This window comes from Capricornis sumatraensis, chromosome 3 (genome assembly GCF_032405125.1).
Source record: "Capricornis sumatraensis isolate serow.1 chromosome 3, serow.2, whole genome shotgun sequence".
In the NCBI taxonomy this organism is placed as follows: domain Eukaryota; kingdom Metazoa; phylum Chordata; class Mammalia; order Artiodactyla; family Bovidae; genus Capricornis; species Capricornis sumatraensis.
Window position 1 is genome coordinate 8710208 of NC_091071.1, and position 69182 is coordinate 8779389.

Consider the following 69182-nt stretch of genomic DNA (forward strand, 5'->3'; position numbering starts at 1 on the left):
CGTCCTGCCCACACACACCACCCTCCTCCGTGGAGGGCCCGAGAGAAGTCTTCCTCCTCACTCCTGGGCCCCTGGTTCTCGGGTCGGTCGGAGCCCTTAGTCTAGGCGCCCCCGCCCCATCCGACCCGACAGACCCCCGCGCGGCACCTGGGCTTTCCCCGGGGACTTAGAGGCGGGCTGCAGTAACGCCCGACTCCACTCGGGGGCCCTCCTCTGCTGCTGGGGCCACAGCCGTTCATCAGGTATGGGCTACTCCCTGCCGGTGGACCTCACAGTCCCTGCCCCGGATGGCCGCCTCCCCGGCCTCTGCCTCAGGGCCTCGGCCACACTAGCTGTGCCCTCCGCAGACACTCAAGGGCGTCCACCTCAGGCCTGTCCAGCTGGACCCTCCCTGGGGAAAATGAACCTTTGCCATGCATACAGCACTGATCAGCTTTTATCATCAGAGTGAAAAAAATCTGTAAATCCTAGTGGTTCACCATTGAGCCCCTTCCCTTCGCTGAACCCCAGCTTAGGGGTACCTTGCATGGCCCCATCACTTTGCTGATGGTCACAGCTCTTCATTCCTCCACCTTCTTTTGTGTGCGTGTCGATTCAAGCATGTCTGACTCAGGCTCCTCTGTCCATGGGATTCTCCAGGCCAGAGTACTGGAGTGGGTTGCCATACCCTCCTCCAGGGGATCTTCCTGACCTAGGGATCGAACTCGGATCTTTCCCATCTCCTGCATTGGCAGGTGGCTTCTTTACCACTAGTGCTACCTGGGAAGCTTCCTTTGGAAGCTGGAATTTTTGAAATTCCCATCCACAGGCGGAGTATGCCTCAGAGGCTGCAGTGGCCATAAGCAAACACATGGGGGCGACACCTGAGAGGGCCAGGCGCGGAGACGGACACAGCCATTGTGTCCCCCTCCACCCCACTACCCTCTTCTGGCATGCGGCACCACGTCCAGGGCATCTGTCTCCTGGCTGGGCATCCCAGCTCATTCTGGACAGGGGGTGGGGGGAGGGGAAGTTGCCTAGGACAGGCACCCTGAATTTCCACTATCCTGCTAGGTCCCCCCACTCTTTACCCCAGCCCTGCACCATCTGACCGCTCCTGCGGGTCCAGAGCAGGACTGGCAACCCTTGAAGACAGGACCTGACGGTTTCTGAGTTTCTCTCCAGCTCCAGCAAGCTCCGGGTTCAGTCACATCTTGAAAACAAACAAATTTGAGTAGTCTTAATGCTTGTTTCAGTGGTTACACACACTGTTGTGGTTTCAGACAGTTCTGGGTTCAAATCCTGCCTCCAAGAGCTATGTGACCTGGTGGAAGTCACTTTAAATGCTCTAAGCTTTGGTTTCTACATTAGTAGACTGGGATGATATCCCCCTCCCTCCCCTTTTTCAATGTTTATTTTTCAAAGAAAAACAGCAGCAGCCAATTGGAAACCTATGTATTCTTCAATTCCAGTTTTGTTTAATTTAGAAATGACTTACTGATCCACTGTTTTAAATGCTCCTCTTTCCTCTTGAAATATTTATCTTCTACTTGTGTTGAATTCTTCAAAGGAGATTGTTTCAGCATATATCTCCAGGTACTTGCTTTGCTACTTTTACCAAATACATAAAGAAAAATAAAAATGCAAAACGCAATTCCATCATGCACTCGTGCACGCTAAGGGCTCCAATCATCAAAAATAGAAAAGAGGGGACTTCTCTGGTGGTTCAGAGACTAAGACTCTGCACCCCCTATGCAGAGGGACCTGGGTTCCATATCTAATCAGGGAACTAGATCCTACACGCTGTAACTAAGAGTTCACATGCTGCAACTAAAGATCCCACGTGCTGCAACTAAGACACGGAATAACCAAATAAATAAAAGCAAAATATTTTTAAAAAATAGACAAAGGAAAACTTTTTGGAACAGCCAGTTAAGTGAATTTAAAAAAAAGACTCACATGAATTTGGCTTTGTTGGGGCAGAAATCCATTCCTATTATCCATCACAGGGTTGTGCAGGGTAACAGAGGTTGTGTGGGGCCTTCCTGGCACCTGATAGACATTTGACAAGTGATCATTATTATTTTTGGAGCAGCTCTCCTGATAAATTGGGTTGGCCAAAAATTTCAATTTGGTTTTAAGTAAAAATAAAAGACATATTTTTGGGGACCCTGGTGATGTGGTGGCTAAGACTCTGAGCTCCCAATGCAGGGGGCCTGGATTCAATCCCTGGTCGAGGAACTATATCCCATGTGCCTCAACTGAGACCTGGTGCAGCCAAATAAATAAATAATACATATTAAAAGAAGACATAATTTTCATTTTCACCAGGAGCTTTATTAAGCAATGTAAAACTGTGGTGCTAGCGAAGACTCGAGAGTCCCTTGGACAGCAAGGAGATCAGACCAGTCAGTCCTAAAGGAAATCTACCTTGAATATTCATTGGAAAGACTGACGCTGAGGTTGAAGGTCCGATACTTTGGCCACCTGATGGGAAGAGCCAACTCACTGGAAAAGACCCTGATCCTGGGAAAGATTGAAGGCAAGAGGAGAAGGGGGTGACAGAGAATGAGATGGCTGGATGGCATCACTGACTCGATGGACATGAGTTAGAGCAAATTCCAGATACTGAAGGACAGGAAAACTTAGCGGAAAAGAGTGGGACACAACTTAGCAAGTGAGTGACAACAGTTCACTAACTGAACGAACATTTTGGCCAACCCAATAATTCACATACTATACAATCCAATCATTTAAAGTGTATAATAAAATGGTTGTTAATCTATTCAGAGTTATGCAACCATAACCACAGTCAGTTTTAGAACATTTTCATCATACCAAAGAGCAACCCCGTGCCCTCTATGACCCTACCCCACGTCCTCTCCAGCCCTAAGTCACCCATCTATTTGCTGTCTCCCTAGATTTGCCTATTCTAGATGTTTCAGGTAAACAGAATCATGTACTATCTGACCTTTCTGTCTGACACTTGTATTTAGCGTGTTTTCAAGGTTCATTCACGTTGTAGCATATATCAGCACTTCATTCCTTTTTATGGCTGAAAAATAATTCCAGTGAATGAATATTGCCCACTTGGTTGATCAGTTCATCCTCTGATGGCCACTTGGGTTGTTTCCCCTTTGGCTATTGGAATCATGCTGCTGTGAACATTCAGGTAGCTATTATTATTAATAATATAGATACTAGTATATAATACATTATCAATATATTGTATTATTATTAATATATTGTGTTATTAATAATATATTGTTAATTAATAATAATATAATGAGGCCTGAGCTCCCCAGACTGTCCAGAGCACAGAGAAGGGAAAGAGCCGGGGTGGGGGGGTGTCATTTTGTGCCAGATTTATCCCAGAGGGAGGTCCCGGGCCACAGAGTTACATGGGATGGGCGGAGAGTCCACCTCCCCATCAGCAGGGAAGCCTGGTGTATACAGATATGATTCAGGATACGAATGTGGAGAAGGCTGGGCCAGACTTTAGTACAGGGGAAGGATTGTTGGTGCCTGGGTTATACTTCTGTGGGTGAGTTGGGGTTGGGAGCAAGTAGGTATGCAGGGTGAAGCCTGTAGGAGGCCAGCGAGGAGGATGAGGAAATAACGGCTGGTGTGAGTGTGTGTGAGTGATTATTGCCACGTCAGTTTGCCTTTGCTCTCTCCCCTTCCCCACTCCCAGCAGCAATAGGTCAGGCTTGGGACTGGGGTGGGGTGGAAAAAGAGTCAAGGTCCTCCTGAGCTTGACTTTGAGGGAAAGGCCAAGGTCAAGAAGAGCTGGGAGTTGGTATTCTGGACTGGGGACAGGAGGAATGGATGTGGGAGAGATTCCTCCATTGGGAAGCAATGACTATGGGGTGTGGGTGACTTGAGAGTGTGCCCTGTCAGATATCAGAGAAAGTTCCTACTGTGCGCTCCTACTGTGCATCCAGCGCCGTTCACAGGATTCACCTTTTAGTTGATGACTGTAAGGTTCCTGGCCAGTGATTTCTGATGCCTGGGCGTGGCCGGGGAGGTCACTGAGCCCCAGGCCCTGAAGGGGCCATCCACACTGGAGCTTGGAGGTTTCCAGGGCAACCAGTGCTTGGCCTTGACTTATGATTCAAGAAAGCATTTCTCTCGATGTCCTGGGATGTCTTGAGTTTCCCTGATTAGAGATGGAGCTGCAGGAAGATCTGAGGTTGAGAACATTTGCTTCATATCGAAGAAATGTTAGCCAGCGTGGCAAAGAGCTGGAATGAGGTTGGTTAAAAGAAAATAAACACATGGGACACTTGGTGTACACATGCGTGTGGGGGGGCAGCTTCATGCCGATGTGTGTGGTCTGAGTGGGCCCTGGGGGTGGACAGCTGTGGGGTGATGCTGCGGGGCAGTGACACGAAGCCGGTGGCAGCTGGCCAGCGCCCCAGGCACCTGCAGTCCCTCAGCACCATCAGAGGGAGGCAGGGAGTGGATGGGCAGAGAAGGGAGGGTGGGACCGAGGGCCTTGCGTGAGCTCTCAGGCCCACAACAGAAGCTCAAACCATGCAGGTTAAGCCCTGCTATAAAAAGCACATTGAAAAGAAAAAAAAGTTCAAACTAACCACAAGCGTGGCTGCTCCCAGCTGATGGGGCAGGTCGGGGCCAGCTGCACCCTTCCCCAGGGCTAGACTGATCCAGAACTGGGAGCCAGCAGAGAATGAGGGCTGGGTCAGAGGGTATACCTGGCAGTAGCACAAAGATCTGCCTGATGAACTAGGCCCCAAGTGGGCCAGGGGTCAGGACCTGTGGGTGGCGTCTCCCCCACATGCCTGGAGGCGCTCAAACAGGAGGAAGGCTGGAGGGGCCAGAAGGCTGGAGGCTCCCAGGCCTTCTTGCCAGGAAGGGAGCGCAATTACTATGATCACTGAGTCACCTGGGGCTGGGGCGCCACTCGTGATCCTTAGACTTCTGGTTTGGTCTCTGGCTTGTCACCACTGACTCACTGGCTACCTACCTGGGAGTACCCCGGTTGGCCTACTGGTTTCTCTCTTCATCTCAGTGTGTCATGGAAGCAGAGATAGCTTTTTTGTAAGGCGGAGTCATCAGGTGTAAGCTGCCCAGGCTGCTGGGAGGGAAAACGTGCTAGGTTCCAGGGTCCTCTGGGGTCTCCATGGAGTTCTCATTTCATGTTCCAGAGGTCTCTACTGGAGGCATGAGGAGGAAGTGAGTCAAGGGGACCCCAGCCCATGGCTCTGTCCACTGGAGAGCTCAGTCTGTTTTGACCTGGTGCCAGCAGGGCTGCTGTGGCGTCAAGATGTCCCATCATGTCCTAAGGCTCCATCCATGTCTCTTCCCATCCAGTTAAGAAGTCACAGCTAGCTGGGCCTGCCCCTGACTGTCCATGACTCCCCTGAGCCTCCAAGCTTTGAGCTGGGTACTAGTGGTTTTTCCTGATGTGCCCAACTTGCCTTCCAGACTCCACAAACCCCCCAAAAGTCACCCCCCAGTCTCCCCTGATCCTCTTTTTAGAGAACTCTCTCCTTTCCATAGACTTCCACGTTTTTACTTGCCTTTCACAGCTCTTCTTTCCCCTTTTCCCTCCTCCAGGAAGTCTGCCTGGGGCCTAAAGATGCTGCTGACTGTGGCTCTTCCAGAGACCACACAGAGTGGCTTCTCTGGGCTAGGGAATTGTCTGTGTAGATCAGGGGGTCTCAAGGTCAGTTGTCATTCATTTGCTCATTTGTGTCTGACTCTGGACTGCAGCACACCAGGGTTCCCTGTCCTGTACCATCTCCCGGAGTTTGCTCAAGTTCATATCCATTGACCTCAGGGTCAGGCATCAGCTCAGTTCCCCACTGTTCTCAATATTTTTGTGGCCCTGGAATGTCACCTGAGTTCTTTGAGCCTTAGTTTTCTCATCTCTGAAATGCCCTGTGTGGTTTTGTAGTGAGATATGATAACTTGTCATAATACTAAGGCACGTAGCCTACTGCCTGGCCCAACACTTGCTGACCAGTGGGAAGAGAGACCTGGTTGGAAGGAGGGTTCTCTGGCTGGGGGGGTCAGGGTGGGCAGGTATGGACTGGGCAGGACTGATCCCTCCAAAGGGTTATTGGGTCCTCAGGGATCCCCTGGCCTTTAGGTCCTCTTCTTCATCTGCCTCTGGAAGACAGAAATCTTACAACCAGGAGACAGGGGTTGCTCTGAAGTGAGGTAGGGGGAGCAGGAGGGAGGGATGGGGTGGTTTGCGGGGGAAGGAATTCTCTTGTCCCTGCGATGGACCCCTCTGAGAAGTAGGGGACAGCTTGTGAAGAGCAGACATCAGGATGGGATGGTGGGGATGGCTCCAGTCTTGCATAAATACGGGCTCTTTAAAACTGCCAGGCAGAAGCTCGACTCAGGAGGACTAATTTAATGGAAAGTAATTAAAAACCGCTGGCTCAGTGGTAAAGAATCCACCTGCCAGGGCAGGAGATGCAGGAGGGGCAGGTTACATCCCTGGGTGGGGAAGATCCCCTGGAGGAGGAAATGGAATACTATTGCAGTATTCTTGCCTGGGGAATCCCATGGACAGAGGAGCCTGGCGGGCTACAGTCCCTGGGGTCGAAAAACAATTAAAAACTCATTTTCACCCTGTCTTTCAGTCTCCTCCCCTTCACAGAACCCTTCCCCGAATCTGAGCCCATCTCTCTCACCAAGCCCATTCAGAGCATTTGAAACCCCCACTCAGCCCCGCCTGGCTTGGATGCACTCTCTCTCTCTCTCTCTCTGAACCCATCTCCACCCCCACCCCACCCTTCATCTTTGCATCCTGTCCCCGGAAGTGCCGGCCTTGCCTGGACTATGGGACTGTAACCAGCAGCAAGGTCTTGCTTCTCCTCCTTGGAGATGCCACCCCACCCCTGCCTTCTCCCTCCACACACGTGGGGCCCAGCCTGGGGGCAGCACTGGCTGAGCCAGTCCGGCCAGGCTGGGCAGCTGGGCCTCTTGTGCAACCAGGCCTGTCATTACCCCCTCCTGGGCCAACTGGGGAGGATGGCCACTGGTGTGGCTGCCAGGCCGCAGGCAGAAGGACTACCCTCTCAACCGAGGGCCTGGCCTCCACTTCTGAGCCCAGAGCCTGTGGCTTTCTAGGGCCTGGGCTGGGCCCTCCAGACCCTTGTCAGGGCAGCCAGAAGAATCTCAGTAGACTAAGTGGGCCTTGATTCCCTGTTTTCACAGAGCCTCCCAGAGTCTCAGAGGGAGATGCTGTCGTCCTGCTTGCCTGGATGAGAAAATTGGTTGAGCGAGTTTGAATCTATTGTCCAGTATCACATAATTGGTAGTGACAGAGCTGGGACTCAACTGAAGGAGGGTTGAGGTCGTCTCAGATGAGAGCTATGAAGGCACCACATTCTGCTCCCCGGTTCCAGAAATACCAGCTGGGGACCCAGCCCTCCCAGCCAGCGCTGGGACTTCCCTGCTGAAATCTCCATCATTGCTAGAGCCATCAAGAGGTGGCCAGTGCACAGCGGCCTGGGTCTGGACGTGAACACCCGTTTGCTGAAAGCATCTAAGAGATCCTGCTCCCGGGACAATCCAGTGAGATGGTTCACAAGTGACTCAGTGACACAATCGTTACACTCACAGGGAATTAGGACGCCCCTTTGCAGATTATTTACTGAAGCTTAAACAAATTTTTAACTTAATGACATTGTCTGTGGTTAAAAAACAACAGGATCTTAACCTGTGTCCGTGGGCAGAGAAGTTAATGAACTCCTGCAAAAACAAGTCATTTAGAACCAACTTTCAGCTAGACTAATTTTTCAGCTGAGAGTGAAACTGGTTCTTTTTTCCTTCAAAAAAGCCATTTAGTTTTATACTGATCAAAACGTTATGTCTGGTAGGGGAAGAATAAACCTTTTTATTTTTTCTTGGCTGAGCTGCACAGCATGTGGGATCTTAGTTCCCTCACCAGGGATGGAAACTGCACCCCTTACATTTGAAGCGTGGAGTCTTTAACCACTGGATCGCTAGGGAAGTCCCACGAAGAATGATTTTAAGCTGACACTGACTTACTGGCTTTGGAGTTCCAGGTCCCAGGAGATGAGCGAAGGGGCCGAGACCTGGGTCTGCTCGACCTTCAGAGATTCTTCTGGATGCCTGGCAGGGGTCTGGCGGACCCGCACAGACCAGGGAGGAACAAAGAAGGTTCAGAAGGCAGCAGAGAGCCTTAGGGTTGGATGAGACACTTTATCTGTCCCTTTCCCAGGGACACTCAGCGAGCTGGGCACGAGCATTGTGCACGCATGTGCACACGTGTGCTTGTGTGTGTTTGTGATCAAAGACTTGGCTGAGCCCCTGGGGACCCTGGTCTGAGAAGTCCTAGTGGAACCAGAGCTGAGGGGCTGTTGGTTTGGGACACAAACTTGACTCTTTCCTCCTCAAGCTTTTCAGCTCACAAAGCATTTTCGTATCCTCATCTTATTTCACATCTAGGGGAGGTGCTAACGCCTTCAGTTTTCAAAGAGAGGTGATGCTCAGATGTGGGGCTGGCTTCTCCCGAGGTCACAGGGCTGGTGAGAGGTTATGGGCAGGGATGGGTGAGATGATCTTGTTGGGAAAGAGGGTTATCTTAGATTAAAAAAAAACAGCATGTGGTGGCTCAGTGGTAAAGAACCCACCTGCCAAGGCAGGAGATGCGAGTTTGATCCCTGGGTTAGGAAGATCCCCTTGAGAAATAAATGGCCACCCACTCCAGTATTCTTGCCTGGAAAATCCCATGGACAGAGGAGCCTGGTGGGCTACAGTGCATGGGGTCACAAAAGAGTTGGACACGACTTGGCGACTCAATAAGTGTAAGATACAATTCTATTGGCATAAAATTAGTGTCTGTTGGGAGAAAGAAAAAGAAGTAAGTGTTAACCCTGCCCTCCCAGCCTCAAAAGCAAAAGTGGTGAATGGCAGACACATTATTAAAGTGTCACAGTGAAAGGTTGTCTAAGCTGTTGGGAGGACCAGGCTTGGGGAGCCGGAGTGGGTGTAGCAGAAGTGTTCTGGCTTCGCTGGTGTTTTTCCTTTTCCTGGGAGGGACCCAGCCAGTGTCTCCTGGCATAAATGAAGCATCAATAAATATCTCTCCAGCTCCACTCATGTGCAGAGGGTTCATGGCTCCCCCAGGGCCGGCTCCTGATTCTCTTTCATACCTGGGCACCTCCAGCTCTGCCTGAGCTCCCCCGCAGAGCCCCCCTACCAACTCCCCCTCACATCCCTCCTTCGCTGTGGGCTCGTCCTCTGCTTGGGGCTCTCCTGCAGCTGTCCACCCCTCTAGCTCTCAGCCCCTCCCCCACCTCTGATGTGCTTGGCTGAGCTGGGTAGGGAAGGACAGCTTCTTAGTCACTTCTGTTGGGCCACACGTAGAAAGTGCTAGGGCCTGTGTGCTTCCCCACCCCCACTCCTGCTTCTCCAAGTGCCAGCTGACGGTGTCCCAGAACAAGAGCCGGAAGTTGGCGGGGGCCGTCGTGGGGTGAATGAAGGTCTGGCCATCTGGCCAATTCACTCCTGTAGGCAGAAACCTTACAGAAGGGCTGGGAAGACCGGCTCGCCCCGTGTTGGGCAAGCTCTCCCCCTCCCCAGCCCTCTCTGGGCCTCAGTTTACCCGTCTGTGCAGAGGCAGTAAGAGTCTTTGGCCGGTTCACTGATGGGCAGGCTGTGATGAGGTCATCCCAGAGCAGCACTTTTCGTGCATCTCAAAGGGCAGTTATCTCTGTTGCTCAGTCCACAGCCTGTTTGTGTGCCGTTCCTCAAAGCCTTGTAAGGAAAACGCCAGCAAGGCGTGGTCCTGGCAGAAACCATCCCTGTTTGTGTTGCTGTGTGTGCTTGGGAGTGAGGGCGGGGGAGGGGAACCGGAATAATGCCTCCTGCCTTACTGAGCACCCAGTACGTGTCAAACCGGGCACTGAGTTCTGAGGTTGAATATCTTCAGGAGCCCCCAGCATCGTCCAGCCCCAAGTCTGATGACCTGGGGCGGAGGCTGGGTGTCTAATATGACCCAGACAGTGTTGTTTGAGCTTCCTGAAAGAGAGCTTGCGTGACTTGGGTGGAAGCCTTCTGTGAGCTATCTGAAGCGTGCTGCTGGCCGGTGGAGCCCCCAGCCTTGTAGGGGAGACTGAAGTGTTTACAGTCAACCACAGTACAGGACTTCAGCTTCTCCATCAAGCTAGATGATCCCTGCCAGCCCTGCGGTTCCATGGGCCATCAGCACACTTCAGATAGCTCACAGAAGGCTTCCACCCAAATCACGCAAGCTCTCTTTCAGGAAGCTCATGGAACACTGTCTGGGTTGGATTATACACCCAGCTGCCCCAGGGCGTCAGGCATGGGGCTGGATGATGCTGGGGGCTCGGGGACTAATGGGAGCCCTGGCCCCTGGGATGAGCTCCCCAGCACGTGGGGAGCTCTGCAGCACGTGGATCACGTGGGGTGCCCTTGATCCAGCCAGGAAGAGCCCAGCCACTCTCTCTCACCTCCATAATGGCTGCTTCTTTAGGTTCCCAAAGTCCTCTGCCCTGAATCAGGCCCTTCCTGGTCCTCTGCCCGCTTTCATCTTCATTCTGTCTCCAGAGACTCCCCCTTCTTTTATTTATTCATTTTTTAAAAAATGTGGACCATTTAAAAATTCTTTGTTGAATTCATTACAATACTGCCTCTGTTTTATGTTAGGAGGCACGTGGGGTCTTAGCTCCCTGACCAGGGATCGAACCAGCACCTCCTACGTTGGGAAGCGAAGTCGTAACCAGTGGACCACCGGAGAAGTCCCCCAGAGAGCCGCTCAGCCTGCATCCACTGCCTCTGTACAGAGCCCAGGGCTCCGCGGTGCCCGAGGCAGAGATTTCTGGCTCTTTTGCTCCGGCCCCTCCCCCACAACCCCTGTCTCCGGTCAGACTGGATTCCTCTGCATCTGTTCTGGTTCCCAGAACTAGCTGCATTTCCCCACCTCGGGCACCTTTGTCCTTGCTGTCCCCTCTCTCTGTTCTCCTTCCCCTAGTCCGGCTACCTTGCCCAACTCCAGGGGGACCCCTCCGTGGAGAATTCTGTCCTCAGAGGCCTCTGCTGCACAACCCAAGAATTCAGTGCTCCCTGGAGTTGAGCCAGGCAGTTCCCCCTCCCAATCAGGCCCTCTCCCTGGCAACCCCACCTCCAACTCCATCTGATTTAACTCTCCCCTTCTCGTGGGACTTTGCTCCCACTCTGGCTTTATCGGAGGAACGCTCTGTGTATCTTCACTAAGTAAACACCTGTTTGTTGGGCTGAAGTCCCCACAGTCTGACCCATGGCTTTCTCTTGCTGACTTCCCCCACCACCTAGTTCTGGCCAAGCCAACTTAGCTCCAGCAGCAACTGGCTGAAACTTCTGATCTTGGGGGTCCGGGGGTGGGGTGGAGCAGGCTTCCTTCTCTCTTTGGCCAAAAAAGTGTCTCCTCCAACACCCATCCTCCACAGGACTGGGAAGCCAGGTGATGGTGGTGAGAGAGGAGGAGGGCAGGTGAGGGGCCCAGGGGTCCGGGGCCCCCCCGCAGCCCCTTGCTCCTTAAAACTGGACCTCACCAGGCCAATGTCCAGATCTCAGGTGAGGATGGTGGCTGGTGAGACTCAGCTATTAATAATTATCAGGCCAGTGATGAAGCTGATACAGACTCTGCCAACAGTAATCAAGGTGGGGCTGCTCTTTGGCATTTCCAGGACTCTATCCTCAGACCCTTTCCCTGAAGGTGGTCACACAATCCTCCACTCCCACCCCGTCCATCCATCGAAGCCTGGAATGAGGGAGCCCTGGGACGTGGGGATCCTTCTCTTCAGGTCCCCAAACCCGGCTGGGCCTGACTCCTCCTCCGGCCCCTCAGGGATGTCCAGGTGCTTAGAGGCTGTGACTCAGTGTCTGTCTCCTGGGTGACCTCAGCAGGAGCCTGGGGGCAGGGGGAAAGGGCAGTTTCCTCTGAGACTGGATCGTGATTCAGGGGCCGAGGGCTGGGACCTGAAAGTCCCTTTGTTGGCAGGCTCAGGAATCTAGAGGAACTGGTCAGGGGGCGGCTCCAGGGATTGAAACCCCTCCCTCGGCCCCCGCCCCTCCCGCGGAGCACCATATAACCGCTCCAGTTTTGAGCGCACGAGCTTGTGGCAGCTGTTGGCAGGAAGAGGACTGGTCGGGTCACACTCGCTGGGTTTGTGCCTCTGACTCTCTCGGGAGAGACGCCTGAGCGGCTCCACCTGGCTTTGCCCCCGGACTCCCTTCCGGTGTAAGGCCTTGCTGTGAAGTAGCCGTCCGCGGCTCTTGGACTCCTACAGCCTCCGGAGGCAGGTCCTCAGCGCCGTTTCAGGTCCTAGACGCGCCCCGCCTCCTCGCCGACGCTGAGCCATGGCTTCCATGGGGCTGCAGGTGATGGGCATCGCGCTGGCCGTGCTGGGCTGGCTGGGCGCCATCCTGAGCTGCGCGCTGCCCATGTGGCGGGTGACGGCCTTCATCGGCAGCAACATCGTCACGTCGCAGACCATCTGGGAGGGCCTGTGGATGAACTGCGTGGTGCAGAGCACCGGCCAGATGCAGTGCAAGGTGTACGACTCGCTGCTGGCGCTGCCGCAGGACCTGCAGGCGGCCCGCGCCCTCATCGTCATCTGTATCATCCTGGCCGTGTTTGGCGTGCTGTTGTCGGTGGTGGGCGGCAAGTGCACCAACTGCGTGGATGATGAGAGCTCCAAGGCCAAGATTATGATCGTGGCCGGCGTGGTGTTCCTGCTGGCCGGCCTGCTGGTGATGGTGCCCGTGTCCTGGACGGCTAACAACGTCATCCGTGACTTCTACAACCCCCTGGTAGCCTCGGGCCAGAAGCGGGAGATGGGGGCCTCGCTCTACGTGGGCTGGGCCGCCGCTGGCTTGCTGATTCTTGGGGGGACCCTGCTCTGCTTCAACTGCCCGCCACGCGACAACAAGCCCTACTCCGCTAAGTACTCCGCCGCCCGCTCCGCCCCAGCCAGCAACTACGTCTAAGGCACTACTGTTGACTCTTAAAAAATTTTTTTTCCTTTCGTCTTTGTTTCTCCCTGGACTGAGCTCACTGCAAATCTGTGACCCTAGGCGGATGGCCCGGCCATGGGCAGCAGGGGACCGGGTCAGCAGCCCCCAGAGCCTCCTGGCCCTCTCGGACACTTTCTCAAAGCCACCTCCAACACCAGCAAGGAGGAATGGAAAGAGACTCCCGGGCCACCCTCCTCTGAATGGCTGTGGATACAGGGGGCTGGCTCCTGCTGGCCAGGACAGTTCAGCCTTAACTTTGCTTGGGCTCTGCCTCTGAGTGGGTGCTCAGTGGACCAAGGGGCCCGCGTGGACCACCGTCCCCCTTCTTCAATCCTCCCTGCTCCCCTCTGCCAGCATTTTCTGGCTGGGCCAGTGAGCGCTTAGGCTGGGTCTTGCCCATGGAAACCTGGGGCCATGAGAATGGCCGCCTTGCTCACCTACCTGCCCTTGGAGCTTAGTTGCACAGAGTGGACAGACAGGTTTAGAGGGGAGGGGTGGAGGTTACAAACTGGTTTGGGTAGTGGTGGGGGAGGAGGCCATAGAAGTGGCCCAAGCTGCCTGCACCCCTTCCAGTCCCTGACCGTGGCCCCCGGCCCCTTGACCCTGGCCACCTCTGGATCCTCCGCCCCTACCAAGGTCATTGGCAGCCTGGAGAGAGCAGGGGGAACACTCTTTCTCTGGCCCTCATCCCAGGAAGTCCTGGGGCTTTCCCCTGCCTCCTACGTGGTTTCTGTTTTGTAATTTAAGCTATTTGTCACGGTAATTGCTATTATTTTCTACAATAAATGGGACCTGTGCACAGGAATTCTCTGTATTGATCTGATTTCAGTTGTGGACATGGGGCGGAGGGGCGGGGTTGGAGGCCTGGGCAGGGGGTTTATAAGGGACAGAACCACCATGGAGTGGCTGGGGGTGGGAAGACTTAACAAAACTGATATTGGGGAATTGTGAGGCATGGAAACTGGCCCTGACCTTTGTAGCCACCCTGCTCAACGCCTCTGTTTGTCAGTGTAAAGCCCAGGATCCTCGTCAAGTGCTGGGGACCCTAGAAGGGAGGACAGGTGAGAACAGCCAGCTCTGGGGGTTGGGCCACCTGCCCTCTCCCACTTTTGTTCCAGGTTTGTCTGGGCAGCCAGGCTGGTCGGCTTACCCTCCAGATCCTTTCTCCCAGCCTGTGCTCAGGCTGTCCCTGCCCTCAGCCTGGAATGTCTTTTTTCCCTCCTCCACCCTCTGAACCCTGTTAGTCCTGAAGGCCCAGCTCCGCACCTCCTCTTCCATGAAGCCTTCCTGTGACTCCCGTATGGAGGAGTTATCATCGGCCCTGGGCACATCCCCACCAGTGCTGGTGCTGACTAGCCACCCAGGCCCTTTCACCTGCCCAGCTCTGGGGCAGCCTCCAAGCTACGCCCTGAGATCTTCCACCCTGCATTCCGATCCCTTTAGAGATGAGGAAACCGAACCCAGGACACGTGAAAGTGTTTCGCCAGATGTGTGAGCATTGGTTCCTGGTCTGCGGGTTAGAGGGAGGGGGCCCTCCACGCTGGGAGGAGTCCTGGAGTCACGCCTGTGGCCCTGGCGTGGCAAGGCCCAGTGACAGCCAGGGGTGGGGGCCCTCTTTGTCCTGTTTCTTCTCTCTGTCTCCCACTGGGACAGACGTCACTCTGGCGGGGGGTGAGAAAAACCACAGCGATGCCCACTTTGGGTCTCATTTAATAGGCACAGCTCTCCTGGGGGCAGGGGTGACTCACTGGCTTCATTTTACAGGCAAAGCAGAGGCTGAGGCCACAGGAGGGTCAGAGGCCAGCTGGGGGCTGGGGGCCGGGCCTCCCTCCCTCAGCCTGGGCTGCCGCCTGCTTCCGGTACAGGTAGATGATGCCGGAGATGAAGCCGTCGCTGTCGGAGGTGCCAGGCCCCACCTCTAGCTCGGAGGTGGCCAGTTCCCACCGGTTTACAGTCCGGGCCTCCAGCCGTTCCCATGCCCCAGCCTGCTCCAGCCCATCCAGGGTGGCCTCCAGCGCCTCTTTGTATCGCAGGTTGGATGGGTTGGTCCTGGTGGTCAGACACACCAGCCCACCTGGGGAGGGGTGGGAGGGGAGCAGATGAGTGAGGGCAGGGCAGGAGCCAGGGACAGGGAAGTTGGTTTCCTTCCCACTCACATCCTCACAGGCGGAAGTCCTCCCAGCTTTGAACCCAGGCCAGCTGTTTCCCATCTCCAAGCGGCTCACTGACCCCTCCGCCAGGCATACCTTCTGCTCCGCCAGCTTGATGGCCTCCTATGTACCCTTCAAGGCTCAAGCATCCTTTCCACTGGGAATTCTTGGCTGAATCCCCTTGACAGAGGGGGCTACCTTCTCACTGCTCACCCAGTCTGTCTGCTGGAGGGTATGGTTGTGTCTGAACGCTCACGGGCTTTGGACCTAGAGCAAGTCCCTTCACCTCTTGGCGCCTCAGTTTCCCAGCTTGCAAAGCGACGAAGGTTACCCTGTCTCACAGGAAGGCCAGCACACTCAATAAGCACTGGCTGAATGAATGAGTGACCTCGTCCCTCCAGGTCTTCTCTAGGCACCTACTGTATGCCCAGCACAGGCTCAGATATACTCAGGAGAGACAGGGGTCTGGAAGGCTTCCTGGAGGAGGAGGTAAGGAGAAGCAGGGTGCTACTGGTGGACAGGGAGCTTTGTAGACGAAAGGCTCTGAAGCAGGAGAGCCTGTGACCATGGGCAGGCAGACTGGCCAGCTAAGGGGTCTGGCAAGGCCAGGCTGGGCGAGGTGGCCTGGTCTCCTTACTGATTCAGGTGATGGAAGTTTCCTGTCCCCCTGAGCCTGATCACTACCTCTCTCTCTGACCCCAACACAATGTCCTTGCCTCTGTCAGCCTCTGTGGTTCCCTGAGGGTAAGCCTGCCCGGACCTGCCCTGATTTAACCACAGCCCCTGCTGGGCCCTGCGGGCAGTGAAGCAGGCAGGAGTAGATGAGGTTTTGCTGGGATGGGGCACCTTCGGGCTTCCAGATCCTGTGCTTCAGCTGGGTCTGAACCACAGAATCCTCATACTTCATCACTCTCCTTTCTGCCTGGGACTTTGCTTAGACTGTGCACCTGCGTGTTACCCCCTCATGCCAGAAGTGGGAGATGCCTCTCTTCCCTGAATTCTCAGAGGAGTGAACACCCACATTCCTGGGGCCCACCTCCAGCCTGGTCTTTTTCCCCTGGCCCCTTCCCAGGGAGTGTAGGGTGTGTGTGCGCCTTCTCCCCAGTCCAGAGGCTCCCATGGGGTAAGGCACACAGTAGGAACACAGTAACCACAATCCCCACCCGCACACCAGCCCCGTGTGTGGAGTTTATAGAAAAGGGCTTATATCTATCAGCTCCATTTCACAGATAAGAAAACTGAGGCCTCAAAAGTGAAAGAGACTAGTGGGGAAGCTGGAAGATGAGGGAGCTGAACTGAGCCCTTACTACATGCCAGGATTGAAATGCAGGCCTTATAGACACCGAGTGAGAAAGTGAAAGTCATTCAGTTGTGTCCAGCTGTTGCAATTCCATGGACTACAGTCTGCCAGGCTCTTCTGCCTGTGGAATTCTCCAGGCAAGAATACTGGAGTAGGTAGTTAGTTATTCCCTCCTCCAGGGGATCTTCCTGACCCAGGGATCAAACCCAGGTCTCCCACATGGCAGGCAGATTCTTTACTGTCTGAGCCACCAGGAAGCCCTGATAGACACTGCTTCACCCAATTCTCACTGCACCGCTTGTGGGGAAGGGACTGTGGCGCTCTGCTTATTGGTGAGGGTACAGAGGCCAAAAAGGAGTGGAGCTGTTTCCGGTTTCCCAGTGGCTGAGAGGCAAGCTGACCACCTGGGTCTGTTGATGGTGGCAGCTGAGGCCGAGCCTGGTCTGGAAGCTGGTGGCTGAGATGCTAGGCTGTGTGACCCCAGGCACAACCCCACCCCACACCTCGCTTGGCCTGAGGGGTTCTGAGGCTTGTGTCTGTGCCTGTGGAGAAGGGAAGGTGTGCGTGGGCTGGTTGGATGGGTTGCTTCTCACCTGGCTTGGTAACTCGCAGGAGCTCAGGTATTGCGCTGCAGGGCACCTGGCCGTCACTGAGGGCACCCACCATCAGCACCGCGTCAAAGGTCCCTGTGTAGGCGTGCGGATATGGTGTGGTGGTTTGGCTTCAGTGTGGCCTCAGACCACCCTGGAGGACGGTGTTCATGGTGGGGACTAGAGAGGGACCAGGCCTGCTGCTGGGGTCTGCAGGACCAGGATCCCTGGGGCCATATGGCAGTTGTGGCTCAGTCCTGGACTGAGATAAGGTCATGGGATGGAGGTTTCAGAGGAAGCATCTCAATGAGAGATTGTCCCTCAATGAGAGATTGAGGGGCTTGGTGCGGGAGGGGACTTGGGGAGGGCTAGGCAAGGGGGATGGCGTCTTGGCAAAAGGAAGGGACTCTGTCAGCTGTCAGGTGGGCTAGGTCAGAGGGTGGGCCTTGGGCTGTCAAGGGGGGAGGGGAAGTACCTTCAGCGCTGGGTAGTGGCTCCTGGCCCAGGGTGCAGAGGCTGAGGCACTGGTAGAGGCCACGGGCCTGGGCCTGATCCAACATCCCTGGGCTTCCATCCACCCCATGCAGCTGGCGGAAGCCCTGAGCCTGCAGCTGGGGTGGAGGACCCACTCACAGTTCACACTTGCCACCTCCCAGCTGGGTCCCCGCACCTCGGGCAGGACAGTGGGCCCCACGGTGGATGTGGCCCCAGTGTCTAGAAACAGTGAGTCTGAGCAGGCAAGTGGGGATCTGGGGCTGGGTTAGTAGGAATTTAGAAGTAGGGGCTGACGGGAGGGAAGGGGGTCTGGGGTGGCCTCACCTCTGCAGCCACAAGGCCAGTACCACAGGCCACATCCAGGATCAGGGCAGCGTGGTGTGGACCCGGAAGGGCTTGGATGAGGCAGTCAACTGCGAGGCGGGGAGCGCGGTACTGCAGGGCAGCCACATCCTGGGGACAGAATGCTGAGCCAGCCACCACCCCATGCTCCAGCATTCAGGGGCCCTTCTTGTGGGGTAGAGTCAGCCAAGCCAAGCTGTATGTGTGTGCTGGGGGCCCAGGATCTGGTGGAACTACAGTGAGGGGAGACGCAGGTGTGAGGTGCTTTTCTCCACCAACGGGCCTTTTCTGTGGGCCTTGGCATCACTGTCTGCTTCATTGTGATCACTCATGGCACCTCTTCCAGGCAGCTCCTCTGCCTGGACTCCTGTACCTGGGTGAGGAGGTCTTGGCTCCTGGTCTCTAGGGGCTGCCAGTCTGGAAGAGGATCAGAGGGCAGGGCCACTGTGGTTGGGCTGAAGAGGAGTCGGATGGAGAGCAGACAGGACTGGAGGTTGCACCCAAATCTTACTTCACTCTCACATTCATCTCCCTGGGATGATGCTAGGCTTACTATTCCGGCTTTACAGACAGGAAAACAGGACAGGTGAGCGGAGGAGAGCAGAGGTGAGGACATGGCCGATTTACCTGGTCATAGTTCGGAGCCCATTGGTCATAGAAGTGAAGCTTGTGGGCCAGGTCAGTGATGCCATGCGAAGCCCCAACCAGCGCACGCACCTCAGGCAGGCTCCTGCCCTCCGCCATCCTGCTGTGGGAACATGGCCCACCTCAAGCTCTAACCCCCTCCCACCCTCGTGCGCAGCAGAGGAGGCTGTCAGGACGCGGCCTCTGCCGGGCGAACAATGGAATCCCATTTCACAGGAGGGAACTCTTGAGCACAGAGAGGGCGAGGCTGGACACCTGGGGGGTCAGGGCTGCGGAAGGGGTGTTTCCCGCGGTGGGGGCCAGGGGGAGGACCTGCCCTCGTCTCCCAATCGGCCTTGGTGAGAGGGAGTCCAGGGTAAAAGGGCCCTTGAGACGTAGGTGGTCAGAACTCACCGCCAATCTGACCCGCCAGGGAGGTGGGTGGGCTCCGGAACTCTGGGCGGGGCCTGTACTGCGAGCCTGGCCCCGCCCCCATCTCCCTCAATGATTGGTTTTCCGCTAAGGGAAAATGCCCAATCAGAGTAAAGCGTTGGCAACCCGTCCCTCCACCACCAGTCAATGAGTTCAAAGTTCTTGGGAACGCCTTCAGCCTGAAAAGATCCCAGAATCTTCACAGACGCTATCCCGGTGGAGGTGTATTTCTTTTTCCTCCCGGCTCCTGACGTCGTTTATGCTTGCCCAAAACATCAGCTTTTAGGCAGTAGGAGCCTTAGAATTCCGGCGGGACAAAGAGGGACGTAGGATCAGCCTTTATTTTTAGAATAGTCACCAAGATCCATGCGAGGCTGTCCAGTAGAACTGATGACGGCATTGTTTTATAATACACGCTGTTCAAATGGCTGTTGAGCACTTGAAATGTGTCTAGTGCTGCTGAAACCAAACAACTCAGACTGGGACTCGAACCCAGTTGTGCTTCAGATGGGACATGAACCCACAATCTCTGGCTATGGAGCAGGCTCCAAGCACCAGAGAAGAGTGGGTCCTGTAGATGGAGGAATCTGGTCCCTAGATTGTGTGGGGCAGTGTCCTCTCTACCAACCTGCATAGCATTGTAACATGAACAAAAAATAAACTTTCATATTGTTAAGCCACTGAGATTTTAGTATTTGTCTACTACAGTAACTATTTTATATGTGATATATATATATGTATATATGTATGAAAGAAATGACAACCCACTCCAGTATTCTTGCCTGGGAAATCCCATGGATAGAGGAGCCTGGCAAGCTACAGTCCAAGGGGTCACAGGAGTTGGACACGACTTAGTGACTAAACAGCAACAATATACATATGCTCTTTTTCATATTCTTTTTCATGATAGTTCACCAAAGGATATTGAGTATAGTTCCCTGTGCTATATAGTAAGACCTTGTTGTTCATCCATTCTATAGATAATAGATTGCATCTGCAAATCCCAACCTGTCCCTTGGCAACCACAAGTCGGTTCTGTATGTCTATTTCTGTTTTGTAGATAAGTTCATTGATGTCATATTTTAGATTCCACATACAAGTGATATCCTATGGTATTTGCCTTCATGATGCTAAAGCTGAAACTCCAGTACTTTGGCCACCTCATCTGAAGAGTTGACTCATTGGGAAAGACTCTGATGCTGGGAGGGATTGGGGGCAGGAGGAGAAGGGGACGACAGAGGATGAGATGGCTGGATGGCATCACCGACTCGATGGACGTGAGTCTGAGTGAACTCCAGGAGTTGGTGATGGACAGAGAGGCCTGGCGTGCTGCGATTCACGGGGTCGCAAAGAGTCGGACACGACTGAGCGACTGAATGAACTGAATGAAACAGGAGGGCAAGGGGGCAGGGCACAACTTTTAAAAGGATGACATAGCTGTCGGAGGTATGACAAACTGGTTAGAACCCACTAGGTCCAAGATGGCAGAAGATTCAACTTCCAGCAGACCTTGAGCCTCATTACATGCTCATTGTAATTCACTGTTGTTGTTCAATTGTGTCTGACTCTTTGTGACCCCATGGACTGCGGCACATCAGGCTTTCCTGTCCTTCACCATACCCCGGAGTTTGCTCAAACTCATGTCCATTGAGTCGGTGATGCCATCCAACCATCTCATCCTCAAACCCAGTCGTGCCTCACAGGGGACATGAACCCAGCTGTGCTTCAAATGGGACATGAACCCACAATGAACTGTATAATTCATTATGCATGTGTGAAGTAGCTCAGTGGTGTCCGACTCTTTGCGACCCTGTGGATGGTAGCCTACCAGGCTCCTCCCTCCATGGGATTCTCTAGCCAAGAATACTGGAGTGGGTTGCCATTTCCTTCTCCAGGGGATCTTCCCAAGCCAGGGATCGAACCTAGGTCTCCCGCATTGTAGGCAGATGTTTTAACCTCTGAGCCACTGGCATAGACTATATGACACACCCATCAGTGAGATGACAGGTCTGAGGCTGACCATAAAAGGCCAAAAATGGACAGTGGCCCGATTCCTGGAAATCTCCTCCCCTTATCCAAAATAGTTGGAATAATCTTCCCACTCATTAGCCTATGAAGTTACCTAGCCCATAAAAACTAACCACCCCATATATCAGGGCCTCTTGCCTTCTGAAATGGCCAACACTCTGTGGAGTGTGTTTCTCTCTAAATTTGTTAATTTTTTTTTTCTGGAATAATGCTCAATTGTGTTTAATGTGATTCGAAACAGTTTTGTTAGACTGTGACAGCTGCTGTATCAGTGTGCATTAAAAAAACATCAAAATTGGTGAATTGTTGTGTAGCCATTTTAATATTGAAGATGGAAGAGAAAAGTCACATTTTCTTCATATAATGCTTTATTATTTCAAGAAAGGTAAAAACACAATTGAAATGCAAAAAAAAAAAAAAGATTTATGCAGTGTATGGAAAAGATGTGACCGATCAGACGTGTCAGAAGTGATTGTGAAGTTTCATGTTAGAGACTTTTTTGCTGGGTGATGCTCCACAGTCAGGTAGACTGGTTTAAGTTAATAGCAACCAATTGAGACATCGAGAACCATCAACATTATACCATGCGGGAGATAGCCAACATACTCAAAATATCCAAATTAAGCTTTGAAAATCATTTGTACCAGCTTGGTTATGTTAATCATTTTGATGTTTGGGTTCCACATAACTTACTTGGAAAATACTTTCTTGACCATATTTCCACATGTGATTCTCTACTGAAACGTAATGAAAACCTTCTGTTTTTAAAGCAAATTATGATGGGCAATGAAAAGTGGATACTGTATAATAATGTGGATGGAAGAGATTGTGGGGCAAGTGAAATGAACCACCACCAACCATACCAAAGCCCGGTCTTCATTCAAAGAAGGGGATGTTGTATATATGTTGGGATTGGAAGGGAGCTCCTTCTGGAAAAATCAAGGGATTACTTTCAACAAGTACTGCTCTCAGACCGACTGAAAGCAGCACTCAGTGGAAAACATCCAGAATTAGTCAACAGAAAACACATAATCTTCCATTAGGATAAGGCAAGACCACATGTTTCTTTGATGACCAGGCAAAAACTGTTACATTTTGGCTGGTAAGTTCTGATTCATCTGCTGTATTTGCCAAACGTTGCACCTTTGGGTGTCCATTTATTTTAGTCTTTACAAAATTATCTGAAAAAAATTTTAAAGTATTTATTGAATTTTTTACAATATTGTTTCTGTTTTATACTGTTTTGGGTTTTTTTGATCATGAGACATGTAGGATCTTGGCTCCTCAGCCAGGGATCAAATCTGAAGTCCCTACACTGGAAGGCAAAGTCTTAACCACTGGACCACCAGGGAGTTCAGTTCAGTTCAGTTCAGTCGCTCAGTCGTGTTCGACTCTTTGCGACCCCATGAATCACAGCATGCCAGGCCTCCCTGTCCATCACCATCTCCCGGAGTTCAGCCAGACTCACGTCCATCAAGTCCGTGATGCCATCCAGCCATCTCATCCTCAGTCGCCCCTTCTCCTCCTGCCCCCAATCCCTCCCAGCATCAGAGTCTTTTCCAATGAGTCAACTCTTCGCATGAGGTGGCCAAAGTACTGGAGCTTCAGCTTTAGCATCATTCCTTCCAAAGAAATCCCAGGGCTGATCTCCTTCAGAATGGACTGGTTGGATCTCCTTGCAGTCCAAGGGACTCTCAAGAGTCTTCTCCAACACCACAGTTCAAAACCATCAATTCTTCAGTGCTCAGCCTTCTTCACAGTCCAACTCTCACATCCATACATGACCACAGGAAAAACCATAGCCTTGACTAGACAGACCTTAGTCGGCAAAGTAATGTCTCTGCTTTTGAATATACTATCTAGGTTGGTCATAACTTTTCTTCCAAGGAGGAAGCGTCTTTTAATTTCATGGCTGCAGTCACCATCTGCAGTGATTTTGGAGCCCAGAAAAATAAAGTCTGACACTGTTTTCACTGTTTCCCCATCTATTTCCCATGAAGTGATGGGACCAGATGCCATGATCTTCGTTTTCTGAATGTTGAGCTTTAAGCCAACTTTTTCACTCTCCTCTTTCACTTTCATCAAGAGGCTTTTTAGCTCCTCTTCACTTTCTGCCATAAGGGTGGTGTCATCTGCATATCTGAGGTTATTGATATTTCTCCCGGCAATCTTGATTCCAGCTTGTGTTTCTTCCAGTCCAGCGTTTCTCATGGTGTACTCTGCATAGAAGTTAAATAAGCAGGGTGACAATATACAGCCTTGACGTACTCCTTTTCCTATTTGGAACCAGTCTGTTGTTCCATGTCCAGTTCTAACTGTTGCTTCCTGAGCTGCATACAGATTTCTCAAGAGGCAGGTCAGGTGGTCTGGTATTCCCATCTCTTTCAGAATTCTCCACAGTTTATTGTGATCCACACAGTCAAAGGCTTTGGCATAGTCAAGAAAGCAGAAATAGATGTTTTTCTGGAACTCTCTTGCTTTTTCCATGATCCAGCGGATGTTGGCAATTTGATCCCTGGTTCCTCTGCCTTTTCTAAAACCAGCTTGAACATCAGGGAGTTCACAGTTCACGTATTGTTGGAGCCTGGCTTGGAGAATTTTGAGCATTACTTTACCAGCATGTGAGATGAGTGCAATTGTGCGGTAGTTAGAGCATTCTTTGGCATTGCCTTTCTTTGGAATTGGAATGAAAACTGACCTTTTCCAGTCCTGTGGCCACTGCTGAATTTTCCAAATTTGCTACAAAATTCTGTTAATGGAAAAATTTTCAATTCCCTGGAAGACTGTAAGAGGCACCTGGAGCAGTTTTTTTTTTTTTTTTTTTTTTAGTTTTGGGAAGATGAAATGATGAAATTGCCTGAAAAATGGCAGAAGGTAGTGGAACAAAATGGTGAATACATTGTTCAATAAAGCTCTTGGTGAAAACAAAAAATGTCATTTATTTTTATTTAAAAAACAGAAGGTACTTTTTGGTCAACTCAATAAATTCACTTCTTACCTATCACTTTGTCTCTCCCTGAAATCTTTCTGCAATTAGACATAAAGAACCTGAGCTTTATTAGGTCCTGAGACCAAGAGTGTGAACTCAACTAAGAGACAATGGTTTCTGGCTGAGTTTGAGTCCTGGGATGTGGGTTTAAACCCCAATCTGAGGTGCATGGTTTTATTAAGACTCAGAAAGAAACTTTGGGACTGCACTGGTGGTCTAGTGGTTAAGACATCATGCTTCCACAGCAGGGACACAGATTTGATCTCTGGTTGGGAAACTAAGATCTCACATGCCTCTTGGTGTGATAAAAAAAAAGAAACTTTGACCTTCCCCCTAAGTGCCTAAAATATTTAGATAGCGCTATGGCCATAGATATCTGCAAAGAATGTGAGCTAGGTGTGGTGGGGGGAAATTCCAGGATGTGCCTAGAGATCAGAGTCCTCTCTCTGCCCCATTATCTCTGCTTGGCCCAGCAAACATTTGTTTACCAAACATGTACTTTTCTGTCGATATCAATGGCCTTCTTCATTTTTTCTTAACATGTTTGTTTGTTTATTTGGCTGTGTTGGGTCTTTGCAGCACTTGGGATCTTTACGTAGCACACTCTTTTTGTAGGTCTTTCTGTTGGGTGCACAGGCTGTCCAGTTGTTGCTCATAGGCTTAATTGCCCCTCAGCATGGGGGATCTTCCTTTCCCAACCAGGGATCGAACCTGAGTCCTCTGCACTGGGAAGCAGATTCTTAATCACTGGACCACCAAGAAAGTCCTGCATTCTTCCTTTTTGACATTCCAGACCTCTGCCCCAACATCCTCCTTATCTTTAGCTGATGATGGTATTTAAAGCGAGTGTTTCAGCCGTTTTGTTGAGTTACTGTTTTCCCTGGGTCTCTTCCATGTAAGTTGTTGTTGTTAGTCGCTCAGTTGTGTCTGACTCTTTGCTACCCCATGGACTGTAGCCCGCCAGCCTCTGTCCATGGGATTTCCCAGGCAAGAAAACTGGAGTGGGTTGCCATTTCCTTCTCTAGGGGATCCTCCCCACCCAGGAATCGAACTCACCTCTCCTGCACTGGGAGGCAGATTCTTTACCACTGGAGCCACCAATATATGTTATTAAACTTCTGTTTGATTTTCTCTTGTTAATCTCATGTCAATTTACATCTTAGGTCAGCCAGGAGAACCTAGAAGGGTAGAGGAAAATTTCTTCCTCCCCTGAAAGAGTTCCCCTGCTGAGTTTATGATTAATGTCTATCCAAAATGTTGTTCTCTTTCTTGTCTCACATCCACTCCCCTCAGGATTGAGGAGTTCTAAAGAAAAGAGGGGAAGGAAACCCTCCTGAGTACAAAAGCCTCTCTGTGTTGCCAGGTTCCTGTTTATAGAAAATGGCTTTAGTCTCCTAGGCATGCCCTGAGTTCCAAAGAGCAGGCACAAGCATTACTAACTAGGGAAGTGAGGAGACGTGAAACAAAGGAAAAGCAGTTAAGTGAGAAAATAATGACAATAATTCAGCTATAAAACAGAGTCCCAGTTCCTCTTTAAGGGACAAACATAATCATCTGACACGTATCTGGGAGCTGTTCTGCAGGAACTAAGGCCCCCACCCAGGTGGAGGATGGTGACTCCATGCTGAGACCAAAAGGTAGATTGCAGATTGGTCAGTTGGAAATGGGGAGGTTGAGGATGGAGCTTGATGACATTCCTGGAACACCACCTCACCAACCAATCAGAAGAAAGTCATGCACTCTGCAGCCCTTTTCCCAAGTGTTGCCTGTAAGGACCCTTCCCTGAAAGCTATCAGGGAGTCTGGATCTTTTGAGCACAAGCTGCCCATTCTTGGTGGGCTCTACAATAAATGCTATACTTTCCTTCCCCACAACCCTGTGTCAGTACCTTGACTTTGCTTCATGTGGGCCAGCAAACCCAAGTTTGGTTTGGTAACACCCTGACACCAGCCTTCCCTGGGGGCTCAGTTGGTAAAGAGGCTGCCCTCAATGCGGAAGACCCGGGTTCAATCCCTGAGGCAGAAAGATCCCCTGGAGAAGGAAATGGTAACCCACTTCAATATTCTTGCCTAGAGAATTCCATGGACAAAGGAGCCTGGTGGTCTACAGTCCATGGGGTCACAAAGAGTCGGACACGACTGAGTGACTAACACTTTCACTGACATCAGCCAAGATCCCAACCCCGACCTATCTTGGCCTAGAGCTGTACTGAGAACATGTGAACCTGCTGCACATAATAGACCCCTGAGTGGCTCAGCTGGTAAAGAATCTGCCCGCAATGCAGGAGACCTGGGTTCGATCCCTGGGTTGGGAAGATGCCCTGGAGAAGGGTATGGCTACCTGCTCTAGTATTCTGGCCTGGAAAATCCCGCGGATTACAGTCCATGGGGTCTCAAAGAGTTAGACATGACTGAGCGACTTTCACTTCTGTGTACGTGTGGCTTCAGCAGAGAGGGATTTACAGGTCTCAGACAGGAAGCATGGTCTGGGGTTCAGTCACACCATCAGGGACCCTGGCTTTTGTCCCCTTCTCTCTCCGCCTCCTTTTGTATGGAGGCCTTTGTCCTCATGTCTGTGGCAGTGACTACACCTCCCAATAGGACAAAGGGGAAAGGGCACAGAGCCAGGCCAGCTGAGTTTATTCTGTCACCAAAGCTTTATTAGAAGCCCCACCCCATGACTTCTGCATCCTCCTATTGGCCAGAATGGGTCACATGGCCACCCCTGAATCATCACTGAGTTGGGGGGAGGTGGGGCGGAGATGGCTAGCTCAACCAGGTGACACCTGGGCCCCATCTCTGCAGCCTCGCGTGCCGTTTCGGCCCATAAATATTTATTGTGCACCTTCTGTTTGCCAGGTCCTGGGCAGGACACTGGAGGCAGTCACAGAGATGACTCCACCCTTTTCTGGTGGTGATGGTGAGGGTGGGGTGTCTTCTCCCGTCCCAGCTCTGGTCACCCACCCCCTGCATGTCCAGGACCACTTCTTTGACTGGGGGTGGATGGGCGCTATGAGGGAATGTCACTGTGGGGAGTGACCCTTCACGTAAGGTGGCTGGCTCCGATAGAGGCAGCTTGGTTAGACCAGCAGAGGGTGGCCTTGGGTTGCTCTAGGAGAAGCCCTGGCTGGAGGGAGTGTCCCTGGTGGGGGCCGTTTTTCCCCTCTGCCTTTGTAGCCCCTCAGTGCTGTCCTGCTCACCGGCCTGCACAGTTTGTGGGCACCCATGTTTAAGACTCCTGCTGATACAAGGGACTTGCCATGTAAGACGTGTGTGTGGGGCGCTGGTGGACTCTGGATACCACTCTGCTCCCGCCACTCAGGCATGGCCCCAGGCCTCATGGACTTCTCCCCCTGTAACCCACTCTATTCCTTCCCCTGTTCTAGCCTCGGGTGGGGAGGTCTTTTCTCTGACAACACATTTTTATCTCCTTTGATCGTTCCATCTCAAGTTTCTAGAACCTTTGCCCCAAACGATCTTTCCCGGGGCCATGGACACCACTGGAGAAAAGGGCCACGCAACAAAAAAACAGTTTGGGGGTGAAGAGGGGGTGGTAATGATCTCTGGTGGCCTTGGCCCACAGTGGCTTGAAGCAGGGTTTCTGGTTCCTGGCCAGGGATTGAAATCCCGCTGCAGCATTGAGAGCACTGAATCCTGGCCGCCAGGGCCTGGTGGTCATGACAAGGCCCGTCAGCTGCGTAGAAATGAATTTCCACATAGAAATGGAAAGTAGTGAAACAACTAAAGTGTTTATTAGGAGGAAAAGGGTGCGTGTGGATAGACACATGGGTGTTCATCAGAGAGTTGTGCCCTCATGGTCCTTTGACTCACTTTTTTTTTTTAAGTTTCAGACTGTTAATCAGTACACCAGCATGCCTTCATGCATTTAGAGGGGAAATATTTCCTGGTTAAGTGGAAAATTGTGCCAATGTCTTCTGGAAGACCTTCATTCTAAGCAGCTTCACAGTGAAATGTTTCGTATAGACGTCTGGACCTTCTTTCTTCAGTTTGCTATAATCTACATTCACAGAGCAGAACTTGTGCTGACCATCAGGACCCAGTTTGTCCCAGTTGTTGTTGTTCAGTTGCTCAGTCATGTCCGATTCTTTGTGACCCCATGGACTGCAGCACGCCAGGCTTCCCTGTCCTTCACCAACTCCTGGAGTTTTCACAAACTCATGTCCACTGAGTCGGAGATGCCATCCAACCATCTCATCCTCTATGTCCCCCTTCTCCTCCTGCTCTCAATCTTTCCCAGCATCAGAGTCTTTTCCAGTGAGTCAGTTCTTCACATCAGGTGGCCAAAGTATTGGAGCTTCAGCTTCAGCATCAGTCCTTCCAATAAATATTTGGGGTTGCTTTCCTTTAGGATGAACTGATTTGATCTCCTTGCTGTCCAAGGGACTCTTGAGAGTCTTCTCCAGCACCACAGTTTGAAAGCATGAATTCTTCAGTGCTCAGCCTTCTTTGGGCTTCCCTAAGAGCACTTTCATGCATTGGAGAAGGAAAACGGCAACCCACTCCAGTGCTCTTGCCTGGAGAATCCCAGGGATGGGGGAGCCTGGTGGGCTGCCATCTATGGGGTCACACAGAGTCGGACACGACTGAAGTGACTTAGCAGCAGCAGCAGCAAGAGTTCAGTTGGCAAAGAATCCACCTGAAATGCAGATTCAATTCCTGGGTCGGGAAGATCCACTGGAGAAGGGATAGGCTACCCACTCCCGTATTCTTGGGCTTCCCTTGTGGCTCAGTTGGTAAAGAATCTGCCTGCAGTGTGGGAAACCTGGGTTCCATCCCTGGGTTGGGAGGATCCCCTGGAGAAGAGAACGGATACCCACTCCAGTGTTCTGGCCTGGAGAATTCCATAGACTGTATAATTCATGGGGTCACAAAGATTCGGACGTGACTGAGCAACTTTCACTTCAGCCTTCTTTATGGTCCAACTCTCACACTTGTACATGACTACTGGAAAAACCATAACTTTGACTAGACGGACCAGGGTTCCAGTTTGTTCTAGGGTTCTGGATTAGTCTTCCTGGATGTCACAGGATTGAACAAGGCCAAGCGCAAGACATACAGCGCTGCTCTCGTACCTCCCGCTCCAGTAAGTAGGAAGAAGGGGATCAAGCTAGGATGCTTCTTGGCCTGACCGACGGTCCGGCAGATCATGGTTGCGAAAGAGGCCTCGAGTCCAAACAGAGAAAAAAATCTAACCCACAAGGCCAGGGATTAAAATTTCTACCTGAATCATTTTAAAAAAATATTTTTAATTGAAAGATAATCACTTTACAGTATTGTGTTGGTTCCAACATCAACATGAATCAGCCATAGCTTTACCCATGTCCCCTCCCACTTGAACCTCCCTCCCATCTCCCTCCCCGTCTCACTCGTCTAGGCTGGGACCGAGCCCCAGTTTGTTCCCTGAGTCATACAGCAAATTCTCGTTGGCTATCTATTTTACATATGGTAACGTGAAGAGATACCCCACGCCAAGGTAAGAGAAACCCAAGTAAGATGGTAAGTGTTGCAAGAGGGCATCAGAGCACAGACACACTGAAACCATACTCACAGAAAACTAGTCAGTCTAATCACACTAGGACCACAGCCTTGTCTAACTCAATGAAACCAAGCCATGCCTGCGGGGCAACCCAAGACAGATGGGTCATAGTGGAGAGGCCTGACAGAATGTGGTCCACTGGAGAAGGGAATGGTAAGCCACTTCAGTATTCTTGCCTTGAGAACCCCATGAACAGTAGGAAAAGGCAAAATGATAGGATACCAAAAGAGGAACTCCCCAGGTCAGTAGGTGCCCCATATGCTACTGGAGATCAGTGGAGAAATAACTCCAGAAAGAATGAAGGGATGGAGCCAAAGCAAAAACAATACCCAGTTGTGGATGTGACTGGTGATAGAAGCAAGATCTGATGCTGTAAAGAGCAATATTGCATAGGAACCTGGAATGTCAGGTCCATGATCAAGGCAAATTGGAAACGGTCAAACAAGAGATGGCAAGAGTGAACGTCGACATTCTAGGAATCAGCGAACTAAAATGGACTGCAATGGGTGAATTTAACTCAGATGACCATTACATCTACTACTGTGGGCAGGAATCCCTCAGAAGAAATGGAGTAGCCATCATGGTCAACAAAAGAGTCCGAAATGCAGTACTTGGATGCAATCTCAAAAGTGACAGAATGATCTCTGTTTGTCTCCAAGGCAAACCATTCAATATCACAGTTATCCAAGTCTATGCCCCAACCAGTAACGCTGAAGAAACTGAAGTTGAACAGTTTTATGAAGACCTACAAGATCTTTTAGAACTAACACCCAAAAAAGATGTCCTTTTCATTACAGGAAGTCAAGAAACACCTGGAGTAACAGGCAAATTTGGCCTTGGAATGCAGAATGAAGCAGGGCAAAGACTAATAGAGTTTTGCCAAGAAAATGCACTGGTCATAGCAAACACCCTCTTCCAACAACACAAGAGAAGACTCTACACATGGACATCACCAGATGGTTAACATAAAAATCAGATTGATTATATTCTTTGCAGCCAAAGATGGAGAAGCTCTATACAGTCAACAAAAACAAGACTGGGAGCTGACTGTGGCTCAGATCATGAACTCCTTATTGCCAAATTCAGACTTAAATTGAAGAAAGTAGGGAAAACCACTAGACCATTCAGGTATGACCTAAATCAAATCCCTTATGATTATACAGTGGAAGTGAGAAATAGATTCAAGGGCCTAGATCTGATAGATAGAGTGCCTGATGAACTGAGGTTCGTGACATTGTACAGGAGACAGGGATCAAGACCATCCCCATGGAAAAAAAAATGCAAAAAAGCAAAATGGCTCTCTGGGGAGGCCTTACAAAAAAAAAAAATAGCTGTGAAAAGAAGAAAGGAGAAAAGGAAAGATATAAGCATCTGAATGCAGAGTTCCAAAGAATAGCAAGAAGAGATAAGAAAGCCTTCTTCAGCCATCAATATAAAGAAATAGAGGAAAACAACAGAATGGGAAAGACTAGAGATCTCTTCAAGAAAATTAGAGATATCAAGGGAACATTTCATGCAAGGATGGCCTCGATGAAGGACAGAAATGGTCTGGACTTAACAGAAGCAGAAGATATTAAGAAGAGGTGGCAAGAATACACGGAAGAACTGTACAAAAAAGATCTTCACGACCCAGATAATCATGATGATGTGATCACTAATCTAGAGCCAGACATCGTGGAATGTGAAGTCAAGTGGGCCTTAGAAAGCATCACTACAAACAAAGCTAGTGGAGGTGATGGAATTTCAGTTGAGCTGTTTCAAATCCTGAAAGATGATGCTGTGGAAGTGCTGCACTCAATATGCCAGCAAGTTTGGAAAACTCAGCAGTGGCCACAGGACTGGAAAAGGTCGGTTTTCATTCCAATTCCACAGAAAGGCAATGCCAAAGAATGCTCAAACTACTGCACAGTTGCACTCATCTCGCATGCTAGTAAAGTAATGCTCAAAATTCTCCAAGCCAGATTTCAGCAATACGTGAACCATGAACTCCCTGATGCTCAAGCTGGTTTTAGAAAAGGCAGAGGAACCAGGGATCAAATTGCCAACATCCGCTGGATCATGGAAAAAGCAAGAGAGTTCCAGAAAAACATCTATTTCTGCTTTCTTGACTATGCCAAAGCCTTTGACTGTGTGGATCACAATAAACTGTGGAGAATTCTGAAAGAGATGGGAATACCAGACCACCTGACCTGCCTCTTGAGAAATCTGTATGCAGCTCAGGAAGCAACAGTTAGAACTGGACATGGAACAACAGACTGGTTCCAAATAGGAAAAGGAGTACGTCAAGGCTGTATATTGTCACCCTGCTTATTTAACTTCTATGCAGAGTACACCATGAGAAACGCTGGACTGGAAGAAACACAAGCTGGAATCAAGATTGCCGGGAGAAATATCAATCACCTCAGATATGCAGATGACACCACCCTTATGGCAGAAAGTGAAGAGGAGCTAAAAAGCCTCTTGATGAAAGTGAAAGAGGAGAGTGAAGAAGTTGGCTTAAAGCTCAACATTCAGAAAACTAAGATCATGGCATCTGGTCCCATAACTTCATGGGAAATAGATGGGGAAACAGTAGAAACAGTGTCAGACTTTATTTTTCTGGGCTCCAAAATCACTGCAGATGGTGACTGCAGCCATGAAATTAAAAGACGCTTCCTCCTTGGAAGAAAAGTTATGACCAACCTAGATAGTATATTCAAAAGCAGAGACATTACTTTGCCGACTAAGGTCTGTCTAGTCAAGGCTATGGTTTTTCCTGTGATCATGTATGGATGTGAGAGTTGGACTGTGAAGGAGGCTGAGCTCCGAAGAATTGATGGTTTTGAACTGTGGTGTTGGAGAAGACTCTTGAGAGTCCCTTGGACTGCAAGGAGATCCAACCAGTCCATTCTGAAGGAGATCAGCCCTGGGATTTCTTTGGAAGGAATGATGTTAAAGCTGAAGCTCCAGTACTTTGGCCACCTCATGTGAAAAGCTGACTCATTGGAAAAGACTCTGATGCTGCGAGATATTGGGGGCAGGAGGAGAAGGGGACGACCGAGGATGAGATGGCTGGATGGCATCACTGACTCGATGGACGTGAGTCTGAGTGAACTCTGGGAGTTGGTGATGGACAGGGAGGCCTGGCATGCTGCGATTCATGGGGTCGCAAAGAGTCAGACACGACTGAGTGACTGAACTGAACTGAACGTGTGTTTCCATGTTACTCTCTCCATACATCCCACCCTCTCCTTCCTGCCCCTCAGCCGTGTCCGTAAGTCTGTTCTTTAGTCTGTGTGTCCATTATTACTCTTCCAACAGGTTCATCAGCACTGTCTTTCTAGATTCCATATATATGCGCTAGTATACAATATTTGTCTTTCTCTTTCTGACTTACTTCACTCTGTTTAGTAGGCTCTAGGTTCATCCACCTCATTAGGACTGACTCAAATTCCGCCCAAATTACTTTCGGGGGAGTTTCTTCCGGGTTTCCCTTGGCCAGTCATTTCGGTTTGCCAAGTTCTGAGGCTGTATTTGGTGTATATCTCAGGGTCCTTCCATGTGTGCATGCACATCTCTTAGTCAAGATGGATTCTAGCAAAGAGCCTTATAGGTAGGTTGACATCACTTACTATAGAGTGGTACCCCCTACCTTTTTGACCTTCAAGGAGCCTTTCTGCACATGTGTAGTTAGGAAGGGCTCCTTGACCTCAAGAATGAGAAATATGTGGTCTCCATGTCGTATCTGGGCAAGGCTCGGCTCTTCTCTGGCTCCCGCTATCTCGGCTCATCTGTCTACAGGGCACAGCTGACCAGCCTGGGGTCCACATAGCTCCTGCCTCAGTAACAGCAGCTGCTCATCTTTCAAAGCTACCGTCAGATCTCAGATGTACAAGCCACAGGTCAGGGGTTGCTGGTGGTGGAGGAGAAAGGCCAGAGTCATCTGTAGCCAGAGGGAGTGGGCCAGGGCGAGGGGGCAATGAAGCAAGACCTGGAGATGAGTTCTAGGGGAAAAGCCACTGCTTTTCGGGGGTCAGGCATGTGAGGCCGGGTGTGCACATGCGTGAACATATGGAGGTCAGTTGGGATGGTGCTTTTTTTTTTTTTTTTGGCTTTCTCATCAATTTCATTGGTAAAATTCACACACCGCCAGTTGGATGCTTTCTAGTCTATTCCAATCTACATAAGCATCAGCACAGTTAATTTAAGGCGTGCTCATCATCCAAATGGAAGCCCCAACCCTGCCAGCAGTCAGTCCCCAACTCCAGCTGAGAAGTTTCTGAGTGCAACTGTCAAAACCACAAACCTGCCCGAGGTGGAGTAAGCAGTGGGTTGCCGTTTCCTCTGACAGGAAGTCCAGTGGTTAGCAAAACCAAAGCGCAACTGATTTGGACTCAAAGTCCATTCTCTGGTTTGCTGGTTTGTGCCGTGCCTTTGCTCTGGGAGCCCCTTCTGGTCCCAAGACAGTGACAGCAGCTCAGGCACTCGTGTGTCCTCACAGACAAAACCCCAAGGTGGGCTGCAGAGGGCCTTGTCTCCTGGTCTCTCTCTTGTCCTTTGGGGGAAGATGTTTTCCCAGAAACCCCAGAGACCGGGAAAGCAAGGTCTGGTACTTCCAGGCTGGGTTGTGGGAGGCAAGCAGGGTGTCCAGGGAGGAGGGAGAGGGAATGGCTGTTGGTCCAAGCTGCAGGGCCCGCTTCTCGATGTGAGAGCATTTGCGGGTGGAGCAGCTGCCGCGTGCAGAACCCAGGCCGAGGGGAGCGCGGTTACCAGGCTGAGGACTTGGTTTCTAACCTTGAATGAGTTGCAGGGAGTTACAGTGTCAGATCTGCTTTTGACAAAGATGGTGAGAGTGGGGACTTCCCTGGTGGCTCAGTGGTGAAGACTCTGTGCTCCCAAGACAGGGGTCCCCGGGTTCGATCCCTGGTCAGGGAACTAGATCCTACATGCCCGAGCTGAAACTAAGAGTTCCCATGCCGCAAGTAAAGATCTTGCATACCTCAACTAAGACCTGTTTCAGTCAAAAATAAAGATACTGAGAGTGGACATGGTGACTGCAGGGTCCGAGGCTGTTGCTATTATTTACGCAAGAACTGGAATCTGAGCAGCATCAGGGACTGCCGTGGGGATTATAGGTTGTGGAGCTCAGAGAATGAGGGGAGAGGAACATCCCTTCTCTGGTGCGTTCTCCTTCCTGAGAAGCTGCTTCTTCTGATCTCCTTTCCTGCTGCCTCCTCCTCTCCTCTCGTCCACCTGTAATAGGAGGGCTTCCCCGGGCTTGTCCTGGGTCCTCTTTCTCCTCCGTCAACACCCACCCTAGGTGGTCTTTGTCATCCAGTCTCGTGGGTTTAAATGCTATTTATACGCCGTATGTGCGTGCTAAGTCTCCTCAGTCATTTTCCAACTCTTTACGACCTCAAGGACTGTAGCCTGCCAGGCGCCTCTGTCCATAGAGTTCTCCAAGCAGGAATATTGGAGTGGGTTGCCATGCCCTCCTCCAGGGGATCTTCCCGACCCCGGGATTGAACCCGCAGCTCTTGTGTCTCCTGCATTGGCGGGCGGGTTCTTTACCACTAGCACCACCTAAGAAGCCCCCAGTGACTCCCAAATGGGTGACTGGCTCTGACTCTTCCCTGAACTGTGGACTTGTGTGCCTAACCTCTCCCTTCAGAGGGGTGCTCTCCTGGGCCTCCTCCTCCCAAACCCCTCCCATCTTCACAGATGCCGGAACCACTAGGCATGCAGACTCCGCCCAAATTTTCTCTCATCCCACATTCTGTCTGTGGGCAAATCCTGTGTCTGTTCCATTCCTCCCCAGCCCCTCCCACCTTCCCCAGACCCCTTTGGTGACCTCTAAACTGGCCTCCCTGCCTCCCCGTTGTCCCCATACCCAGTCTGTTTCCCTCACAGCCAGAGGTCATTATTATTATTTTTTAACTTCTAATGGGAAATTTCAAACACACACAAAAGAAGAGATTAAGACAATAACCTTATGTGTTTACCACTCAGTTTCAATTGTTAATAAGATATGCCCAACCAGAATGATGTCTTTATAGTATAAGTTTGGTGAATTTCCCCTCCTGCTTAACCTCAAATCAGATTCCTTACCAACCTCATCCTTAACCTTTTTCTTCTTCACTCCAGCATCCTGGCCTCTGCTGATCCTGAAACGTGGTATGGTGACCTCAGGGCCTTTGCACTGCTGGGTGTTTTTTTTTTTTTTTTTGGCCTGATTACTCTTCTTTCAGATCTTTGCTCGCCTGGCTTGTTCTCAACCTCAAGGTATCCACCATGTGGAGTGAACAAATGTTAGTGCTTTGTCATTACGGCTTCTGAATATTTGAAAATAGAAAAAGAGGAATGCATTACAGGTGAAGCTGAAGTTCCCTCTGAGTCTCACCCTCCTCCATCTGCTGCTCTAGGGAACCAGCTACCATCACGAATGGGCAGGGATCTTCTACGTCTTTCTTTGGCCAGAACATGCAGCATGCGGGATCCTAGTTTCCCAACCAGGGATTAAACCTGAGCTCTGTGCTTCCAAGGCCTTGGAAGCACGGAGCTTAACCCCTGGACCACCAGGGAAGTCCCTAGGTCTTGTTTTTTTTAAAAAATATTTTCACTATACATGTGTCCAGAACAGCATATAATACTGCTTAATGGGTTTGAAAAAATTATACACATGCTATCATTTCACAGCTATTACTCTGTAACTTTCCCCTCTCACGTGACACTATGTTTTTCAGACCTGTCCATGCTGACGCATATAGATCACATTCATTTTAACCACTGCTTAGTCATCCCTGAGCCCGATATACCCAGTATATTTATTCATTTTTCCTAGTGATGGAAAAAATGCTGCCACACGCAGTCTCGCACATGCTTTTTCATTCACAGATGAATGCTTCTGGAAGGAGTGCCTTTCAGGCTGGGGTGTGCAACCCTTGAGGGGGTGGTTAAAAACAATCCAACCGGTTGTGAAGCAGGATGGAGAGAAAACAAAGGTGCAGTGAGGGTAATTGCTATTTTGGTAACTTGCATTTCAGTTTCCCATGTCTGTGTAATGGGTGGTTTTGTACAGGACCCTTCTCACCACTCTGAGAGTCTGAAAAACCAACAGAGAGCTGTGGGCTCAGAGATGGGCAAAGTCCAATGCTCCGGTAGCCCTGTGAGCTCATCCATGCCCAGTGTAGCGTCAGACTTTCTTGGTTTTTGCAAATGAGATAGTATCTCATTGTGGTTTTAATTTTGCATCTCCCTCGCTAACTAACGAAGTCGAACGTCTTTTCCTACATTCTTGGCTCTTTGGTTTGTTTTCTCCCTCCTGTGACTTGCCTTTGCCTAGGTGTTCCACTGAGTCACTTGATTTTATCTTACTGATGTGTAGGGGTTCCTTAGATATTCTGTGAATTCTGGCTACTTGTCCTTGGACTGTTTCACGGGTTGCACACATTTCTTCCAGGCTGTCACTACCTTTTGGCTTTGCTCCAGCTCTCTCTACACCAGATCCAGCAACAAGAAGTTTATCAGTGACTTGGGCCAGGGCAGTGGGGCGGCATGGGCAGAAGCTATGTGGCCAGTGGCTGGTGGCTGCACAACTTCTTTCAACAATATGGCTTACATGATCAAGTGAAGGGGCAGTGAGGAACATTTTTCTTTCTTTTAATAAAAATTGTATACTTTTTTTTCCTTTTTGCTGAGTCGCACAGCTTGCAGGATCTCAGTTCACCAGGGATTGAACCCCGGGCCATGGCAGTGAAAGCACCCAGTCCAACCACTAGACCACCAGGGAACTCCCCAAACTGTATACACTTAATGTTTACAGTTTGGTGTTTTGGGATACCTATACATTGTGAAACAATCGCCACAATCCGGCTAAACAACATTTCTGTCACCTCTACAGTCAGCATGTGTTGAGAAGATGTAATTAAACCTAGCCCCTTAGCAAGTTTCAAGTACACAACGCAGCATTGTCAGCTGCCATTGCCGTGCTGCAGTTTAGATCTTTAAACCTTACTCATCCTGTGTAACTGAGACTTCGTACCCTTTGATACTGGAGTGGGTTGTCATTTCCTCCAACCCCAGCCTCTGGCCACCCTCTTTATACTTTCTAAGAGTTCAGCTTTGTTAGATGCTGCATGGAACTGAGGTCACGCGGTCTTTCTCTTTCTGTGTCTTGCTTATTTCTCTTACAGTAGTGTCCTCCAGCTCCATCCACGTGGTCGCATCTCACACGTGGAAATGTAAATTAGTGCGGCCATTCTGGAACACAGGATGGAGTTTCCTCAGAAAATTAAACTTAGAACTACCTTAGGATCCAGCAAGCCCACTTCTGGGTGCGGCTGCAAAGGAATCGGAATCAGGATTGTGAGGAGACCCATCTATACCCCAAGTTCACTGCAGTGTTATTCACAGTAGAAATGGAAAGACCCTAAATGTCCTTTGATGAGTGTGTGTTTAGTCGCTTCAGTCGTGTCTGACTCTTTGCCATCCTATGGACTGTAGCCCACCAGGCTCCTCTATCCATGGGATTTTCCCGGCGAGAATACTGGAGAGGGGTGTCACGCCCTCCTCCAGGGAATCTTCCCAACCCAGAAAACGAACCCACGTCTCCTCTGTCCCCTGCACTGGCAGGTGGGCTCTGTACCACTGAGTCACCCAGGAAGCCCCCTTTTGACGGCCAGAAGGAGCAAGTAGGGAGAGGAGTCGCTGAGGAAGCGTAGGGAGTGGGTGGGTGGGGGAAGTTCCCAGAGAGGAGTCCAGGAGAGCCGGCAGAAAACAAGAGTGTGAAACACATTGGTTCTGCATAAATTAATAAATGAATGGGTGAAAATTATATTTTCCATTGTTGTTTTTTGTACCATGCAGTGTGACTTTACAATCTGTTGTGGGCGTTGATGTGCTTTTTGCCCCATTTATCCAAACTTTTTTTGGCAGGTGGTGATGAATGTTTTTCAACAATGGGATGGTTTCACAACTTCATATCCTTTTAAAGAACTCTTTTTAAAGCATTTTCATTCGTGCTTGTGTGCAATAAAGTTTTTGCATTAATTTTAAAGTAGCGATGATCCTTTTCAATATGGTCGTTTTCTTTTTTTTTTTTTTTTAATTTTACAATCTAGTCTTGGGCTCCAAGTGAATTGTTTGAAAGTGGTTTGATTGCAGTGACTATTTCCACATATTGGTTTATAAATTAGCAAAATGCATGCCCTTGGGGTGATTTTTTTGTAGAAATTTGTACATATTTGAAAGCAACCTGTAGCTTATTTTGTTTTTTAAAAAATCCTTGCATTCCTTCTCACCTGTGGACGCTGACTTCACTCACCCATGAGCTCCCAAACATTGGTGTGTGGCCAAGTGCTGGGCAAAGCATTTCACAGACATTATTTCATCGGCTCCTCCCCAAGGCCTCACCTGGCAGATTCTATATATAAACTATGTACCAGCTTTACAGATAAAGAGACCTGGGGCGGGAGCTTAGGTTTATGATTAAGTGGTAGAGGTCAGTTCAGTTGCAAGTCTGTCCTCTGATTCCAAAAACCTTTTCCCTTAGTCAGGATAGGTTCTTCAGGTTTCACCAGTTTTTAATGATGATTTTTGCATTTTCAATCAAGCCATCATTAGAAAGTAAAAAAAAAAAAAAGCAAGTCACAGTAAGTTTGAAGGCATATTTATCAATTTTGCCTTCTTCTGAGTGAAAAAAAAAATGAAGATTTGAAATAAAGTGAGGTTTTCATGTTGGAACGAGGAAGAAAGACTATTCGTCCCCAACATTTCTCAGCGGTTTCGCCTCCAGCGACTCAGGCAGGATGGGACCTGCACCGGGCGAGCTCCTCGGCATGACGTAAGTTGTTGTCGCAGGCTGAGAAGGGACAAAATCAGCCACAGAAAACTTTGCATCAATTTGCGCAGCGCGCTCAGGTGCGTTGGGCCCCTGCGCCCCAGGTGTTTGCTGCCCCCTTGCGGTCTTGCCGTCGTCCTGCACCCTCAGGGAGCGCACCTGGCAGGCCTTGGGACTGGGAGGGAGGTGACGCTTCCTGCATCTCTAGGCCTGAGTCCTGGGCTGAGGCGACGAATCTCTATGGAGAGGGATCGGGCCCGGGGAATGGCGCCCCCTGGCGTTTGACAATGCAGCGGTCACTGATTGCCTTATGCCACTTGGTCCTTCCTCTGAGGAAGGGGAGATGTGGTCTAACCACTAAGCACAATAGTGCACGCATGGCCTTGAACCTAGGTGTTAGGCGGGGAAGAGAAAGGAGGGGAGGGCTCTCTGCTGCGGGATCCAAGGGCGGGGGGCGGGCTTCTGCAGCAGCTCCTCTGCTCCTATTCCAGCCTGGCAAGTGGGGATATCTGAGGCCATTACTCACTCATTCATTTATTAATTCAACAAATACTGAGTTGCCCAAAAACTTGGTTTGGGTTTTCCTGTGGCGTGTGCGTGCATGCGTGCTCAGTCAACTCTTCCCGACCCCGTGGACTGTAGCTCAACCAGGCTTCTCTGTCCATGGGATTCTCCAGGCAAGATTACTGGAGTGGGTTGCTATTTCCTTCTCCAGGGATCTTCCCAACCCAGGGATCAAATCCACGGCTCCCACATCGGTAGATGGGTTCTTTACCACGGAGCCACCAGGGGGCCCACACTTGAAGATCTAATTGGCTTTATTCAACAACTCATGAGTAGAGTAGCATCCCATCAAGCAATCAGAAAGGCGCTCTGAGGAGCTGTACAAAATGGAAGGTTTTTATAGACAGAAGGGGGCGGGATGCGGAAACAGACACAGTGGACGAGTTCACTTCAGTCACTTTGTCCTGTCCGACTCCTTGTGACCCCATGGACCGCAGTATGACAGGCTTCCCTGTCCATCACCAACTCCCAGAGCTCACTCAAACTCATGTCCATTGAGTCAGTGATGCCATTCAACCATCTCACGCTCTGTCGTCCCCTTCTCCTCCTGCCCTCAATCTTGTCCAGCATCAGGGTCTTTTCCAACGAGGCAGCTCTTCGCATCAGGTGGCCAAAGTATTGGAACTTCAACGTCACCATCAGTCCTTCCAATGAATATTCAGGGTTGATTTCCTTTAGGACTGACTGGTTTGATCTCCTTGGAGTCCAAGGGACTAGTTAGGCAGGGTTATCTCCCCTTAGGGGAAGTCAGGAAGTCTTAGGCAGATTTGCTTATTAGTGGCTCACCAAGTAACTCCAGACTGATTGGTTTAAAACACCACTCTTGAGAAAGGCTGAAATTATAATCGTTGTTGTTTTTTAGTTGCTAAGTCATGTCTGACTCTTTGTGACCCCCATGGACTGTAGCACATCAGGCTCCTCTGTCTTCCATTATCTCCTGGAGTTTGCTTAAATTCACGTCCACTGAATCAGTAATGTCATCAGGCTAGGTAGTAAGCCTTGGTGGAGCTTAGCATAAATGACTCCATTTTGGACCTATTGTTTCTTTTCAACAATTCCACTTTGATCAAACTCTCAGCCTAACTGAGAAATGGGATAAAAATTTAAGGCATTAGCACCACTCACCTACTGCTCTATGGTTCTCACCGCTTTTGTTGACGCTGCTTTGTTGCTGAATCTTTGTGCTATTCACAGTTCACCACTCCAGGCTCACCATTTTTCAGTCAATCATTTGCTTTGTTCCTCTTTTGAGGTCCAGTCTTAGGGAGGTTTGCTTGGTGACTAGAGGCTGTGAATATGCATTTAAAGCGTTAGAGAGGATATGCAATGTACCAGGGATATTATTTTAACTACAGGCGGGATAATTCCCAGTGTTAAGAGTGCACTTGGGAGCCGTGGGTCTTCAAGACCTAAACCACTCAACATCAAGTTAAAGGAAGACCCCACTGAAGGAGTCACCTTTAAAAGCCAATGGTTTGCTCAGGGATCTTATGTAACTGAGTTTTGGCTTCCCCAGAAGTATTAACTCTAGGTACGGTAGGTGATGCTGGCCATAGAAGAGCTCAGCTAAAAGATAATTCTGTTACCAAGAACAACTTTGGCCGGAGAGTCTAAGGATCTTTGCTGGGTAGCCAGTGTCTTAGAAACAGAATCTGCAATGTTTCAAGAGTTAAGGAGAGGTTTCTGATTGCACTTCCATTGTATTTACTGCTCAGCCAGGGCTCCTTTGTGCTTCCCTGATGGCCTAGCAGGTAAAGAATCCGTCTGCAATGCTGAGACACAGGAGGCGTGGGTTCGATCCCTGGGTCAGGAAGATCCCCTGGAGAAGGAAATGGCAACCTCTTCCAGTATTCTTGCATGAAAAAATCCCATGGACAGAGGAGCCTGGTGGGCTACAGTTCAAAGAGTCACAAAGGGTTGGACACGACTGAACAACTAAACACCTCCCCACCCCCACCCCCACACAAGGGTCATTCAGGATTTTTAGTGCATATGGGGGAAGAAACTTCTAGCCTGAAATAAAAAATTGTTCTAAATTCCAGAACTTAACCCCTCTAGCAATGGCCTGAGAAATATGAGTGATGTCATTATCTTTCCAGGCCAATGCCAGGGTAAAGGAGAGGAAAAAGAGAGAGTTTCGTGTTTGTTTGTTTGTTTTTTTGACCAAGCTCTGTGGCATGCAGGATCTTAATTCCCCAACCAGGGATCAAACCTGAGTCCCCTACCTTGGGAGCTCAGAGTCTTAACCACGGGACTGCCAGGCAAGTCCTGAGTTTCATGTAAAGAATAAAGTCTTGATCTGGTGTCTTGAGTGGAAGCAATCTGCTTTGATGTCTAACTGCTTCTCTTCCTAGTCAATTTGATTTGGATATCCCCAGTGTTTTGCACAGGACCCACCGATTTTGCAGCTTTTTGGCTTCTGAGATTCCTGTTAGCCATTGTTTTCACTGGACCCTGTCCAGCTCAAGTTGGACCCAGTCCAACTCCAGCTGGTAACCACCAAGAATTCCCATGGAACTCTGGAATGGGGGAAAAGCCTTGAACAAAAGACCTCAGCTAAGTGAAGATGGAAGCTTGATTCCAAACAAATGGGGAACTACAGTGGCTACCGCATTTCCCGATGTGGAATTTGGGGAAGGATTTCAAAGTGGGAAACTGCAGACTAAATCTCCAGCAATTCCCAATATGAAATCTGGGGGCACTATCAAGAACTGGGGTTTCCAAGCAAAAGGGGAACTGACTAGAAAGCCAATTAGACCAGGCGCTTGATGCAAAGAAAGCAGAGCTCATGACCACGATGAACTTCCTCTGGTCTCAGACATGTTGAGAAGACAGTACGGTCAAAAAGGGGTTTGCTGGCACCACGCCTGTCTTTCTCATTGTCCGTGAACGCCATCAGAAGAAGGTCATCTTGGATCCCACCACTGCCACCAAATCTGTTAAAAGTCAAAATTCAGTTGAGTACAGGGAGGAAGATGGGAAGGAGTTTCAAAAGGGAAGGGATATATGTATACTTATGGCTGATTCATGTTGAGGTTTGACAGAAAACAGAAAAATTCTGTAAAGCAATTATCCTTCAATAAAAAATAAATTAATACAAAAATTCAGTTGAGTACATTTGATGATTGAATTGGCTTCATTCAATAATCTTGAACAGTCTGCATCCTGCCCAGCAGGTAGACAGGAGCTCCAAGGAGTGGAACAGCAGTACAAAAGGGAGGCTTTTATAGACAGGAGGAGGGCAGGACAAGGAAGTTAGAGGGTGAATTATTTCAAGTCAGGTCACCTTCTCTTAGAGGAAAGCAAAAACTTCAGATGAACTGGCTTAAAATTCCACTCCCGGGAGAGGTGGAAATTGCAATTAAGATAAATATTAAGTCCTGGGCTTCCCTTGTGGCTCAGCTGGTAAAGAATCCACGTGCAATGCAGGAGACCTGGGTTCCATCCCTGGCTCGGGAAGATCCCCTGGAGAAGGGAAAGGCTACCCGCTCGAATATTCTAGCCTGGAGAATTCCATGCACTGTATAGACTGTGGGGCTGCAAAGAGTTGGACTCTGAGTGACTTTCACTTGCTCACTCACATTAAGTCCTGGTGGGTCTTAGCACAAGTGACTCCATGTTGGGCCTGTTGTTTCTTTCTAACACATTACTGACTGGGGGATTTTTGCAGAAACTAACGCCTATGGCTAGTGATTTGTTGTTCAGTCGCTCAGTCGTGTCCGACTCTTTGATACTCCATAGACCGCAGCTCGCCAGGCTTCCCCGTCTTTCACCATCTCCTGGAGCTTGCTCAAACTCATTTCCATTGAGTTGGTGCTGCTGATGCCACCCATCTTGTCCTCTGTCACCCCCTTCTCCCCCTGCCTTCAATCTTTCCCAGCATCAGGATCTTTTCCAGTGAGTCGACTCTTCCCATCAGGTGGCCAAAATATTGGAGCTTCAGCTTCAGCATCAGTCCTTCCAATGAATATTCAGGGCTGATTTCCTTTGATCCCCTTGCAGTCCAAGGGACTCTCAAGAGTCTTCTCCAGCACCGTAGTTTGAAAGCATCAATTCAAATGTGGGCATTTAAATGTGGACATTTATTATTACAAAATCAACTGGTTTGATAAAGATAACCATCGTATTTTAAAATAACAATACAAATACAGGTTAAAACAACTGTAAACTGCGATTCTTTTTTAAAAATTAATTAATTTGTGCTGAGTCTTAGTTGCAGCATGTGGGATCTTTAATTTTGACCTGTGGGATCTAGTTCCCTGACTAGGGGTTGAACCCAGGCCCCCTACATTGGATGCAGCCACTGGACCACCAGGGAAGTCCCATTGTGATTCTTTTGAGTGCAAACTAATGGTCACCCAAAGAAGAAATAAACCTTGCATGCTCAGTCGCTCAGGTGTGCCTGACTCTTTGCGACCCCACGGACTGCAGCCAGCCAGGCTCCTCTGTCTGTGGGATTTTTCAGGCAAGAACACTGGAGTGGGTTGCCATTTCCTTCTCCAGAAGCGCACTTTATGCTCCACCCATACTGAATTGTTGGAATCATGCAGTTCCTTCTGCCCATACCACCCTTCCTCCTCCGGAAAGCTCCCACCCATCCTTCAAAACTTAGCTGAAGGAGGCCTTTTTGAACCCCAGCTTCCCCTCAGGGCTATAGGGTTGGGGGACTGTAGAGGGTGGTGGGGGAGGGGTAAGGGCAGCGGATGGAGCCGAGGGACTTTGCACCCTCCTCGAAGTGGACCCCAGCTGTCGCCCCGGGAGAGGACACAAATGGGCGAACGGGGCCCATCCTGGGCAGGGGTCACCTCTGACCTTGCAGGGACTCTTTATGGCGGGTTGTATCCTGCACGAGGGTCCTCGCGGAGAAAGGGAGACTGCTATTGTGCCCTGCACTCACGGGCCACCAGAGGGCGCGCTTTTAAAAAATTTCTAAGTGGCTTGAGCGCCTCATCCTTGGAGCGTCTCTGGGCACTTGCTGGGACCCAGACAGGAAAGCATTGTAGGAAAGGCTGTGATCAAGGTTCTGGATTCTCTCAGAATTCTAAGACTTTAACTCTGATCCACGGCTTCCAGAAACCTCTCTTCCAGGCAGCCTGTGGCCCCCCAGGGGTCTCGCTCAGCAAATTGCCCCCTTTCCCTCTCTGAATGCCTTTCTCCAAGACCCTCTGAAGACTTTCGTGGGCACATTTTCTCTCCCCTGCCCTCATCTGAGTCTTGGAAGCCACTGACGCCTCACTCAGATCAGAGAATAAAGGTTGCAGCTGACTTCTCTACTTTGTGATGAGACCAATCTTTTAGCAAAATACAAGAAGGATGAGAGGGGGTTAGGTAGGAGCTTTCAGAGTCGGGCGGTTGAGGCTTCCATCTGCCTGCAAGCGTCCTGTCGCCTGTGGCCCTGGGATGAAGATCTCTGTCTCCCGGGTCTCTGGTCCTTCAGGCTTTGGAAGGAGGTGGGAGGTACAGCATCTTTGGGTTGCCTTGGGTGCCTGTGCCGGACTGACCGGAAGTTTGTGGAGTTGATGTCTCTGGGAGCAGTCTCCCATCAGGAAGGCGACAGGATGCGGAAGACAAGTACCCCAGTTCTTGAGCAGTGATGGGGCAGGAGGCAAGGAAAGGGGAGACTTTCGTGGCAACTGGGTCCCCACGGTAACTTGGTCCCCACCCTGCAGTGTCTGTGAGGTCACCCTGCTTCTTCCACTGGAGAAGTGAAAGGAGGGCCAGACATGGAGGCCGTCCATCCAGTCAGATCCAGCCTCTCGGGGACTCTGCTGCTGGTGGTGAAGCTGTCCACACTGGTGAGGGGGAGTTGATGAGGGCCAGGGGGGCGAGGGCCAAAGCTGCTGCTGGATGCCGCTGGTGAAACGAGGTGGCTGCCCTCCTCCTGGAGTAATCCCATAGCTTTCAGAAGCCTCACCCCCCAAGCCGCAGAGCCGCAGAATTTTCTTTAGAGCACTCCCGTGGGTTAAGCACTGACCTTCCCACCCCTCTTTTTCAAACATGACCTTAGTCTGGAGGGTGGTAAATAACCATTGAAACCCAAAGGAAAGGGAATTTCCCACAGCGGTTAAGACTCTGTGCTTCCCCTGCAGGGGACACAGGTTTGATCCTTAGTCAGGGAACTAAGATCCTGCAAGCCACCTGGTGTGACTAAAAAAAAAAATGAGGGTGGGGGGAAACCCAGAGGAAAGAAAATCAAATATAATATGAAACACCTACTAAAGCTCCCTCCTAAGAATGGAGTACTTCCAAGTGGACAGATAAAGATCACTCATGGGGTGGGGGAAACAGGCCTTGAGAAGGGGAGGGCCTGGCCCTGGATGGCCTGGCAGCCACACCCGCACCGTAAAGCCCGGGACAGTCAGGCCCCCGTGGCAAGTAACCAGCAACAGGTGACAACGGTCTCCCCTTCCTGTAGCTCGTCCAGAACCGGGCCCACCTCTACAACTTCCTGCTCCTCAAGATCTTCCTCTTCAACCACTGGCTGTTGGGGCTGACCCAGGAGGCCCAGGGGTCCCACCCACCCCCCAGGATCGCCGGCTGCCCCGTGAGCCGGGTTCTCCGGGCTGGGCTGACGCTGCTAGAGGTCCCTGTGTGCCTGGCCCTGCGGGTGCCCAGGCTGGTGTGGACAGGACTGCTGGGCTGTGCCCGGGCCTTAGGCCTGGCCCCGAAGTGGCTGGGGGCCTGGGAGCAGCTGGGCCTCTCTGCAGCCACCTGGACGGACCTGTTCCTGTCGTGTCTGCACAGCCTGATGCTGGCTGCGTTGCTGTTGCTGCTGCTGGTCTGGAGACTGTACCGGAAAGCCCAGTGCTGCAGCCTGGGCCGGCTGCCCAGGAAGGTGGGTGAGGGCGGGTGCCGGCTGGGCTGGGGAGCGCAGACCTGGGACACTGGGCCTGGGCTGGGCTGGGGGGTCATGGGGGGGGCACCTAGCGGCCAGGCAGTGTGGCTTGTGAGCTCCGGACAGCCGCCTGCCCATCCACTTGCCCCCCCGCCGCCCCCAGGCTCTGCTGGAGAACTGCGTGGTGCGGAGGTCACTGGCGCTGCTGAAGAGTCTGTACTGGTGGGTGGAGAGCACAGTAGCACTCACCTCCTGGCACCTGGCCTACCTCATCACCTGGACCACCTGCCTTGCCTCCCACCTGCTGCAGGCCGCCTTTGAGCACACAGCCCAGCTGGCCCAGGCCCAAGAGGCCGAGCCTCAGAAGGCCTTGGGACTCTCGCCTGAGACCCCGCCCCCTGGGTCCCCAGCCCCCGAGGCCAGGCCAGTCCTGCCAGAGCCTGGAGAATAAATGTATCCCCTGTGTCTCCCCTGTCTGGTCTGGCCTGGGGTCTCACCCTCGGTCCCTCTTCCATACTGGGCTGGAGGGATGTGCGTGTGCGTGTGTGCGCATGCACTCACACGTGCATTTATGGGGGTGTGTGTGTCCTCTGGGGCTTCCCAGGTGGCTCAGTGTTAAAGAATCTACCTGCCAAAGCTCTCGATCCCTGGGTGGGGAAGATCTCCTGGAGGAGGAAATGGCAATCCACTTTAGTATTCTTACCTGGGAAACCCCATGGACAGAGGAGCCTGGTGGGCTACAGTCCGTGGGGTCACAAGGAGTTGGACAGGACTTGGTGACTAAGCCGTGCGTGCCCTAGGGCTTCCTCTAGGAAGGAAATCGCCTTCTGTGAGCACCCGCTTTGTGCCAGGTAACCCTCTCAGGCATCTTCTAAGGAAAACACAAAACAAAAAAAGACTATAGCCTGCCAAGCTCCCCTGTATATGGGATTCTCCAGGCAAGAGTACTGTTGTGGGTTGCCATTGCCTACTCAGGGAATCTTCCCCACTCAGGAATCAAACCCAGGCCTCCTGCATTGCAGGCAGATTCCTTACTGTCTAAGCTACCAGGAAAGCCCCCTCAGTCGCTTTACACACATAGTTTTGTTTAAATCACTTACCAGTGCAGACATCCAGATGAGACTGAGCCTAGAAGCTTAAACATCCATTCCCTCAGTCCCAGAATAAGTCAGAGCAAGAACCAGAACTGGACCCTAGTTTTTTTTTTTGTTTGTTTGTTTCCTAGAATCCCTCACTTCATCTGGGTCCATGCGCCTTCTTCCTGAGACTGCTGATGCCCAAGGTTTTTAGGGATGATGGGTAGTTAGAGACTCTGGCCTCGGGGGGGTGCCAGGGCCTCACATTTCAGAGATTTAGAAAATGTAAGAAAGGAGTTATTCCTGAGCCAGTCTGCAGCTGGCCTGTGCATCCATTTATACACTTGGTCACTCATGTCCCCGCTCATCCATCCATCTGTCCACTCAAACACCTGTCTCTCAGCCTGTCTACCTACTCACCCACCTGTCCATCCACCCTGCCTGCCTGCCGGCCTGCTAAGCCACTTCAGTCATGTCTGACCCTTCGCAACCCGTGGACTGTAGCTCCCCAAGCTCCTCTGTCCATCGGATTCTCCAGGCAAAAACACTAGAGTGGGTTGCCATGCCCTCCTTCAGGGGCTCTTCCTGACCCAGGGATCAAACCCACATCTCTTACATCCCCTGCATGGGCAGGCAAGTTCTTTAGGACTAGCGCAACCTAGGAAGCCCGTCCCTCTACACTCTCACCCACAAGTACAACCACAGATCCATCTCCTCCAGGGAGAGGGAAACATCCAGTATCTCAGCCCTTGACCCCAGCTGCCCAGGTCCTGCTCAAGGGGTGGGGATGCTGTCGAGGCGTGCTCAGGCCACAGTGGGTCAGATCCCCCGTTCGTCACCCTTAGGGCAGTGCTTCTGTGAGAGGAGCAGAGAGGTGGTTTCTTGGGAGTTAGTGATCGCTCCTTACTCATTCCCAAGCCTGGGGGCGATGAGTGTGGGAAGACATTCCAGAGAGCTCTGCTCTACATTCTACTCCTCCATTCTGGCTCCTAGAGAAGTTAGGGCCAGATTCCTGCCCTGCCTCTCATAGAGAAACCTGCAGATGGCCGGGGGGTGGATGTGGGGTGAACTTCTAGGCCCTGCTTCTGAGTCTCAGGGCCTGCCCCTGGCCCGATGACTCGGAAGGGCTCCCTGCTGGCCAACCAGGCAGAACACCTGTCGGGGGGTCAACACAGCTGGGATTCTGGAACTCCCACCCAGCACGCAGGGAAAGCTGAGCGCAGAGGTGTGTGAGCTCGGCCCCCTGCTGAAGGTGGGGGCTGGGGGACAGGGAGGAGGCCCCAGAGCTCGCCTGGGGAGCGGCCAGGGACCAAGATGGCACTTGATAGGGCTCTGGCCATGGGCCTGGGGTGCTGGGAGGGAGGGAGCAGGTGGAAAGGGGCCTCAAAGGCCAAGAAGGCAGGGGAGGTGGCAAGTACCTGTGCCACCTGGAGAGAGAGGACTGGAGCCAGGATAGAGCTGGGAATGGGCTGGAGGCTGGGACCAGTAGTGGGGCCCATGGGCAATAAATTTTTTTTTTTAATTACCACAAGTACAGAGATGTTGATAATTCCCTGGTGGTCCAGTGGTTAAGGCTCTATGCTTTCACTGCTAGGGCCCTGGGTTCAATCCCTGGTCAGGGAACTAACATCCCACAAGCCCCATATGTGTGTGTGTTAGTCGCTCAGTCGTACCCGACTCTTTGCGACCCCATGGACTGCAATCCACCAGGTTCCTCTGTCCATTAGATTTTCCAGGCAAGGATACTGGAGTGGGTTGCCATTTCCTTCTCCAGGGGATCTTCCCAACCCAGGGATCAAACCTGTGTCTCCTGCGCTGCAGGCGGATTCTTTACCTGTTGAGCCATAGATCCTTACATGAGCTGAGATCTGGCTCCACAAATGTAAGTGGCTCCTGGGCCTTCCAGGGGCCCTGGTGACCCGGGGCTGTGGCTTGGGACAAAGAGGAGAAAGGCATGAACCTGCCCGTGGCTTTTCCTCACAGGCGGTGAGAAGATCAGAGGCCCTGGGGTCAGACAGGCTGCAGTTTGAACCCTGGACCGACCCCCTCCCCTCTGCGTGACCTTGGGCAAGTTCCTTGACCCCATGAGCCTCAGTCTCCTCACCTGTGAACAGGTACAACCATAGCCTTGGGCCTCACAGGGCTGCACGGGGTCTGTGCACACACAGTACCCCACCAGGCCTGGCGAGGCGGTGCTGGGAAACCCCGATCTCTCTCTCTCGGGCCTGCGGCCTTCCCAGCATCACGGGGGGTCTTGCTCTGAGGTCTTCCCAGTGCCACGGGGGGCCTTGTTCTGAGGTCTGGAGGGCGGGCGGGCGGGTGGGTCTGTCTATCTCAGGCCTGAGAGTGTGGAGGGGCCCTGGCCTGCAGGAGGGAAAACAAGTTGGGGGGCGGTGGTGGTGGGGGGTGCGAACAGGGTGGGGGGAGTTGGCTGCAGGGCTGGCCAGCGGCTCCACGCAATCTGTCTGCTATGCAGTCCCAGGCCTGGCCTGTATTTATTTATGCTGAGCGTGTATTTATATCAGCCCCTTTCTCATTAATAGGGCAGGAAATGGCTGGAATTGTTACATACCTGGCGGCCCAGGGGTCCCGCTCAGCCAAGACACACAGGGCCCTGGCGGCCCAGCCATGATTGTGAGGGGCCCCTTCCTCAGTCCCAGGCCTTTCGTTGACCCTGACCCCCCACCCCCACCCCCGACCCTTGCACGGAGCACCCATCTAGGTCCTTGGGCTCCTAGTCACTCCCTGAGCCCACTGCCCTGGGAGTCAGGGCCCTTTTCAGTCTTCTCCTTGTCCCCAGAAGGGAGAGTGATGTTGGGGGCTGTCAAGGTGCGTCTCCGAGGATGGTGGGGAGTGTTGGTGCTGGGCAGACCCCAGGCAGAACAGTGAGAATATGAGAAATCAGGGCCCCCTGAGTTGGGGATGGGATCCTGGAGCCCCGGGGTAGGGCTCTGGCCAGAGGAGGAAGTGATGGATGCTAGCGGGCCCCTCCTGAGGCTTGGGGGTCATCCCAGGACTCTGCTTCTCAGCAAGCAGAGCTACCTGTAGGCTTGGACAGACCCTGCCGCCCAAGGGGGTGTCCCCCTGTTGGCCACCCAACGGAGGCCTGACGGAGTGGAGGCTCACCCGGGCCTTGCCTTCCGGGCTACCGTGGCTAAACGGCTTCCAGGCTCAGGGCAGGTAGCCCCCTCCCCGGCCTTCCGGTGTCAAGCAGAATCAGGCCAGCATCTCTCCCCAGGCCCCGACTCTTGGCCATGGGCCCCAGGTGGGGCTGCGGGAGCGGAGAGGGGCGGTCCCCTCCCCCGAGCGCTCGCCTGACATAACCCGTTAGCGCCTCTCGCCTCTGCCGGCTCCCGCTCCGCCCGCATCCCCGCTGACCCTCTCTGGGCTGCCTCACCAGGGCAGGGTAAGAAGGCATCTGCGGGGTGACCAACAGCCCCCCAGGGCCGCTGTGCCCACCCCGCTCTCCTCCGCTCGGGCCCAGAGGCCGCCTCTAGGCTGAGATTCCCAGAAGCCACTGCGGGAGGTAGGTCTGACCTCTGACCTCTACCCACCGGGGCCGCCAGGCCCTCCTGGTTTAGAGCCCAGAGCCAGGGCCCCTGTGCAGACGTGAGGGCTGAAGCTTAGAGGCGCTTTCCCAGGGCCCACCATTGGCCTCCATCCTTGCCCTCTCAGCCCACTTGCAGGGTCTACGGGAAGGGGTGGGGAGGGGGCGGCTCTGGACATCGAGGAGGGGCTGCGGCAGGGGTCTGTGCTTCCTGAGGCGGTCCCACCATCCGGGCAGAAGTTCTGTGTAGCGACAGGAGGCTCAGGTCTAGGGAGGCCCCCTCCGACCCAAGTCTTCCTGAGGAAGGCTGTCCCCAGACACCGTCTTGAGCCCCCAGCCCGCAGAGCCTGGCAGGCCCGGCCAGGGGCTGGTCCCCGTGCCCCTCCGGCCCTGCCTGGCCCAGCCTGGGCGCCTCTGGGACCGGCCGTCTCTGAGATGGGGAGCCCGCACTCCACACCGGAGCTGTGGGGAACCGCCCTGGCTGGTAAGGGGCCTGCACACGGCTTGCATATGCTGGTGCTCAGGGAGTAGGAGCACCTCTTTCAGCTTTGTGGCTGAATGCCTTGGGTCGGCCGGGGTCCTTTGCCGAGCTGAACCCCAACCCTGCCACCGCCCCATGGAGCAGCCCCGTCTGCGTCAGGAGGAGGCTGGGGGGCTGCGTCCTCTGAGTCTCCTGGGCCTGGACCGTGTGTCCGTCCACCCCGCGGACCCCACCTTGAAGGTCAGGGCTGCGCCGCCTCCTACTGCTCCCCCAGGGATGCCCAGGTCAGCCCAGGTCAGCCCAGTGTGTGGCTGACAGCGTCTGGGGAGAGGCTGGCCTCCAGTCCCGGAAACCGTGCCACCCCGCCCCACCCCCAGCTGCCTGTGGTTGGAGGGACTCGAGACCCTTTGTTCCTGCTGGGGTCCCGCCTGTCCGTGGCTTGCATGACCCTGGGCAGGTCCCTGGGCTCTGTCCTTGCTCAGGAAATGAGGCGGAAGCCTCTTGGCTTGGTAGTTGCTGGGTCAGAGTTCTGTGAACCCTGAATCCCCTGAGGCCCAAGGGCTGGAGTGGTGGGTGGGCTGGAGAGGATGCAAACAGAGAGGCCCCTTGGCCCAGCCCTCGAAGCTCTAGGCCCCTGGGCCCCCGGGGTGCTGCCACTGAGTCCCACAGTCATCCCTTGCTCAGACGGCACACATCTGGAGCTGTGACCCATCCCCCCTCCCCACCCCAGGCCCACATCTGGAGCCCAAAGCCAGCTCGCCGGCTCAACACGGAGCATCTGGGCCCTGAGGAGCCTGCTCCCAGGGTAACGCAGCCCATCTGGGCCCTGGCGGCCGCTCTGGCCCGTCTGCAGGCTGCACGTCTGGAGGCTCTGATCCCCGTGGCCGTCTCCTCGCCCCACGCCGGGCGGGGTCTGGAGTCAGTCCTCCCTGGGGGGCCTGCCCTGAGGTAGGATTCCTGTGTGCAGAGCCCCCCCCCCACACCTCTTCTTTTCTGGAAGTCACAGCTCCCAGGGCTTCTCCTGGGGAATAGCTGAATTGTGACATAATGTAGACACACATCCCCCGCTGGGAGTGGTGACAGCTGCCACTCTGCACCAGCACAGCCAGCAGGCTTTTGGCATCGCTTGAAAGAGTCTCCGCCCTCCCCCTTCCCCCCCCCCCCCCCCCCCGCCCCCGGCTCGCCTGCCTGCCCAGCCCCTCCCGGGGAGCCTAGGGCGCTGCAGGGTGAGCCACCCACGAGCTGATGGTGGGACTTCACTGGGTGCCTGTCACGGAGCACACCTCACACGATGTACCCACCTGTCACTTCCTTTCTAACCCAGTCTCTTACCAGTACCTGTGCTTGGCAGGATGGGCTTAGATGTCTCCCAGAGGCCCCCGATTCAGAGAAGAGAGCCTGGCAAAGCAGGTGGCTGGAGGGCACTGGCCCTAGTCTGCAGGAAAGACCACCTCGGGGTGAGGGGCTCCTGGGGCAGAGATGTGGCATGGAGCCATGAGGGGAGGAAGACAGGTCTGGGCTGGAGGAAACCTTCCAGCCGTGGGAACTGCCCAGCGGTGGCCTGGATTGTTCCTCCTCAGTGTGGGGCATGGCCCTTCTGACCTCACTGGGCATGTAGGACCCTAAGGAATGAAAGCAGATGGGATTCTCCCGGGATTGTGGTGGTGAGCTCCCCATCACAGGAGGGGATCCAAGCTGGCAGGGCTGCTTACCATCAGGAAGATGGCAGAGGCTGTTCTCACCAAGAGTTCAAAAGCTGTGTTAAGATAGTTTTCCATCACTATACTCCAGCCCTGTAACTCCAGACATCTAGGGTTCTGAGGCTCAGCCGCCTATGACACGAGGCACAAACAGCCGTGGGTGGAGGCCAGATATTCGGCATGGAAGGCGGTGGCGGGGAAGCAGGGGAGAGAGGCGCTGGGAAAGCAGAGAAGTGTTGGCAGCCTGTGCCCTAGGACTGAGGGCTTTGCTGCCTCCCCACCCCGAATGGCCTCAGCTCTGGTGCTGGACTAGCCTTTGAGGCCTGGGGTGTGAGCCCACAGCCCGCCGATTCTGCATCCTGTGGTCAAGCTTTATCAGAGCATCACTGGCCCCAACTGAAAGGAATCCTTTATAGCCGTAGCCTCCAGCTCGGAGGCCCTGGGAGCAACGGGCAGTTTAGACCACAGAACTTCAAGCCTTCTTCCGCACCTCCTTACCCACGGAAAATTTGAATCAACAAACATGCAAGACAGAGACACAAATAAAAAATAATGAGGGTTAGCATTTATTGAATGTTCACCCTGGGCCAGATACCGCCCTGAGGCCTTTCCTTGTATTAACTCATTCCAGCCTCCCTGGGATGAGGTACTGTTGTTATTACTAATCCATTTTACAGATGTGGAGCCTGAGGCTTAAGGTCCACTCAGCCATTGGGTGGCAGAGGTGGGATTCAAGCCAGGTGGTTTGCCTCCCAAGTCTGTATCCTTCCCGGCTTTCACTGCCGCTCTGCAAGTGGGATGGGTGGAGGAGACAGAGAGCAGACGTAGAGAAGAACTGGGGAGGAGGGTGGAGCCTTGGGGTCTCTGAGGCCTTGAGAAGGGCTGCAGCCCAGGAGAAGCAGACCAGCTGATTTACAGGGGCCTGTTCCCTAGAACTGCCCCCCAGGCCTTCAGATGAGGTGTCAGGCATGCAAGGGTGGTCCCCTGCCTTGAGCCTTCCAGACCCAGAGACAGGCTTTTCTAGGGTGGGAGCCAGTTCCCCTGATTCTTCTGGAAGGCGGGAATCTCAGGCTGCTGGGGCTGTGAGGGTCAGCCCTGAGCTGAGCTGCTCTGTGACCAGCATCCTCGGGGCACCCCTGCTCCCGAGGTGGGGCCGCTGTCTGGAGGGTCACCCAGAGCTTCCAGGGCTGTGGGCTGAGGGTCTCCATGGCTGTGTATCTGTGTGTGAGGGGAGGGTTTTCTGTCAGTCCGCCTCCGCCACCATCTGACCCGCCAGAGGAAAAAGCAGAAAGGAGGAAAGGATTTTCTGGAGCCAGGGGTGTCATCGCTGGACAGCCCAGACTGACCTGCCTTGTTCCATTGATACTTTCTAACAACCTCTCCCACCTGGAGCCCTTTGCCACTCTTGGGCATGGACACGGCAGCTGTCCTCACTGGGTACTTCCTTTGTTCCAGGTACTGCTGTGAGGACACGGACCGTAATGTCATACTTCACTTAATAGCCACAACTGTGGCAGCAGGCTGTTAGCCTCACTCCCATTTTACAGACGGAGAAACTGAGGCTCAGAGAAGGCAAATCCCTTCTCCACACAACTGACAAGCGATTCAAATCAGGCCTGTCTGACCCCCTAGCCCTCACTAAGCTCCTGATTCCCACCCCTACCAAGAGGGCTGGGAACACACCTCCCCCAAGCCCCCAGACTCCTGGGGTTGGGCCAGGCATCCCAGAGCCCCAGCCCGATGCCCCCCATTCCCTAGCTGGGCTGGCCTCAGTGGGCCTTAGCCTGGCCTTTGGATTCTGACTGAGGGCCAAGAAGGAAAACAATGGGAGAGAAAGGAGCGGAAACCCTCTGGAGGTGCAGGGTAGGGGAGAGAAGCTGGGACGCGGCAGGGAGTTTGGACACGCTGGGTCCCCGGGTCCACGGGGCAAGGGGCAGCGGTGGGGGTCGGCGTGCCCAGACCATGCTTCCTGTGTGCGTTTGAGGTGTTCTGGCCAGACTCTGCGTGGGGAGAGCGAGGAAGGAAGGAAGGACCCATGCGAGTCCCATCCTGTGGTCTGAGGAGCAAGCTGCTGGTTGAGCCCGGACGGCAGCTCCTCTGCCTCTGGACAGGCTGAGCACGTGGGAAGAAAGGGAGGTGGGCTCAGGCTGCTGGACCCCTGGCCGATCCAGCTTTCCCCTGCTCACAAGGTGGACTTCCAGTATCCCCTCCTGGCCCCTCCTCGCCAAACCCTGGGATGCTGCCCTTGGCATCCCTTATGTTAACTTGGGGGAAAGCCCAGGTCAGCCTGAACCCAGGTCCCTTTTTTTTTTTCTTTAATTTATTTGACTGTGTCAGGTCTTAGTTGAGACATGCAAGCTTTTTAGGTGAGGCATGTAAACCCTTAGTTGCAGCATGTGGGATCCAGTTCCCTGACCAGGGATCAAACCCTGGCCTCCTGCTTTGGGAGAGCAATGTCTTAGCCACTGGACCCCGAGGGGAATCCCAGAAACCAGGGCCCTTCTGCCGCTGCTTGTCAAGTTTCCAATGCCCTGACCACGTGTTCTGTGCCCACCCTGGTCCCCAGGACTGGATCTGTCTCAGCCTCGGCTGCTCAGGATAGGAGATTGGTTCTCAAAGTGGCCTCAGACCGCTGTGACCCTGTAGCCTCAACCACTCAGGGCCCTCACCTTGACCCCCAGGATGGCAGGGTTCAGCCCTGGTCCAGGAGTCAGTCCCATCTGCGACTCTGTTCTGTCTGGTCGGCCGCCCCCAGCGGCTGGTCTGAGTGATGCTGCGGCTCTGTCTCCATCGTCTCACCTGGGGTGTCCCTGTCTTGCCCCCTATCCCAATAGCCCCTGGCCTCAGTGCAGTTGCGTCTCTCTCCCCTGGGAGCTGCTCCCAGCCCTGGAGGAGCGGCTCTCACCATTCATATCTGGGGGGAAGGAGATACGGATGCTCAGGGTGCTGGGGGACCTGCTCGCCTCCTTGTTCTGCCCCCAGGGGCCCAGCTCCCTCTGTTTCCTTTCTCTGAGCTGAGGTTTGGGATGAAGGGCTTTGACCACACTCGCAATCCACCCACACTCTTGGGGGGTTGGTGCCGGGTATGTGGAGTAAACTCTGATGATGCTGTTAACAGCTTCTGGCACTTCAGCTCACTCGCTTCCTGCTTCTGGCCTCAGTTTTCCCCTCCGAGGAATGGGGTTGGGCTTGAGAGGTTGACGAGGCCCCTCCAGTTCTTGCTGGAGTGAAGCCAACCTCTCACCCTTGTGTCCAGGGTCCCCAGTCCACCCATACTCCCCAGGTCACAGGGCGCCCCGTGATCAGTCCCCCGGCTGTGACCGTCTCTGGCCCATGTGGGCCTGGTCCCCAACAGAGAGGGAGGGTCTTCCTGCCTCACCCCCTCCTTCTCTCTGCAGGGCCAAGTGGCAGGGAATTTATGAGGGAGCAAATCCTCCAGACAAGACAAACCAGGCCAGTCCACAAACAAGCGACCAAAACAACAAGGCGAGATTACGAAACCCAGATTCAGGGAAAGAGGCCACTCGGAGCCTCTCTCCAGGACAGGGGGCGGTGAAATTGGGCCAGGCCTGTGGGTCAGAGCCGGCCTGGCCCGGACTATTTTTGTACTGTCTGGGGGGTAGGGGCTGATGAAATCCCAGCTGCATTTCACCAAAACACTTTCCCCTTAAGCCCAGGGCTCCATGTGGCGCAAATTCATTGTCACTTAACTCATCACTCAGGGCTCTGAGCCGCACCCCTCCCCCCTCCCAAGAAAGCAAAAACACAGTCTCTGGCCCGAGGGGGAGGTGGGTGTGAGGGGCTGCGACAGGCTGACTGGCTGTCTTGACCTGAGCTGCCCCCAGCAGGCGGCCGGCCCCTCCATCTTCGTGCCTCCGTCCCTCAAAGGCAGGCTGCATGGCAGGGCAGGCCCCCCACGAGGGATTGGGGGGTGTGTAGGTGGGAGCCTGAGGTCACTGACATCTCCTTTTTGCCCCACCCCCGGCTGCTGGAAACAGGAAACTGATGAGCCCCTGCAGGTCTGTGGGCAGGAACCCCTACTCCCCCGCGGCAGGGGTGACCCCGTGGCGGTGTCCCGTGCAGAGGCGTCTGCGCCAGCCACACAGGAGATTGCAGTCTGCTTTATCTCCTTGTTGTCTGCACGTTTTGTTGACTGGTACCTGGTGTTCCGCACCTCAGGGCAAGGGGAGAATCAGACCGGATGGGAAGGGCTTTCTGGAGGGGAGGTGCCTCCAGTCTTTTATCAGACGCGGCGGACATCCACCTCTGTTTTCGCACACTGCCCTGACCCCTTGGCTTCCTGAGCTGGTGGCCACGGCCACGGGTGCTTGTGGCCCTCCCTAGCCCTTCCCCACCCCCGCGTTCGCCGATCCCTCGAGCCCTTATTTGAGCTGACACCATTCTGGCTTTTCTCAGGAGGAATTTCAGCTGGGACAGAGCAGGCCCCCACCTGCCATCTTACTGCATTCTGGGGGGCCTCACCCTCTCTCTCTCTTCCTAGACGGTGGGCCTCTCCAGGGCAGAGTTGGGGGTGATCTACCCCAGATCCCCAGTCCCCAGCCTGGGGCTTGGCCCAGAACCCAATAAGCACATGCTTGTTGAATGAATTAATACATTTCTCAAGTCACATCAAAGTGCTATTTGTATTATCTTTAGGCCAGATTAATCCAGAGCCTGGGCTGTCCAGATAAATATTGACAATCTGGCTTTTGTGTATCCTGCAGTCGGGGACAGAGGTCCCTTTCCTTTTTTCTGTTCTTTATTTGACTTTATTTTTTTCTATTTTCTTTTTATTAGAGTATACTTACAAGGTTGTGTAAGTTTCTGCTGGACAACCATGTGAATCAGCTATATGTATGCATATACCCCTGTCCCCTCCAGCCTCTCTCCCACCTGCCGCCCCCATCCCACCCCAGAGCTCCCTTTCTGATTTGGGCAGGAAGGAAAAAACTCCAGTCCTTAGAGGGAGGTGACCCCTGAACTCTCCTCTGGCCACCTTGGGGATGCCCGTGACCCCCTTTGCTCTGGTAATAACCTCTCTGCTGGTTTCTGATCCCCAGACCAAGGGGGCCGCAGGGTGGAGCTGGAGAATTTCGCTTTCCTGGGCAGGGTCAGGCAGTTCCTGAAGCAGCGGAGTTGTTTGGGTGCAAACATTTCCCTGTATTGTCCAGCTTCAGAAGGCAGCCAAAAGTCTAGGCGGGAGGGAGGGAGCTATAGCAGGATTTTCCTCGCCTCTGGCCCTAAGAAGACAGGAGCCTCAGAAGCTCACAGGTGGGGGTTGGGAGGTCATCTCAGGCACTGGAGGATACAGAGGAACAAGGAGGAGACAGAGCGGGGGGCTCTGCTGGGCCGGACAGGGAGGCAGGTGGGTTGGTCTTTGATTCCTGTCCAGCCAAACGATGAGACTGTACCTGCCCCAGAGGATGCTGGGCAATGCGGTCACTCCCTTGCAGGCTGGCTTTTCCAGATTAGCCGTGGTTTTCTCTTCTGATGCAGCTGATGGCCGACCTCCCCTCTCAGCTAAGCTGGCCCCCTCCACCTGCGGCTTCTGTTCTTTGACCTCTTTTCTGGGGTCGGTGGCTCTGGAGGTGGGGCCTTCTGGAGGCGGAGACAGGGATGCCCATGCAATATGTTATTTAGATCTCAAAAATGCCCCAGTTACAGATGGGGAAGCGGGGGTTCAGCTAGTAGCTGGAGGGGGAGACCCTAGAGCCTCCTGCCACTCCAAGGTCCCAGTGCCACACCACCTGCCCCTGCAGACTCCCAGGGTCCCTGCTCTCTCTGTCTTGGGGTCTTTTAATAAGAAGGCCCCCCTCTCCCCATCCTCAGCGTCTGCTTTTCCTCCCAGGAATTCCAGAAAGAAGTTCCTCTGTGTCAAGATAGCAGTGGGAAATGTCGCTTTGCATTTTGGGTGGTTCCCAAGTGATGCTTCACAGAATGTTCTTTTGGGAGAGAAAAAAGGGTTCTGGACCCAATAAGCTGGAGAGACTCTGGATTTGACAAGTCAGACAGACTTCTCTCTCATGGGACTTCTCAGAACCTTTGTCTATTTTGATCTATTAAGAAGGGGCTTCCCAGGTGGCTCAGTGGTAAAGAATTCAGCTGTCAGTGCAGGAGATGCAAGAGATGTGGTTTGATTCCTGGGTTGGGAAGATCCCCTGGAGGAGGAAATGGCAACCCATTCCAGTATTCTTGCCTGGAAAGTTCCATGAACAGAGGTGCCTGGCAGGCTGCAGTCCATGAAGTCACAAAGAGTCGGACATGACTAAGCGAGTACACGCATACACCAGTATGCAGTGTTTCCCACGCTTATTTGATATTAGTGCCTTTTTTCTCCATGAAATCTTTCCTAGGACAAGCAGGACATACTCTTGGCCATGCAGATTTTGAGGATATCTCTGGGCTTCTTGGTCTTCCCTGGTGGTTCAGACAGTAAGGAATCTGCCTGCCACGCTGGAGACCCAGGTTCAATCCTTGGGTCAGGAAGATCCCCTGGAGAAGGGACCCAGCAGAGATGGTGGCTGTGGCTAAGGATGCTTCTGTTTTCATGTTGAGTGGGAAGTGGTCAACGTTGGAGGAAGCTGGCCATGGAGGTTCTCTGGTATCAAGCAAGTGGTGATCTGGTCACATGAATCGCCTGCTCTTCCTTGGTGCTGAATGGAGAAGAGCTGGCAGGTGGACAGAAGGAGGAGGTAGGGACATACCTTGTTTGTCTCGCTAATTTATTCTGAAAATATGAGTCATGATTCGGTCAACTGTGACCAAGTTTGGGCAAGACCCAGGCAGTTGGGAAGCTGGGAAGATTTCACTCATCCAGTTGGTGTGAAGTTCTGGAAAGGGCAATCCCAACTTCAGCAGATATCCGTCTCCAAGACCAGATTTGGGGACAAGTTACTAGGGATCAGAAGGTACCGGGTTCTTACCAAGTATCTCCCTGTCCCTTCCTGACAGCTGGAGTCCCTTGACTCCACGGGCAGGCTCAACTCTGCCACAAACTCTGGGGCCGGACCTGACCTCAGTTAGGGCATTTCAGAAGGAGCCAAGTTCAGTGTCCAACCTGGTGTCTTAGTTCTAATAACAGAGGTTCAACGTTGCTCCCAGGGCCCCTCTTATCAATTCTTCCTTGGCATGAGAGACTTGGACCCCAGCTGTATACTGAGGACCTTCTTGCCTGCCGTTGGATGTTCCCAGCTCTGCCCTCCTGCTTGGTTTCCAGGTCCTAGGTTCCTGATGCCGAGTCCCATGGACCTGCTGGACCCCTTCTTCCCGTCAATTCTGGCTCCCCTTTGCATCTCCCAAGTCCCAGGCCCCAGAGCCTCTGGATGGGCTTTCTGCAGGTAATGTTGTTTCAGAGCCCGCTCCATCTCAGAGGGAGTCCAGCCACTCGGTCCTCTCTTCTTCTAGTCTGCAGTTCTCTCGGACACCAGCTGGGCAGAAAGGAATCATTCTACTCAAGCCTGGAGATAAGACTCGGCCTCTTGAAACTCACTCCACTCCCTTGTTCATTCATCTGATTACGTATCATTTCTATCAACATTTGTGGACTTAAGCAAGGTCACACTCTGAAGTCAGCGGTGCTCAAGCTTGAGTGGGCAGTGTAGGCCTATGGGACTTATTAAAAAAAAACAAAACAGGCTGTTGATTTCATAGATTTGGGGTGGGGCCCAGTCATTTGTATTTCTAACAAGTCTCCAGGTAATGTTGATGCTATAAGCCTGGGGACCACAGTGAGGACAGGTCGAGCCGTAGTCAGCTATCAAAGCCCACTTGTGGACTAGCTTGTTGAGCCATTGAAATCAGAAGCTTCCCCAAGAGAGGTCTGGATGGGGATGGAGCGAGGCTGTGGACCTGAGAGGGGAGATGAAGCAAAAGACAGACAGAGGCCCATAAAGCTGGTTGGGGGCACAGAGGACGAGTCTGTCTCTTTCCTTGGCTGGGCTGGGCCTCAGAGCTCGGGGTCTGGGGACAGAGGGAGGCAGGCAGGCCTAGGAAGTCTGGGGCCCTGCTGAGCAGAGGCTGGGATTCGGCCCTGGCCCAGTGCACCTGACCCGTGGCTCTGGGAACAACGGCTGGCCCGGCACTGCCTGGCCTGCTGCCTGGCACATCTCTGTTTTCCTTCCCAGCTCCCATCTCCCGGACCTCTCCTCGCTTGCTCTCTCTCCGGCGGGCCCATCCTGTCCGCTGGAGCCTGGACAGCACATTCCTTCGTGCTGATCTTTTCCCGGCGGCTGCAAGTGCACGTTCTCACAGAGAGGCGAGGAGCATGGCCAGGGACTGGGGTGAGGCAGAAGGGGGCTCAGGCGGGCCTCCCTGGGGCCCTGATTCCCACATTCAGAGTCCGGGAGGCATATGGTGGGGAGAAAGGGGTCCCTCAGGACCCAGCCAGCTCGGGGAACTTGGACTCCTTCCTCCCCAACCTTGTGTATCCTGTTATTAGATGAGGACCAGATATTGGGAGCCCCAATGCATAGCCACCCTCTGTCAAGAGTGGCCCTGATCCAGCTGGCCCCGGGTATGGTCTGTTCCCCCTGGGGGAAGGTTCAATGTATGGGGGAATCGTCCCTTCTGGAACAGGGCCTCCCCCGGGGCAGGCCACCATGCCTGTGAGTCCTGTATTATCTCTCCCTTCTCCATACCTTCTCCATGGGTGATCCCAGCCATTCAGAGGGACCTGCTGCCCAGCACAGCAGCAGAGGGGCTCACGTCCTGGCCTCCCTGGACTCTTTCCTGGGCTGTTTATGCCATGCCAGTCCTCTGCCTTGGGACCAGGTGCAAGGTTCACTTTTGGGGTCAGGGTCAAGATCAAGGTTTAATTTGGGCTTGAGATTAAATCCCCCAAAGCTCAGTCTGGGCTGGGCTCAGGTGGCAGCCTGTATTTCTGGTTGGAGTCCAGTCTGAGAGTGGAGTTGGGGTTCGATTGGATGCCAGGCTCAGTCTGGGGTCATGGCTGGGCTTAGCCTAGGGTGGGTATTAGGGTCACTCTGGGTTTGGGGTCAAGGCTTGGACTGGCATCAGACTGGGCCTTCAGTGTGACGGCTGGACTCGGGTGTGGAGTTGGCTAAGGCAGGTACATGTTAAGGGTGACCCCTGGCCCATCCCCACCATCTCTTTTCCCCCACTGCCCACCCACCGCAGAGCTGTTTCCTGACTCCTGGAGCCTCTTAAAGGGTCCGGAGGCAGAATGAAAGCTGGAACCCAGCTTGGTGGCTAGAGAGGGCATCCAGTCTGGCTCTTTCTTTTTTTTTAGCAAAATGCACCCCAATGCCTGGGCTGGACCTGAGGACACAGAGGGTATTGCACAGCCCCTCAGGCCTCTCTGGGCCTCAGTTTCCCTGTCTCAGAGGCTCAGTGTTGGGGAGCTGAGCTCCAGAAGTTGGACACCTTGGGCAGCTATGTCAAGAGGATTAGAGGGAGGAGAGCAGGCTGGGGGGAGTGCGGGCGGGGAACCACTTCAAAAGCTCTGGCCTGGAGCGGGGCAGGGAGGGGGGCTGCCCTGGGCAGGGGAGGAAAGAGGGGTGGGGAAGGACAGTTCTTCCTGGGACCCCACTGGGCGAGGGTCTGTGTAGTGCAGGAGGCATCCAGGGCCCCTTAGTGGCCAATGGTGCCACCTCCGTAGTCAAAGGGCCTCCTCTGGGACATGGAGCCTCCCAGACAACAAATTTGGCTTAAATGTTAGGGCTCAGGGGTGGGGTCAGTAAGGGGTCCCAGTGCTGCTGCTGACCCCTGATGCCCTGACACCTGCCCAGTAGATGACCCCTGCTCTGCTCATCAGCAGGGCCCCCCACTGCCCCCACAAGCTCTCTGGGCCCAGGAGGGCAGGTCAGAAGACCAGGGCTGCCCTCGCCTCTGGTCCTTCTCTTGCCTTTTCAGCTCGGCCCCCTAATCCGGCCTCCTTCCGTTGAAGCCGCAGACACAAAAGAGCAGCCCCGACTGGCGTCAGGCGAAGCATTCACAGGGCCTCTGTCTCTCCCAGGGATCTGGCTCCGGTGCCCAGTGTGGATGTCTGCGGTTTTTAAAAGGTGAAAATGGCCCCTAGCCCTGCTTCTGCGTCTCCACTGAAACCTGGCAGGGGATGGGCGGTCTTGGGGAGGATGGGCTCCGGGGTCCTGGTCCTACACCAGTGAGGGTTGGACTGGTGAGCCCCTTCCCTTCTCTGAGGTCCCCTCTCCCAGCCCCCATCCCTCTACCCTGTCTCCCACTCACTTGCAGACCCGGGCATCCCATGCTCCCCTGTGGGCCCTAGCAACTCCTGCCCCCTGGCCTCACCGCCCCTTCTCCTTGCCCCCAGCTCCTCTCCACACCAAGGCACTGATCCTTCCCATGGTGAGGCCCCACTGCCCAGTGTTCCTGGGGGCTACCTGGCTCATGGACCTCTGGGTGCCTGACACCCCCTACACCAGCCCCAAGACTGGACATAGTAGGTGCTCAGTGAGACTTTGCTGGCTCAGGTTGGATGAATTCCTCCTAAAACCTCCATCATTTCTCATACTTTACCCCAATTTGATGTAGATATTTGAACCACTAATTTCTGGAAACCATTCCATGCCCCAACCAAGGGCTGCTGGGAGGAGCTGGAGGAACCAGATGGCTGTTGTGCCCTCGGTCAACTTGACCCAGTTCAGCCCAGAGGTGGCCCCTCTGTGCAGAGGGCTCTGATGGCCAGGCTCCCTCAGGACCTGCACACAGTCAGCAGGCCGGTCCTGCCTCCTGATGCCAGCCCTGGGCACCACAACCCCCCTCTTAACATCGAGGGGCCCACAGTCCAGGACGTATGGGGAGAGAAGAAAGACTCAACCTCTAATTCTTGCTCAGAGCCTTCTCGACTTCTGGTGCAGCCTCAAGGCCACGGACAGCTGTATGATGACCCCTTCCACGGGCCAATGGCCCCAGCTCCGTGGTCAACCTGACCATGACCCTGCCTTACTTAATCCCCTTGTTCTCCTGTCATTTATGGAATATCATCCAAGCAGCTGACGCCAGCCACCCACACCCATACGTTCTATTCCCTGTCCAGTCATTGCTCCTCCGGCTCCTGCCAGGACTCTTCGTGTCTCTGAGACTTTACCTGGTCCCTCCTCAGGCCTCACGTCCCAGCTAAGACAGGGATCACCTGTACCCCTGCCCTCCCCGGGCGCCCCACTAGAACTGGAGGGCTCCTGAGTGTGGTCAGGATTTGGGAGCCCGGGGCTGGTCCTCAGAGCAAAGTGGAGTCACTGTGTGATCCCATTGAAGCCGGCATCCTTTGCCCCCCTTGTATTCATTTGTGAGACCACTGAGGCCTGGAGAGGGGAAGTGACCATCCCAAGGTCACACGGGATGTACAGCTCACCTTCTGGTTCTTCTTTGCGACTTTCCTTTGGTTGATCTATTGCTGTCTCCACCTGGGATCACCTGAATGGGCTTCACAGAGAACCCAGCTGTTGGGGGAAAGCACCTCTTCCAGGAGGCCTTCCCACAATCTCCCAACCTTCCAAGCCTCGGACCCTGCTTGCTGCCTGGCATGATACCCAGGAGCATCCTCATCAGAACCTCACCTTCACCTCTGTCGCCCTCTGACCATGGGCAAGCCTTTGTCTTTTTTTTTTCCTGAAACCCCGGTTGACCTCATTATAGAACCAAGACATTGAACTTGCTGATCTTTGAGGCTCTGCTGTTGGAGCTAGGGGTTGATCCGGTGGGCTGGGCCCAGGGTCTCGGTGGCCTCTTGCTGTCGGGACCAAGTGCGGCAGGAAAGAATCCGGAGTGGGAGGAGGCAGTCCTGGGTGAGAACGTGCACTCACCTCTCAGACACTGTGTGGTCTCAAGCAAATTCCACTCGTTTCCGAAGAAACGAGGAAACCTGCCAGGCTTGGCTTCCTGCAGGGGTGATTAAGTGTGACCAGGGCTTTGAAGGTGTTTGCTGAATCAAAGGGCCATGCTCAGGTGCTCGAGCAGGCTCCCCCGGCCTGCAGCGCTCCTCCCGGGGGGCCCAGCTCAGAGAGACTGGCCGGATGAGCCCCACGTGGCAGGCTGCCGAGGGAACGTGGCAGGTGTCTGGACGCTGCGTCCCCGGGCGACTTGTGCGGGCAGCCTTCCCGGCAGCTCATGCTCTGTTCCCAGCTGGTCCCACTGCTGGGCAGCTCCCTCCTCCCCACCACCACCCCCGCCCATGGATGGGAGGAGTGGGGGGTGGGGGAGCCACCTGGCACTGGCCCAGGTTGGCTGGCTTCCCACCCCATGTTTTGTTCACAGAGTTTGGAATGTCCTGGGACGAGGAGCCGGGCTCCCTGGGGAGACATGGGTGCCATCTCCTTGATCTCATCGCTGGACAGGTTTCTCGCTCATTCCAGCCTGGGACTCGGCAGGCTCCCAGCCCCAGCTGTTGCCAGTCCTGCTCTGTCTGTGTCTGTCCCAGCTCTGGCAGCCAGGAGCCGTGCGGCTGGGAGCCGGGGGGCTTCCCAGAAGGATCGGGGAGCGGTTCTCCCAGGCTGTCTGCCGTGGGCCCTGGGCACGCCTTGAACAGGCTCTCTGCAACCCTTTCCAGCTGCTTTTCTTCACAGACTTCTTTGCCTGTGATCCCCTGATCCTGGGGGGTCTATTTGAAATGATGTTCTCAGGACCTAAGGGACTTGGGAAGGGGCAGAGTGGGCCCAACAGCTTTGATTTCTGGTTCCCTTGGTACAGGCTGTGCACAGAGTGAAAAGATGTGTGTGTGTGTGTGTGTGTGTGTGCGCGCAATCATGCATGTGTGAATTTGCACGTGCACAGTCTTTTGGAACTCCTAGTTTTACGTATCCCTAGACTTGATTCATTGCAGGAAGAGGTTGGGGGGATGGGCTAGGGAGGTCAGGGGTCTAGTTCAGGCAGGAGTCCGTCCTTTCCTGGACAGCAGATGCCTCTGGGTGGCTGGACACTCTGCACCCTGACTTGGGCCCACGTGCTCAGGCTGGATCCACCTGGCTGGAAAGAGGAACAAGTGCAGCTGATCCTGTTGTCGGAAATGTGCAAATATGTGTGTGTGTTCGTGCACACACACACCCAGGTCAGGAAGGAGATTCATCATTACTTAGCCATGGGATACTCCTGGTGTGCGTAGCTCACACCTGGCTGGGTTGTGGGGCTGGGGTATCCCAGTAGTGCAGGAGGAATCCTCACTGGAGGAACAGAGCCCCGGGGGGACCCCTGCGGTCTGTCCTCAGCTTGGGCAGTCCCTGGCTCGACGTAGGTCAGCACCCGCCCCAGGCTCGGGTAAATGCTCTTCTTTCCACATCATTAATGAGGAGACTAAATAAGTCAGTGCCTCTGGCAGGCCCCCGAGCCCCCCAGGCAGCCTGGCTGAAGCTATTAATATTCCCCGTGTTTATGACCCCCCTGGCCCCGCCGACGGGCTCCTCTCTCTTAGCCATTGGAATGAATTTTGTGAATCAGAAGGGGGCAGGGTGGGGGGGGCAGCCTGTTGGAATCCAGGACCATGACATCTCCACCCCCTCCTGTGGCGGGTCCCACTCACTAATTCTATAAAACAGTCACCGTGTCCAGCCCAGCCCGGGGCCGCCTGCCTGGCCAGGACTGCCTCATACCTCTGCTATGCTCTCTCCCTCCCCCCTGGGGTGGTGGTGGCGGGCTGGCCCGGGGCCCTGATGATTCAGGCCCCCTGACACCTTACACTGATGTCAGTGGGAACTGAGACCTCAGGCCCTGCGACCTTCTGGCCTGTTGCCTGGGCCCGCGCCCTGCACGGGGCTTGGCCCCTGCCAGTGCCTCTCGTGACCTTCCCATGGACCAGGACTGGCCGGGAGAGGGAGTCCAGGCCAGACAGCCTCTCCCTCACGCTGTCCCTTTTCTGAAAGCTGCCCGCCCTGGCGCCGGGCCGTCCCCCAGCCTCCTCGGGTTTCGAGGACTGTTCTAAAATTAATATGGGGGAATTCGGGGAATTTGCAAGCGAGTTCCCAGAGAACTGTGGCTGCCCTGGGGGCAAGGGTCCCTGCTTCTTCCCACCCTCCCCTAATTCTCCTTTCTGATTGCCTGTATGGGCAGATCCCCATGGGAGCAAGCTCGCTCCCTGAAGGGTGGGGTGGGTTGCCTGTGGTCTGTATCTCGGAGCAGGGTTATCCCCTCCACACCCCCACCAGAGAGAAATCCTTCCTCCAACATACTCTTAAGTCATTTGGAATATGATTTGCGAATATTTTCTCCCATTCTATGAGTCGTCTTTTCACTTTCTTGATAGTAATTTTTGAACCACAAAAGTTATTAGTTATGGTGAAGTCCAATTTATCTATTTTTTTCCCTTGTGCTTTTGGTGTTATATCCAAGAAACCATTGCCAATATCAAGATCATGAAGATTTATCTCTATGTTTTCTTCTGTGAGTCTGATAGTTTTAGCTCTTACATTTAGGTCTTCCATCTATTTTGAGTTAATTTTTATATATGGTGTGAGGTAGGGGGTCCATTTTATTCTTTTGCTGTGGCTCTCCAGTTGTTCCGGCACTATTTGTTGAAAAGACTGTTCTTTCCCCCACTGAATGAAGTCTTGGCATCCTTGTCAAAAATCAATTAACCATCAACGTAATGATTTATTTCTCACTTCTTTTGCACCCGCCTCTATGTCTGTCTTCATGGCAGTACTACAAGGTCTCGATTACTGAAATCAGGAAGTGTGAGTCTTCTGACTTTCTCTTCTTTTTTAAGATTGTTTTGACTATTTGAGATTCATTGCATTTCCATTTGGATTTAGGAAGAGTTTTTCCATTTGTGCAAAAAAAAAAAACACACACCATTGGGATTTTGAGAGGGCTTGCATTGAATCTATTTTTGGTAACTTTGTCATCTTAACAATATCAAGTCTTCCAATGCATACACATGAGATGTCTCCTCATTTATTTAGATATTTAATTTCTTTCCATGATGTTGTATAGTTTTGGGTGTACAAGTCTTGTTCTTCTTTTGTTAAATGTATTTAAACATTTTATTCTTTTTCATGCTATTATAAATGGATTTTTTTAACTTAAAAAATTGTTTATTCATTTTTGGTTGCGCTGGGTCTTCATCGCTGTGCGTGGGGTTTCTGTAGTTGTGGCTCATGGGGGCTACTCTCTAGTTGCGATGCATGGTCTTCTTACTGTGGCAACGTCTCTCGCTGCAGAGCACAGTTTCTAGGGTGTGTGGGCTTCAGTACTTGCAGCACCCCAGCTCTAGAGTGTGTGGATTTCAGCAGTTGCGGCTCATGGGCTTAGTTGCCCCGCAGAAGTGGAATCTTCCCAGACCAGGAATCAAACCTGTGTCCACTGCACTGGGCAGGTGGACTCTTAACCATTGGACCACCAGAAAGGTCCTGAAATTGTTTTTTTCCAATTTCATTTTTTTTCTCCCTCCCCACCAACCTATTAATTTCATTTCTGAATCAGGTCATTTAAAATAGGATTTGACTTAAAGCATCAGCCTAAGCATCGTTTACCACCCAACTTGTCGAGAACTTACTTATGTAAAATGTGAGACCTACCTGTGATTTTTAAGCCTAGGTCAGTGGCTCCCTAGTACCTGATCTAGGACCCACCAATGGGGCCCTGGCCTCTCAGGGGACATTTCATCCTCATCCTATGTCTCCCTGCCTCTGGTCTCTCACTGCCCAGGCCAGCCTTCTCCTCACTGCCCAAATGATTCTTCTAAATCTG

General features: G+C 52.7%; 3 protein-coding genes across 5 annotated transcripts; 2 read left to right on the plus strand and 1 right to left on the minus strand.

Annotated features, from left to right (window-relative positions):
* The first annotated feature begins 12123 nt into the window (after positions 1-12123).
* Positions 12124-13787, plus strand: CLDN4 (claudin 4). The gene has a single exon (XM_068967748.1). The coding sequence runs from the start codon at positions 12346-12348 to the stop codon at positions 12973-12975; it is 630 nt and encodes a 209-aa protein (XP_068823849.1). The 5' UTR covers positions 12124-12345; the 3' UTR covers positions 12976-13787.
* Positions 13788-14739: 952 nt separating this feature from the next.
* On the minus strand, positions 14740-18933 carry METTL27 (methyltransferase like 27). 3 transcript variants are annotated; one of them, XM_068969119.1, is made up of 6 exons: positions 18918-18933; positions 18507-18627; positions 17862-17990; positions 17518-17653; positions 17046-17138; positions 14740-15076 (listed from the first exon to the last, which is right to left on the minus strand). In XM_068969119.1, the coding sequence occupies exons 2-6, from the start codon at positions 18621-18623 to the stop codon at positions 14796-14798; spliced, it is 756 nt and encodes a 251-aa protein (XP_068825220.1). In that variant the 5' UTR covers positions 18624-18627; positions 18918-18933; the 3' UTR covers positions 14740-14795. The 3 variants fall into 3 exon arrangements, with proteins under 3 accessions (XP_068825220.1, XP_068825221.1, XP_068825222.1); XM_068969120.1 differs by having other exon boundaries at positions 18507-18624; positions 18918-18932; XM_068969121.1 differs by lacking the exon at positions 18918-18933 and adding an exon at positions 18780-18852 and having other exon boundaries at positions 18507-18624.
* A 26679-nt stretch (positions 18934-45612) lies between these two features.
* On the plus strand, positions 45613-47175 carry TMEM270 (transmembrane protein 270). Its single transcript, XM_068969546.1, has 3 exons — positions 45613-45684; positions 46305-46724; positions 46888-47175. Exons 1-3 carry the CDS (start codon positions 45613-45615, stop codon positions 47173-47175), a joined length of 780 nt encoding a protein of 259 aa, XP_068825647.1.
* The last annotated feature ends 22007 nt before the right edge of the window (positions 47176-69182 follow it).

Excerpts from the sequence above, each read along its gene's own strand:
- CLDN4 (XM_068967748.1), top strand. The coding sequence starts at position 12,346 with ATGGCTTCCATGGGGCTGCAGGTGATGGGCATCGCGCTGGCCGTGCTG.
- METTL27 (XM_068969119.1), bottom strand. The coding sequence starts at position 18,623 with ATGGCGGAGGGCAGGAGCCTGCCTGAGGTGCGTGCGCTGGTTGGGGCT. Across the intron at positions 17,991-18,506 it reads GGGCTCCGAACTATGACCAG|GATGTGGCTGCCCTGCAGTA; the intron begins GTAAATCGGCCA and ends TTCTGTCCCCAG. Across the intron at positions 15,077-17,045 it reads CCTGCGAGTTACCAAGCCAG|GTGGGCTGGTGTGTCTGACC; the intron begins GTGAGAAGCAAC and ends ACCCCTCCCCAG.
- TMEM270 (XM_068969546.1), top strand. The coding sequence starts at position 45,613 with ATGGAGGCCGTCCATCCAGTCAGATCCAGCCTCTCGGGGACTCTGCTG. Across the intron at positions 45,685-46,304 it reads TGGTGAAGCTGTCCACACTG|CTCGTCCAGAACCGGGCCCA; the intron begins GTGAGGGGGAGT and ends CCCTTCCTGTAG. Across the intron at positions 46,725-46,887 it reads TGGGCCGGCTGCCCAGGAAG|GCTCTGCTGGAGAACTGCGT; the intron begins GTGGGTGAGGGC and ends CGCCGCCCCCAG.